A 72089-nucleotide genomic window follows, 5' to 3' on the forward strand; every position below is an offset into this window, starting at 1 on the left:
GACATCATCGATATTAAATTTGGAATCAGTGGTAGATATCTGCAAAAGCCCCAATATTTGAAGGTTAAACCATGTATTTCTGAATAATGAATTTGTCAAGGAAAATTTTCAACACTAAAATTTGTCATTTCCAGCCAAAGTTGGTGAATTTAATAGTATCAGCTCTACTTGTCTGATGTTTAATGCTATCACTAACCTACTAGTAAGAGAAAGTTAAAGCTAAACAGAAGTAGTGATGCTAATAAATTAGTAAGAAACTAAAAACTAAAGCTTATTCTTTGACGTAGTTGTAGATAGGTTATTTGATTATGTCAGGGTGATGAAAAGGAAAAACTTGAAATATCAGAAAAGAGACCTATCCTACATGCTTATAGGTATCACACAATTAGTAAGGGGACATTACCAACAAGTATCTAGATGCCAAATTAACACGTGGCAGAGGCAAGGCTCACTTTCTACCTTGGCAAGCGTAGGAATAGAACTGGGCCAGTCACCTGCTCCTCATTGGGTTGCATTAAGAGCCCCGAGGAAACCGATATCCTGAGCAAGCAGGGCACCGGGAGGAGCAAGAGGAGTGGGCCTGCAGAGCACAGCTCAGCTCCCAAGGGACACGAGCAGGAAAACTTAACAGCTCAAGAATCGCAGAGCTAAGCTGAGCCCGAGCCCTCCAGGAGGGTCTCAGCAAGATTGTGTCACAACCGCGTAAAAGCCACCTGATCTCAGGCTCTTCCCAGCTGATCGGTCAGCAGAGCCCGGTAATCATATGGCCCACCAGCAATTGAGGAAAGAGTGGGTGGGGAAAGCTCTGCCACATTTCTGTGACTGAGCGCCTCAGCACCCAGTCACATGTAAGGTTGGTCTCCCACATATTCCCCCTTTCTTTATAAAAAAATGTACCTGGGAAATTTTATCTTTTAGTCACTTAACTTTTGGACCAAGGTCATCATGATCGTTATTGAAACAGAATAGAAAACATCTTTACCACACAGTTAGTAGAAAACATATCTTCATAACAATCAACACAATAATCCGGGTTATTATTACTTTGGCAAACACTCAGGTTTTTAATCTTTTCCCAATTTTATTGGGACGCATTCTGTTTGGCCATAGTAACAGACATTTTCATTGCCATGGCATTTAGGCCTCTCCATAAACCATAGAGCAAAGGGCTCACTCACATTATTTGTCTCTCCATAAACCATAGAGCAAAGGCTCACTCAAGTTTATGACATTGTCTTCTAGAACATCATTACTTAGTTCTCATCCTTCCATCAGCACTTATCTGACCATGAAGGATTTTGGAAGTAATTTAAGTCAAACATTAAGAAAATCCATACATTCTAAGTTTTAAGACATAGCCTCAAAGGCTGCAGTTGAATAAGCAAGGAATAATATTTAAAGTAGTCACTTCAGGGATTGTGAGGCCAGTTTTCCTAGGTCTGGTTACTTGACATACACCTGTTTTAAAGCCTGAATATTAACTTCAGCATATTATAGCTCTGAAATATTATTAGCTGGCAATAATTAGTGATGCAATAAGTTGTATTCTTACAGGCTACAGGGCATTTATCATTTTTTTTTAACTCACATTGAAGGAGTTAATTAGGTCTATCAGTAATATAAATATTCGGAGAAATGTATTTTAATAATCTTTCCAACAATTGTCCAAATAGGTAGATGTAGTCTTAGTCACTAAAGTCCAGCATAATTGGCTGGCTTGGGTTCGTCTTCTGTCTCGCGTATGTTTCTGTCACTGGTGTGGTCAATTTCTTGTTCGGCTACCTCGGCTACCTCAGCTGTGGGGGGTAGAGATGTGGAATCAACACACAGGCTCCGGGAGCTGGCGAGAACTGGCTGGCGACAAACCTCAAGTCGAGGTCCAGTAGCTCAGTTTCTTTTTGGAATGCACACAAGCGGGCCGTGTCCATCAGGTATACTTAATATTCATAAGCCAGTCATCCTTTGTCCAATGCCATCGCACTGAGGAAACTCGATGCTCGTAGCTGTTAGAACAGCCTTCAGTTGCAACTAACTTTCCTCCCCTTTATTGAATTTATTGTCCAAGAAGAACCCTGATGGAAGAAAGGAAAAGGGAAAAGCATAGGGGGAAAAAAAAAGAGTAGAAGAACCAAGAAAGAAAATCCTCCAGACACGGCCCATTCCTGTAGCTGCAGTTGTCTCTTGCTGTGGCGAGAGGGTAGTGGCTGTTGACTAGGTCTGTCACTAGGGTTCTGATCTGAGCTGGACGTGGGGAGTAAAGCAGCCATGGGCAGGAGACCTCTCAGAAGGGAAGAATTAGGCCTTTATACCAGTGGCGGGGTGAGGTTCTGTGCCTCACCTCTGTTGGCCCCCAAGTTCTCTTCTAATGGCCCCTCTGCGACTGTGCCTGACTTAGGTTGTCCCTCCCTTGAGGAATCTTACCCGTCATTGACTAACCAGCCATCCTCCGGGGCCAAACAGGGTGATGTGGAGTGTGCAAGGCATTGTCCCCGAGAGGGTTCTCCGTCTCCTTGATAATGTCCCTGTGGCCTCCATGTCAGCCTTTACCTTAGGATTGACAAACTCGGGTTTCTTCTCCGTGGAGGGCCCAGCTCACAGCCCTGGGATGGTGAAGCTACGTTCAGGAAGGAAGAAGGGCCATAGACAGACCAAGAGTGATATTGTGACAGAGCCGAGACAGATGGAGAGAGCAGTGCTAAGACTCAGGGCAGGATCCCTCATACAGAACTGGCCCTTAGTTGGTGACACATCTGGTCCATAGCTGCCATCCATGAAGATGCGGAACAATCCGTTATTTCAACACTGTCTTTTTCTCAAAAGATACTTCCAGACAGTCTGTTTCCCATAGTCACTATGTAGTTAAAACTGACCATTACAGTCAGGACAATTAGTCTATTTCATGGGTGGACTTTCCAGTCCACACAGCGAGACACATTAAAGGTGGACCTGGGAAATGGGTCCATACAAGTCTTTTCATAATCTTTACCTACCCGACAAGCTCGTGAAGCTGCATGGCTATAAACTCTAGCTAGAAATTGACCTTCCAGCACCAGGTTTCTCAGTCATTATTATGATGACTGGTTTAAACTCTCCTTCGATATCCAATTTAACTCACTGAATCATGCTCAGTAACATTAAGACTCTCAATATTACAGTTTAAGAAAAAACTTTAAAGGGGCTGGGGATGTGGCTCAAGCGGTAACGCGCTCGCCTGGCATGTGCAGGGCACTAGGTTCGATCCTCAGCACCACATAAAGATGTTGTGTCCACCAAAAACTGAAAAATATTAAAATATTCTCTAAAAGAAAAAAGAAAAAACTTTAAAGTGCTTGTAAAGTCTAGTGTGCGTCTCTGGGGTCCTGTATTCCCATTTAACAAAGTTGAGTAAAGGCTTGGCATAAGTCATAGTATTAGTTTAAGTTATAGATAAAAGGTAAATCTCTTTAAATACTTGTACTATTATTATAATTTCCCAATATAGAGTAGTCGATCCATCCTAACAATTAAGAACCCTCAATTTCTGAGATAATATTCTAAAATATGGAGATATTTTGAGACCTTATCCTTTAAACAGGTATCTCTTGATTGCCTTTAAGAAATATGATTAAAGTTATTTTTTAGTGTAGGGAGTAGTACATAAATCTTACTGTATTTTTTATGGACAATAGATCCAGTCAGAGAACTTATGTAATATCAATGGATTTTTAAAGTTTATAAACTTTATTGCTCAAAAGTAACGTAGTTTTAATCTGGAGAACCTCAGTCCTAATACAATTTTTTAAATTTCATAATTATTTAACAAAATATATAAAAATTAACAGTATCTTAGTGTCAGAAATCAAATTTAGTCTTAAAGGACAACTGTCAAAATTGGGATTTAAGTTGTTTAATATATTTAGTGTTTAATGAATGATGTAAATTTATTTACCAAAATTAATCTTTGTCTTACACAGCAAGAATTATTAGGCAATAAAGATCTTTAAGGAAATAAACAACATTTTAATAGGTTTTGTCATGTCAAAATATGTACAAAATCTTAGTTCATATTAGTATAGTTAAATTAGGAAAATAGCCTGAAATATCCTTGGATTAATCAGCTAAAAATTTTATAGTCAGTCCAGTATATATAGATCTTTTAATTGTTTTAACTTTTTATATCATCTGTTCAAATAATATAAAAATATTTTCCTAAATAAAGATTTTTATCATTAAAATCTGGAATATAAACCTTGTTTTACCCAAAGATGATCTTTCTTCTTTTTAGGATCCAATGTGTGCTTTCTCTTTGCTGAAGCATCTTTTTCTTTTAGAATTTTTTTTTGTTATACTTTGGAACAATTTTTGAAAACTTTAGAATTTATAAACAAGTTGTTGTACTTTGATAAGAAATATCAATGAAAATATATCAAAATCCTTAGATACTTTGTAAACAGAATTATATTTATCATTTTATGAGTTTGTACATTAACTGAGAATTATAAACTGCTTGAAGATCGCTATTAACTTGCCTTTAAGTAAAAAACCACATTTATCTTAAATATCTGTTCTAAAAGGCAGAGTACCTGATAAATGTATTTATAAAACAAATTATGGGTTTTCTGTTGAAGAAAAACAATTAGGCAAATATATATTAACAATTAGACATGTGTTAGTTGTTTTATAGATTAACAAATATAGGTTATCTGAATACCTAGAAAAATATATATTAAGAACATAACATAATTGTATTAACTTTATGTAACCATGTTGTTCTTAAAATATTTGGATCCATTTTATTTTTACTTAGGAGTGCACTCTTATGTGACATCACTTGATGTAACTGAAATAAGATCCTTGTGTATACATATTTCTTATAGTCAGGAATGAGAATAAGGATTTGTTTATCACAGGAACATTGCCGGCTTTTGTTCCTGTGGTGAGCAAATTCATCCCCATAACTTCCAAAATTAAGGTTAAATACAAGCATGTTTGATATCTCTTATTAATAGAACATTATTTAGTAACACAACTATAGATAAAAGTCAGGTTATTTATTTCAGAACTAAGTAAAATTTAGGGCTGCAACATAGAAACCTGTGGAGTTAAATTTTGTCTGAAAAAGGTATCGTTAGCATTTACAGGTAGGCATTCTTAAAAATACAGGCTCTGAGCAGCTCCAATAACAGTCTGAAACAGGAAGCACAGATTAGTGGCTGGAAGGCGGGACCAGAAGTCCTGTCCGAGTGACTGTGGAAGAACCAATTGGAAGCCCTCAAAAATGTGGGAGGTGGGACCAGGAAGTCCACTCCACAGGCCAGGCACCATGTGGTTACCATGGTGACGCAAACATGAGTCAGCTGCCCATTGTGGGGGCAAAAGTTCCCCAAGTTTTCCTAGCCAACTGCATTTTGTTTGATTTTGTTTGTATTTTCCCCCACCTGGCCAAGATCCTACAGTGGTAGCAGCTTGCTTCGTCTCTGCAAACTATGGTTGCAGCCTGTGTACTCCTGCATCCTGCACTTTTTTCTGTGGCATGTGGGTGCTCCAAAGGTTTTTTTTAGTGGCAGACCCCAGCGTTATCAGATCTTAAGCTAGTCTGTGTTAGGCATTCAGGTCAAGTCATTTAAGGGTTAAGAGCACTGCTGGCCACAGGGGCTAGGACCCCATAGGGAGCAGCAAGCAGCAGCAGTAAAGTCTTGTCCCCAGCCGAGTTACAGCCATTCTGATTCATAGGACAATCATGTAGTCAGTACCTACTTTCTGAGTATTGACAGAAACAATAGAAAATTGAAATTTATTTCTCTCCAGATAAACATCACAACATTCTCTTTTTTCACTCTCCTAGCACAAACTTTTAGAACATAAAGGCCAGGAAATTTTTTTAAACTTTTTTTTGGTGTAGATGGACACAACACAATGCCTTTATTTTTATGTGGTGCTGAGGATTGGCCCCACGTTGGGCACCACTTCTGCCAAGCGACCAGCACTGGCTTCATTAAAGAAGGTTCGAATCATGAGTAAAATGCTAGGTAGTTTTAAAGAGACAAGACTCTAATTACCTTTAAAACCAGCTCCAGGACACCTTCTCCTAGCTCCCGTCTCCAGCCACCTAATGTGGTAGCAAGGTTTACTGAAGAGGCTAGCGAGAGCGGGAGAACACACCAGGGAGTGGACTTTTATTGGGAAAAAATTCCTGGGAAAATCCCATCCAATGAAGGTTAAGGGGGGGCATCATGTTTCCATGGGGAGAGCATTACACCTTAAGGCTTAGCTATCATATGTTGAGCCTCAGCAAAAGTCTGAGTAATACTATGATTTTTAATGGGAAAGGATTACTTTTCATTTTCTTAGTCACAATTTGGTATTAAATGTTGCAGACACATGAAGGGATACTATAGCAAGGCATTAAACCAGAGGCAATCTAAAACATGCTCTTCAACCCATTTGAAAACTTTTCAATGTATGAGTAGCTTTCGGGCTGCAGCATTGATATTCTTAGCTAAACGTTCTTCAGAAAATGAAAACCAAAGATAATTAGAATGATTTTCTGAAGAAAACCACTTTTAAAAAATGTAATGTAAGTATTCAGTAGCAAGTTCTGCACCTTTCAAAGACAGTAAACAGGTGCTTTTTGCATGGCATGCTACTATATAGAACATGACCCCGGGAAGGCTACAGGCACAGATACCCCATGTTCCCCTCCGTGTCAGCCAGTCAGTGAATGCAATTGTAGGAACATTGAAGTCACATCTGCTGTAGCAAATGAATAAAGTACAAAGTTTTGTTAAGAAATTCTGGGACATTTTTAAGTTTCCAACTTAAAATTACTATTAAAAGTTAAATTCCCAAAAATGTGTATTTTTATACCTCATTTAGCTGGAAAACATGGATTCAGGTTTTCAATGTTCCTCAAATTGCTTAAAATGAACTGATAGTTCAATGACTTGTTCTTGTTCAAGACTGCTAGTATTTCTAGAATTTGTTGTAACGAAGACCACTGAAACACTACAAGAAAGCATTTATGAGTCAAAATTTTCTTCATTCCATACAATATATATGTAAGTGGCATATACTTGACTCCTAAATTCTGAAACATGCTAAAAAAATATTACCCAAAAGTCTTTTTAAATCTAGTTTTTCAAGAGCCTCAAGTACAACTTTGATTATTTACGATAATGTACATGTAAATTGAAAGAATTCCTAGTCCAAGTTCTCTGAACACTAGTATTTCTTAGGAAAAAAGTCATTCTTAAAATCTAAAATGGGATTAACAAATGTCTGCACTGAAGAATTTGGTCTGAAAATAAACTTCTCATAAAACTACATCAGTTCATTGGTTCATGAAATTATCTTCTGTAACCTAAGCTGCCTCAATGCTCAAAAATCTCTAAAGATTTTAAATATGATTAAATGCATTCATTTTTATTATGTGTAAATTCAGAGATTTCCATGATTGGAATCAAACCTTTTCAATTCTTTATTAGTATGATCTCAACTCATTTTGCCCATTTAGACAGCAAACTGGCTACTTGTGTTATTAGAGTAAAACTTTAGTGAATTTTCCCACCCATTTAATCATTGTTATTGGGAAACTGTTTTCACAGCTACTGACCAATGCAGTGTGTGCAGGAGTGACATGATGCATGTGGTAGTGGAGCATCACACTGCACTCCCAGGAGTTGGATGACCCCATGATACAGTGCCCCAGGAACACTCTGCCCTGCCCACCTCCATAGACTCAGGAGTGGGAAACAGTACATTTCTTATGTTTTAATGCATATCAAGTTTAGTAGCATAAGATGTATTTTATGCAAAGTTCATGGTAACCAAAGAAACTAAACACACCCTCCCCCCACAAAAAAAAAAAGCATACCACCACAGGAAAAATGTAAAGTCAAAGGGAGATATTAACAAAGTGCCAAAACCCCAGATAATCAATAAGTTATAAGTGGCTTAACTATCAAGGGACAAAGACTGGCTAGTAGAACACCAAAACAAAGCAAATCCAAGATCCAATGATGCAGCTGACGTCTTCGAGTTAGTGCACAGACTGAAAGTGATGGAAAAAAAAAATCAATGCAAATGGTGACCCACAGGTAGCAGAGGAGCCCATGTCGAGACAAGAGTCACATAGAAGTTTATGTAGACAGATAGGCTTTTAGTTAATGCCTGTCAAGAGGCAGACTATGTAGTGTTAAAGGGCTCAATCCGCCATACGGATGCATTAGCATTGAGCAACTTAACTACATGAAATAAGTGTTAACAGAAATGAAAGGAATACTCGACAGTCATAGTAAAGACCTTTATGATATATTGTTGAAGTAGAATACTGAAGACATGAAGTCAAGAAGGAAACAACAAGCCTGAACACTAGACCAAATGGACCCAAGAAGCATACATAGACTAGTCCATCCCAATAGCAGCAAAACATTCTCACCAGCAAATGGAAAATGCCCCCCCTGAGCATGTGTTGGTTCACAAAGGTCTGAAGTTTAACTGAAATCTTATCAAGTATTTTTCCCAACCACTACCATATGAAACAAAGTCAGGAACATTAGAAAATTTACATATGTGGAAATTAAACAGTATTTCTGAAGGTCAAGTTCTTCATACGTGTTTTATGTACACATACCTGCATATCTTGAGAAATGGAAGCACAACATTCCAAAGTACATGGAATGAAGCAAAAGCTGTTCCCAAAGGGATGCTTATAGTGATACATTGAGGGGGGAGGAGAACTGAACTTTATACCTTAAAGAGCTAGAAAATAAGAACTCAACCCAAAGTCAGAAGGAAGCAACAGAAATTAGGTCAGAAGTGAAGTAGTCACAGGGATAGAAAATATCGATGAAATCAAGATCTGGATTTTTGTAAAAGACTGTCAGACATTTAGCTAGACTAAAAGAAAAAGACACTAGTAATTTATCAATGAAAGATGAGACATTATAACCAATTCCCAGGGAGTGGCAACCAACTAGATGACCTAGATGAAATGGATACATTCAAAGAAACAACCCACTAAGACTGAATCATGAAAAAGATTAACAGTCTAATAAAATCAATACATAGATTGAATCAGAAATGTCCCCCAGAGACAGTCCAGGACTAGATGTCTTCACTGGTAAATTCTACCAAATAGTGTCAATCCTTCTCAAAAAATCTCCAAACTGAAGGATAACTTCCAAACTTATTTCTGTTGGCCAGTATATTAATAAGAAAGCCAAATAAAGTTATAGATCAAAGTCTCATGTATATTGGTGCAAAAATCTCCAGCAAAATTCCAGCAAATTGAACTCAACAGCATACTGAAAGATCACAAGCCATCAAATGATATTATCCCTGGGTTGCACATGTTGAACCATTTTGCAAGTCAAAATTGGGATGTACTACCTTAATGGAATAGAGTGTAAAGTCAGGTGATCACTTAAATAGATGCAATAAAGCCTTTCAAATACTCCATTCTTTCCTGACACAGCACAGGAATCAACCTCAACCTACCTAATGAATCATGTATTAAAAGCCTTCAGGTGACATAGTGAGGAGCTGCCGTAGTTCCCTGAAGTTCTAGAACAAGACACATGTCCACTGTCATCAACTCTAGTGAACATAATTCTGGAAGTCCTGGCCAGAGAAATCAGGCAAGAAAAAATCCTTGAGTTCAACACCACATTAAAAGATTGTGGCAACAAACTAGATGATCAGATGAAATGGATAAGTTTCAAGAAAAAAATTAGACAAGAACTTTGACATGCTAGAACTCTTGGTTTGCAAAATACATGATCTTATAAGGCTCCAAAAAATATTAATATAGCAAAGTTGCAGGAATCACTTGTAGATTTGTAGACTAACAGTGAGCTATCCAAAAAAAAATTAACAGTCTTATAGTAGCATGAAAGATACTTATGAATCTTAACAAAGGTAAAAATCTGTACATTGACAACTGTTGAATATTTATGAAAATATCCAACTTATGGATTGGAATCATTAAAGCAATCTATCCTATATGAAAATCTCAAGATTTATAAGAGTTATCTATTGCAAGTGACATTGTAAAATAAGTCAGTATATAGAAGTATCCAGTACCTACAATAATCAAGGTGATTTTTTTTTAAGAGAGCCTCTAGAATCTAATCAAGTCACAATATGATGTTAGGGAATTTACTCTTTCCACGTTTTTACATAATGAGGGGCTAAAATACAAATCTCACAAGGTTCACCAATAAATGTTTCATCTTTTAAGCAATGGCAGAACAAAACCTACGGGTGGTATATGATAAGGCCATAAGTTAGGTATGAAGTAAAACTAGAAGAGGCTGATGGCTGGAGAAGAAACGGAACAGAAGGAAGTGAGTGACCCAGAACTTGAACAAATTAAGAAATGAATCCCAGCCTCACTAGACAATAGGCAATTTCCAGTATGAGAAAAGCTGGTGAGCAGGCAGAGGCTGTAAATCATGGAGTCTACCACTGGGTTTTGTTCAGCAACTAGTTTTAAGGCGTTTCCTAGTAGCACGCTTTTTTAAACACACAAGTTATAATTTTAAGAACTTAAGGTTTTAGCCAAGCTGTCAAGACATCTAGCAAAATTATTCACAGCTATCACTAAGACTGCTCACTTTAGATGGTATAGTTATCCACAATTCTCATTCCCATTTCTCTCAACCACTTTTATCTACAATATGCGACAAGTCCCACAGACACTTCAGAACATCGAAACCACAGAATTTCCATTGTAAGAAGGTATGACTATTTTAATTACTAGGCTGTAAAGTTTGGATTTTATTCTATAAGATTACCCAAAATTGTCAGGAGTGTTTGAAATATGTTTTTAATATTAAAAATAATTCCAGTTGCTGGGGTTGTGGCTCAGCAGTAGAGCACTCACCTAGCATGTGCAAAGTGCTGGTAAAATAAAGGAATTATGTTCAACTGCAACTGAAAAATATTAAGAAGTAATTCTCATTCAAATTGCTAGAAATCAAAGACAAGACTTTTCAGGAATTGGGGAAAATGGAGTCACAAGCTCAAGTCTGACTTTACAGGCAGGTTGTTTCCCAAGAGGTGCGAGAAACAGAGAAGCCAAGGGCCAACGTGGAGCTTTGGTTGAGGTGGACACCGGCACAGGTGTTCCCAGTTCTGGGTTAGAGATGGGGCTCATTCAAGCACCATTTTTGTGACTTGTATGCCACTGTCCTCTGTAGACTCCCCCAAAGCCCATCCACAAAACTGATGTTATTAGCTGCATGTCAACATGGAGGGGTACCATCCTGACAGCCCCTTATAGAAGGGTTTCAGAGCGGAAGGGAGGACTCTGCCTGGGTATTTTAAGACAGGTCTAAGGAACTGGTGGATCCTGAATGTGGTTTAGTAGCTGTGGATTGGTGGATACAAGAAGTAAAGGCTTCGAGAAATCCTGATAACAGTCATCTTGATGTTTAGCCGATTCCTCGTCTTCCGGAAGCAGGCATCTCCTGGAGTTTGCATCTAGTGTGGTGTCAGTGTCACTATTGTCTAGAGCTAGGACAGTGTGCTCCAGGTTTGTCCACCATGGAGACAGGCAAGTTAGCTGGTCTCAGAACATCGGAACCTTTCTCATGCATTCAAACAGCGGTGACAGCTGCAGAAAGCCCACCTTACCACTCTGAAGTGACTACTACCACCTGTCACTGTCCCTGTTGGCTTTCTGCATGGCGCTTGGTCTTTTGTGCCACATGAAGATCAGTCCACGTCTATCCTGGTGCTCAATGTTTCATCTCCAAAGTTTAGCAGAGTATAATTCAAAGTAGAAATTCATGTGCTGAAAGGAAAAAGTCATCCCCCTGCATCAACAATGCAAAGGGCATTCCAACTGATAGGTTTTTCTCCGAGAAAGAGATGCTTTTCACTTTTGTATTTGAGACAAAGGAACACAGCTTTATTGAAAGGTAGGAAATAAGTTATCAGAACATTTACCATCTGATTGGCATTAGAGGTTGGAGGGTTCATAGGTGTGCTACTTGGGAAAAGTCTGTAGACATGTTTACTTGATTATGCTAATACTTATTTAAAATTTTTGAAATGGTTTGGTGATGGATGTAAAGACAATTGAAAAGCGATCCCCATAAACCCAAGGGAAAGCAAGAACTTGTACAGTAGGACAGCCATGACATAACTTAGCCCGAAATCTTATTTGTATGGGGTACTACATTAGGCTAGTGTGATGCAATAATTACACTTCCATGTAAGGAAATAATGTAAACATTGAATTAACATTACTATCAAGAATGATAGTACTGGCTACTGGCAGAAGATCTAGGAAGGGCAAGTACTAAATTTCTATCTTCTACAGTTAAAAAAGCTGATATGAGAAGTTTTGTACTCAGAAGTTTAGAGTGAACAAGAGATGAGTAGAACCCAGTTACCTCCAGGGAACAGCAAGGTGGGAGGAGACAGCTTTGCAGAAGCCCTGCCTGTGAGAAGAGTCACGTGTGTAGCTTCAGTAGTAAGCCATAACATGAGTTCTGAAACTGTCACAGAACCACTTGTGCAAATAGTTTAGCCAGAAGATCCACACTCCTGTGACTACGCGAGCCAGTACAAAGCTGGAAGGTTCTGCTTTGTGCTCCCAGCCTCCAACCACTGTCAATACACCCAGGCTCGGCTGTCACCCTTCTCAACACCCCTGCTTCTTGAAGGCAAGCGGTCATAGTGCTCTGCATCCTCCCCCAACCTACCTACTGAGGGCCCCCCATGCATTCCCAAGACCCCTCCTAGAGGATCGCTTTTGAGTTTCCTCCCCCGAGAGCTGCTAGGCACAATCTTTATGCCCCTCTGCACACAACACCTGATCTTCCTTGTCTACAGTTTATCCCTAGCCAGCGTTCAATATGAAGAGGGATGAGATAAAAGACAAGTGCAAATTGGTCACACTATGTAAACAATACAAAGGACTGAAATGGAAGGCATCCTCCTTGGAGGAAAAAAAAATTTTTTGGTTAGGTAAAGGAACAGACTTTGCTTACAAGAATTCTTATACCTCAACTGTTCAGTTTTAAAATTTTCCCCTTGAATGTGTTCCATGCCAGTTCTTTTCATTGATCACAGCCTAGTTTTTATTTTAGAAACATGTTTATTGTGACCACGACATACACACATGCATGTTATTTTAAATTCATCCCATCTTCACTCCTCGCCTGCCGAGTTTGAATGTCAGCATACTTCACCAAGTCCTCCAAACGACTTTGTTTCTGCGTTGTGTTGACAGCTATTTGCAGGTTCAAGTTTAAATTCTCTTTGCCTAGCCTATTTAAGTTGTAATTGGCACTGACAGCTAGTGGTCACAAGGAGATCATAGTTATAGAATGTTCTTAGTAAGAGAAAAAAGGGGGTGGGGATCACCACAGCAGAGACACCAAGGAGCAGACTCAGTATGGTCTGATGAAAATATAGACCACATACTTAACCCAGGGAAGATTTTATCGTATCAGCTCTCAATAGCCAAATCCATCCATCTCCTCACACCTACTGGCAAGGTGACAGCTACACCACAGCAGCATGGCACCCTGACCTACCATTCCCACTTTCTAGACATGGTGCATTGCTTCTATTTGTTCATGTGGGTTTTGGCAACGTTCACAGAGCATCTACGCTGCTTTGAATGTTTTGTACAAAGTAAACTTTCAAGGTCACAAGGGACAGTCAGGTTTCTGTTGGCTTCTTTGCCATTTACGTTTATGCTCTGCCATTGATCATGGTGGCACCGTTAGTGCGTTTTGATATGTCCATCAGCTGTATAGAACCCAACTTGCTCTGTTTAAGTGATTCACGTGAACCTAGTGGACCCTGTACAGACACATGAAGATCAAGGTAAAGGTCATCTTGTCCTCGTGGGGGGAAAAGCCACAAAAAAAAAAAAGAAACGAAACGAACCCTGATAAGCCAAATTAAGAACCCCACTTGTGGCCCAAACTGTTCAGCAGTATGGTCCAGCTGCCAGAACACCTACCTCTAATGTGTGCCCCTCCCTTTATCTACCCCAGTCACATGCCAATCCCCGTGAGAGCCGACCTTAAATATTTGGATTCAGAGTAAAGACAGATGTCCATTGGCAAATAAACCCAGCAACTCCTTCAAGTCAGGAAGCAGGTATTAGAACCCTAAAAGGTCAAGCACGATACAATAAGTACTTCAGGTGACTGTGGTGGCAGTTACCCGAGGACGCGTCAGCAGCTGAGAACTTTGGAATTAAGAAATGCCTTAGCAGGGTATTTTAATAGGCAAGTTTTGCTTTTGACAGGAATGTTTCTAAGGTAAATTTTATGGGATACAATGTTACCAATTTTAATGCAGACCTAGTTATAAAAGCCATTTCAGTGGGGGAAGTCAGGAGGTAAGAGTGGCCAAAGACCAAGCAGAGGACTGTTTAAGGCCAGGACTGACCTGATGTGTTTCTAGGACCTAACAGAAGAGGCTGGAGGAGCAGGCATGCTCAGGTCATCTGCTTACGGAGTGCGTTTTAAGCGTTGGAGATATTCAAGCTCCAGAAACCAACACAACAGTCTCCAAATACCTACCCAAGTTAAGGCCTGAGCAGTCCCTCACCCCCATCAAGACCTAGAAAGCCACAGGAATTTCCTTGTTGGTGCTCTCACCTCCCTGCCCTCCACCCCAGTCTGGGTGACTGACCTCTCCAGATGCTGCCTCAGCCTCCGACCTTGGGTCTCCATGTTGATGGGACAGGATCATGGATTCTCCATCTTGGCTAAAGGCTGCACACACTGTGTCTCATTCACCATCTTCCCTTGGGATTTTAAGCAAACATGACACTATTTGGGCATATCATGTTCCTCTCCCGTAGTACACCAGGACGGCATGTCGTTTCTGTACACCATTAGGTGGATGCATGATGACGTGAAAGGCATAAGGGACATGGTACAGCAGCCACCACCTTTCACACTTCAATTCTGTGCTCTAGGCAAAGTGAACAAGATTAGGAGTGCGACATTGTGTTTAGATGTACTGTGACGAGGACTCAGGCTGCTTCTGCTTAAGAGACTCTTCACCTGGGCCTGCAGATGTCCCATGGTGTCCAAAAGCAGAATGAAGGCAGAGATGCCAAGCCCTATCTGTCCCCTTTGTTACCTTGAAAGGGGCATGGGGTTCCTGCTCAGCTCTGCACACAGCCACAGTCATTTACTTAAGAGCCATTACAGGATGGGCTTTGTTTCCTTTCAATTCCTTTTGGTGATGTAAGGAAAATGGAAAGGATAGTAAAGCAGAAAAATACACAAGGAAAACCTGCTTCCCCACCACCTGCTTTGGAATAAGAGTTTAAGCAGAAGAATAAGACATTAGAAATTTCTCTTAAGATTATCCCACTTTCCCTTTCCCAAAAGGATCTTACCTACACTTCCCTATTGTGTGTGAGCACAGGTACACACGTATGTAAACCGAGTCTTAGCTTGCCTTCCATGATGTATTTTTAATTGGGTTTCTTAAAAGTACTCTCCCCACCCCCCCAAATACATGACAGATGGGGTTTTCTTTTAAACAAAAGACAGTCCGATTATGCTCATTACTCAAATGGTCTCATGAGAAATGAGAATGCTATTCTTTGGTGCAGGAATGCATTTACATTTGTAGTCCCTCATCTGAGATTGCCCAAGTCAGAAGCAGCATACTGTGGGAGACCTCACTAGGCCCCCGAAACACTGAAGGGCACTCAAGCCAGAACAAGGAAGCCGAACGTGGGTCTGTAGACACAAGCACCCTGCCTGCTCCCACTGCGTCACCACCACCAGGGAGAGCCAGGGTTAGCCACCAAGGGCAGTTTGTCCCCCCAGGCCTGGGGATGGCACCAGAGGACCTACCTAACCAGCCCTCACCTGCTGTTCACTTGCACTCCCACAGACTGCCATTCCTGGAGCCCGGACTCCCCCGCCTTGACCCGACTTTTACTGTTCCTTGGTTTGCTGTATGCTCTGGTGTTCAAAGCCACCTCCAACACCTCGTTCTCTGGACAGGCCCTGTGACTACACCTGTAAGTAGACTTGCTCTCCTTAGTCTTCATGTTATAGGGGTCTGTTCCCACTAAGAACCTATAGGTGAAGAAAAACCGTTCTCTCCACCAGGATAAGCCTGGCGATTCTACACAGCCTCAGCAAGCTCTCTCCAGCTGACAAACTGGTTAGGGTTCCATGATCAACACGACCGATACCTTGTTTTCAGTAGATTAGTTTATCCTCACTTTGTCAGCCATTAGCCATAGAATTATTATTCCCACTTGGTTCATTTAGTCAGTTAACATTTAATTAGTATTAGGTACTATGCTAATAACAAGTATTTGGATCCCAAATTCCAATTCTGGTATTATCTGGGATGTATCCAGGTTTAATGACAATGAGATGATTCCTAGTGTCCTTAAGTGGGTTACGCTAATGAGGACTCAATGGGGGCTGGCTACAACAGAAGGACAAGCCTTATAAATCAGGTCAGACTTGAAGCCAGATCCAAGGAGACAAAGGAGAGGGACCAGAAATTCAATCTCTGCCCAGGTGGTCGAGCTCAGTGCTTGATGCCTGTGTGATGAGATCTCAAACCTCTGGATGCTGAAGTTTAGGGCGACTTCGTGGATCAGCCGTGCTCCAGGCCAAGAGTCAGGCACCCCCAAGACCCAGCAGCTTCAGATCTGGATCATTCCCAGTAAGTTCTGCCTGATGCATCTCTTCTAGGAATTCTTTAGTTGTAATGACATGACTCAGTCTTCCTTGAGTCCTAGTGAGTTACTGAAAGGTTTATAGAAGACAAAACCTATCACTAGCCTGCAGCTGTTAGATTCTTGGACTGACTTAGCAGTCTACAGAACTGCACTCTTGATTTTGAGCATGGCCAGCTCCAAGTGCTAAGCATACTTCCTTCCACTTTGTAAGTTTTAGCCTTCACTTTGACACAGGTAGAACATACATAGTTCTCTACAACCAATAATTCAGGTAAAATTCATGTCATATGCCCGGTTCAAAAATAGGTCCCTATTAACGCTGCATTATTTGGGGCTAGAAAAATCAGGAGTCCATCCAAGTACTTTATCTTATAAAGGAAGACTCAGTAAAGACTGCTCAAGCACCAAGGATATAGCAACTTCACATATCAGATCCTGGGCTCGTCTGTCAGACGTGAAATCTCTGTACCCATCTCTTCAGGGTCGGTCACAAGTCGTCAGAAATCACAGGCCTATGACTAATGACTTCATCTTAAGCTAAGAAATAGGGAAGGAGGGAGTATGAGAACAAGACAGGTCCAATAAAATACTTAAGACTGAACTGACAGGTGCTCTCATACAGAGAATCACAGCTGAGAAAGCCACCCTGGCACATAGAAAACTCGGCAGATCAGACAGACCCTGTGCACAGAGGTGCGACTCCATCCTCTCTCCACTTCTGCTCCACAACACTGGAAGCCTTGCCCATGTAGAAAGTGACGTTTTAATGCGAATTTTAGGAGCTGATGTGAATGAATGCAGTGGAGGATGCAAGAGGGCCCAGAAGTTATGGTTTGTTCAGGGTGGGATCATGATCGGAACACACTGACATCCTAATATGGAGGCTAATGCTCGAGTAGTGAGACGAGTCAAGAAGCCCGACTTGACCAAGTTTGTCAAAGTAGGGTTAACCTTCAGAAATAAACCCCTACGCTTCAAGTTGATGTCATCAAGATTGGATCCTGGAGAATCAGAAATGAAGACTTAAAGGGAAAAGATGCCACCAATCCGTTCCGCTTGGTCAGTAGGTTGGAGAACGTCACTCCAGCTGTTATGGCCCACATTCCCCAGCAACAGCTTTCAGCTGCACACAGGTGACCATTCCCCTCCGGTTTCCCACAGCTCCCATGCACCCTCTAGGAACTGAGCATGTGTGTCCTCAGACTGCATTCTAAGGCCCCAACATGCCTGTCTGGAGAGACATGGTCTTTGGGGATATAAGACAGAATGAAGTCACAAGAGACCCCAACCCAACAGTGTCAATGTCCTGGTAAGAAGGGACACAGGGCTCCCCCTTTTTAGAGCACAAAGGACTCAAGGCAACAGTCCAGACAGGAAGGGACCCAGCCCAGCAGCCAAGCTGGCCAGAACCAGGACCGGATACATCCAGCCTCCACAACTGGGGGAAAACAGACTTTGGTTAGTCACCCAGACGGTGGTATTTTATAGCATCCCCAACTTATTCATAAGTCCCCTGTCCTCATTTATGTCACCAGCCTGGTCCTAGAAGCATGTGAGCCTCTGAATGATCGAGTAGCTTCCGTTTACTAGGTCAGGACCAGGTAGTCACTGGATGGTAAAAATCAGGGCCAGGAGAGGTGAACGAGGAGGAGAGAAGTACAGGAGTGGAGACTGAAGGACCACCACGAGGGCAGAGGCCCCCAGGCCAGGAGGGAGTCACAGGTCAACACCCAGAGCCCGACAACACAGCGCCTCACTGGCCCAAGGCTGTTGCTGCAGTGGCTATGAGCTTAGGCCACCAGGCCGACTCTCCAGCCACCAAGAGGAAGCCAGGCCAGGGCTAGAGCTCCCCTGCCTGCCTGCTGGGACGGCATTAGAACAGCAAGGCACGTCTCGGAGCTGGCTCCACTTCTTACTCAGGAATCCAGCAAAGCCCGGCCAAGTCTACCGTGTGCGCAGGCCCCGGCCTTGGCTGGACAGCTGTTCGCATGTTTCCAAGATTTGTGATTCCTATCTAAGATTATGTTTTATTTTATGTTTAAGAGAAGTAGAAAGTAGAGAAGTAGAAAATGCTTAGTTTTATTCACTGTTAAATGATTTAAGAGCATTTGATAAGGCAATTAAGTTTGCTAACATTTCAAAAGTTACAAAACTCTATGAACTTAATTTTAATTAAGGAAGAGGTAGGTCTGTTAACTTTTTCTAGTTATCTAGATTACTGGGGCCAAGGATAGCTCGGTGGAAGAAAGCTCGCTTAGCAAGTGTGAAGCCCTGGGTTTGCTCACCAGCACTGGTGACAGGGGAGGCACTACGGGCAGAAAGCACCATATTAAGAGTTGTATTTTGCAGGTGCATCCTTAAAGTGGAAGTGGAGTATTTGTGCAAGAACAGGAAGCAGAACATTGATAATCCAAGCTGCTTCTTCAATGCCAAGATTTCCTATTACAGGATACAAAGAGTCTGAACGTTTTATTACTACCCCAGAGTCCAAACGTCAGGCTCCAAACTAAATTCTAGCCTTATCTGACTGCTCCTGGTGAGATGTCAGTAATTCTCGTACAACATCCCTGTTCAAGCCTCCACACCAGCTTTGGTCTTCCCCAAGCCTTTCCTAGGCTCCATGCACCTCTGCATGCGCCAAGACCTGACTTGACCACCCGTTGACATGGGAAGCCTTATCTTCATTGAAGAGGGCATTCAGCAGCCCATCTCTGCTGACGGTGGCACCTACAGATCTGACACCTTGTGTGGGAAAGTGACCCTTTCACCTTCATCAATACCCTCTACTTTGTGAGAGCTGAAAACTGACTTTCCTTCCCACATGACAACCAAGTCTGAGGGCCACCTCCACACCAGCCTGTGCAATTTAGGTCACCAGCTACATGTTCGTTACATCCGTCACAAAGCAGGACTCCTGGGAATCACCTTCAGCTTCGTCACCACGTCACCCTCCCCGCAGTGAGCTCAGCGGAGTGGAGCAGAAACCCACCCGTGTTCCTAGATACCGGCCAACGTCTGACACACGTGAGTTTGACTCTGTTCTGAATAGGTTAGAAGCAATGAGACATTGTTTTTGGTTCAGTGTATCCACCTTCCTAGATAAAAATGTATGCTTGGAACTATCCATTAAAGCCAGGCTGTGGAGCATGTTAAATACCATGATAAAAATCCTATTTTAAAAGCAGTAGGAAACTTATCTTAGTTTGTGATCATGGGGTGACAGAACTGTTTATAAAGAACTGCTAACAGCATTTGGAAGCCTGCTTTGGAGAACCAAGGGTTAGAAGTCAAGAAGTCCTATGGTGTTTTCCAGGAGTCAGAATTTGAGATAAACCTCACGCTAAGGTGTAATCAGTGTGAAAGACAAGAGGCATGCATGTTGAGACAGGGACAATGCCACATCTGACCTCAGTCACGAAGGTGACAGTGATAGACACATTAGATACTGTGATGTTTGTTCCCGTTTGTGCAGGTTGCACTTGAAATGACAACTATTAGGCCACCTCACGGGAAGCTCCAGGCAAGTCATGGGAGGAACCAACAAACACCATTCAATAGATGTCTTTGAAGTTTGTACTCTGAACCAAACAGCCAAGCAGATTCTCAAGTATCTGGAAAGGAGATGGTCATCTTATAATTGATATCTCATGGGTTACTAGTAGTTGATGTTTGTGTAGTTGATATGGTAGTGGAAAAAGGGCTCATGACAAAAGACATCTATGCATTTGCAGTTGACAGAATGGTCAGGCAAGAGCTTCATGAAGGAAGCTGACGTTTTGATGATCTGACCTGAATCTTGGTGAAGCAGCAGGAATTTAAGTCAGAGAACCTGCGTTAGAAGGGATGTGTCGTACTTCACACACTTACTAGAATAAGGTGAACTGACATCTGTGTAGGAGACAGGCCTATTTACAGTAGAGAAGCAGCGACTGGGATTCGAGCTACAAGTAACAGCAACTGGAGCAGAGGCAGAACAATCCAGAAAAAGAAAACTCCATTCACAACGCAGCTCAGAGGGGACTCAGGAACTCGCGAGGGCTTCGTCCCTGCAGAGAACACTTTTCCAGTAGTGGCGAGGGCGCCAGGCGGACCTTCAGAGGTGGAGCAGCCCTGCAAGGGTGTGCTTAGACGGAGGGAAAGAGGCAGGGGTGAGGCCGCCCCACCAGGTCCACAAGACCGTGGGAGGCAAGCTTCTCAGTGCTGTGGGCAGGTGGCCAGCAGCACAGTCCAGCGTGGTGGTGCTGAGGGGCTCAACTTTAGCATGAGCCCTGCTTCAGGAGGATGGGAAGCTGTGTGTGTTAAACATCAGAAGGGCCAGGTTCCTGGGACAGTCACTGCGGAAGAGGGAGGGACACAAGGTGGAGTGTTTCCTGGGGTGCACGAGTGACATTTCGAGGCTGGGCTTAGCCACTATTAAAATGATGTGTCAGTTAGAAATGTTACCCATCCAGTGGAATCCACACTACCCCATTTACCACTGTCCGGGAACCCTGTAGAGCTTTTCTGGTAACACAGGCTATTGTGTCTGACAAGCCTCCAAAATAACGTGTGCATTGGCTTAATGGATAAGGATGAGAAGTCAACATTAGAGTCACCCGCTGTATGTCATGGTCTCATAGCAACAGAACTCGCATTCTGAGGCTAACTTCATTAATTACCTCCAACTATTGGATTTTAGGGCAAAGTCCTGGTAGATTATACAGCAAGGGTCTTACAGGGTTACAGTCTTAGGCTTCTAATTTGGTTACTTCCTATTGAACTGGTTATTTTTCTTTTTTTTTTTTTTAAAAACTTTTGGCAATTAGAATTGGGTCAGTTTAGCACAGATTTTTTTAACCATCAATTCCTTTTCAGGCTGAAAACCAAGTATGGCAACTGATAGCTTTCAAAGAGACATCTACAAATAAGTTAATATTTAACTTACAACTTTTACTTTGTAGTAGAAGAGTGATATAGGATATCCCACAACAGCAATTTGTGTTCTTCAAACTGAAATGACTTCAAGATGTCTTGTTGTGTAAGAGCTTTCTTTTGCCCAATTAACATGAAACTTAGGGTTCCATACCTACTAAGAGCCTGAATATTCTAAGGAACCATGTTCTCCCCTGGTTTTCTGTGGTAGAAAAAACGTGTTCATCAACTGGGGTCCCTGAATGTATTAAAACCCAAGAAATTGTTCAGATGACAAGTTCTATCCACTAGTAAAACAAGTGGAAAAACAGGCCTTCAAAGCAGATTGCTAGTCGTTTTTAAAATTTGTCACCACCTTTTCCCCATAATTGCCATTATGAGCTAAATGTCTTCTGTCCTCCAAGGTGCGGCCATGTGACTATGCCCTTGGTAGAATATGTCTGAAAGTGGCATAAATAGTTCACAGCATTCGGTAAGACTTCCTGGAGATCTACTTTTGTGTCCCTTTAGTCAGAAGGGCTTGCTCCCAAGATCAACTCTGCTGTCCTGTGCCTTGACTTCCAATCCACCCTTGTCTCTTTGATCAAGACTGGCCTGGATGGACAGCATCTTCAGAAGTCTAAACAAGCTCTGTACGAGCCAATCCCATTGTCCTCCAGACCAACAGTGCACATCTCAGCCACTAAGTCCCCTATATCCCCTTGACCCTCAAGTTGCCCCTTCCTGAGCCATGTCCCTAGATGGCATCACCCCAGAGTTCTGTTCTGCAGATCTCAAGTTGATTCTAATAAGCTACCAACAGATAAGAGGGCTCAATAAAGTTGGGTAGAGATTTCCTGAAAATCCTAGTTTTAAATAATTCTAGCAAAACAAATAGAAAAGTAGTTTGTTGTAGGGAACATAGCATGGGTGTTAGTAGAAACTTCAAATAAAACAGGTGATAAGAACTCAGAGCAACATTTGATACTGGGGAATGTGCCCGGTTTTAGCAGACACTAAGAATATCAAAATGTACTTTACCAAGCCTTTAAAATATTCCAATTCATCTAAGAACAAAAGGAATCTGAACATGAATTTAGGTCTGAATGACACAGTCAGCAGCAAGAAGTCACTGTTGATTAAAACTGACAGAAATAGAAGTTTGAGTTGTGCATGTTCGATGTGAGCTCTAATCAAGTCTTACCAAGTAAATGCTAAGTCACCACTATGTTTTAAAGCAGTTCTTTCATGTATCATTTTCAATAAGTAGACTCCTACACATACCATCTGGAAAATTTGTAAAGAAAAAATATCAATGATGTATTAACTCCTAAGAATTATCTTGCTTGGAAGAAAACCAAATGAGAAGCACAAGTTAACAAGAGTCTACATGCTCAGACCAACCAGAAACCTGTCTTGGGGCAAAGAACTTTAGAAATTTCCAACTATGATTAATTGTTGATGCTGTTCCTCCCCCAACTAGGGGGACTCATTACCGTCACATGTTCAGTGACTTCCAGGATTAACTTCTTACCTGTGGCTTACACATTCTCGCTGCTGTGTTTGAGAAAAACTTGCTCATAAAACTGGATCAGAATCGATTATTCTTACATAAAGTTAAAGAATATTTTGTATTAAAGATACCATACAAGCTTTTCCAGCCTATTAAATGTTTAACTTCTATTCACCCTTTTAAGTCTACATTTTGGGGGACCAGGGATTGAAGTTAGGGGCACTTGACCACTGAGCCACACCCCGAGCCCTCTTTTGTATTTTGAGACAGGGTCTCACAAAGTTGCTTAGCGCCTCTCCCTTGCAGAGGCTGGCTTTGAACTTGCAATCCTCCGGCCTCAACCTCCCACGCCCCTGGGATTACAGACGAGAGCCACCATACCAGGCTTAGACCAAGTCTTACAAGAAGTTCTAGATTCCAGGGTCTAATAAATGTTTTCCAATTATTCAGGGATTCCTGACTCTCTTCAAAGAACAAGGGTCTTAGATACAAAGACCCAAGACTCAATCTTGGCTCCCTCAATTCCTAGTTTGAGCTGCTTGTACAAGTGATGAATGCCCAGGACTTTGAGACCTTAGTGGTGAAGTGGAGGAAAAAAACTACCTATTGAAGTCCTAAGAAGTACTTGTAAAGCAAAACTAATAGGCATCAATCATCTCAATATCCTAATATTAGCTACCTCTCCATTCTATAGAGGAATAATTTAGTTTACTTTTAGAAGTGTGATAGAATACCAAGGTAGTCTATTTCCAGGTTGGGGGAAATCAATGACTGAAGTTTTCATGTGGGTTTTATTTATCCATCCCAAAAGGAAATAAACACATGCACAGATACCAGGACAGTCTCCCTCCATTGTCACATTAGGACCTTAGGTCACATTCTAGTCTCACTTGCATGTAAACTTTGAAAATCCTCATTCAGAATATGCTCTATGATAGGTTCTATTGAAATTCCTTATGGGTGCTGAATATTTATGAAGTTTTGTTCACCCATTAAAAACATAAGAACTTCTAGAACAAGAAAAATTCAGTGGAAGTTCATATTAACTTTGAAACATAAGGTATAGAACAGTCTCATGAACCATGAGGAACTCCTTGCTATTTTATGCCTTTTAAGCCCTACAAAATTTTATGTGTATTTACTTTTACAAAATTAGACTCAATGAAATTTCTTCACAAGTCAGCTACCTTAGAAATATCTGAGGATATGTCAAAAATATACTGATGGAAAGATTTAAGTCTACCTTTGGTCTTTTGAGAGCACCAGCAGCCTCTGAACACCAGCTTTCTGGGTCTGTATGCACATGTGTCATGTGTGGCCAACTGGCCACATCGTGAAAGATCTAGAACAGCTGTCAGGACCCTAGTGGGGGAGAGTCTTAGGCCAGGAGGAAGTCAACTGTGGCCACACCAACCCCTGGGGAGCATCTGCTCAGTACTGAGTGCTGTACTTTTTGGCACCGCTTTTTCCACCCTTAGATACTCCAGTCAGAAATCTGTCATGGAGAGAGACCTGGTCTGTGCAGTCACTGCCAGTGGCTTGAGGAAGGCATCTGAACTCGAGTTTCTGCAACTTTGAACATTTAAAGAGCAGCCAATGATCAGTTTTAGAAAGCTATTTCAATCCTATTCCAAAATCCTAATGAAGTAGATTTCCTCGTCATCTACTGTGCCTTTGTTGCTCAAGGAATAGGGAGATGTATCTTCACTTGCTTTTTATGCAGTGCCTAGCTAAGTTGGGACCTTAGGAAGAATTTCATTGTTTTGAGATGACCCAGCAAAGACCTGGACTGATCGAGTGGCCTGGGTTTCCTCAGTAACTAAGGGCGTGCATTTCTAACCCCGTGTTGATCCAACACGGATGCAGAATGGGGCACAGCCGCCAAGATGAGAAGGGGCCATCCCACTGTCCAGCAAGGCCCTGGACCTGAAGATCGAAGGACAAAATGATGGCCCCAGGGGGAAGGCCACCCACGGTGGCCTCTGTGCTGTTAGAGAAGGACCAGGCTTCCCCAATTCGAGTGCCGTAATCCACGCACAGAGGCAAGGCTCACATAGGATCAGTTCTCCTTCGGGGACTTGGTCATTAGTGATATGAGCACAGTCCACCTCAATGTCAAGTGAAGGAGTAGTTGTTATTCCTGTACCCTGTGGTGGAAAACTAGACTGAAGTGTAGGAGACCGAGTCAGATAATATTTCTGCCTCTACAAAGAGGGCACATCCAAAAGCACCATGAAGGGCTCTCACCCAGGATCCGATTCCAGTTGTAACTTTAGGTGGAGCTATTTTTAGTTCTAGGAATAGTGAACAGTGATCAGCACAGGGTCTCGGGTCTTGAGGGAGTCCATCTTTTTAGATGTCACTGTGAGGAGTCCCTGTACTTTTGTTTTTAACTATCGTACACAGGATAAGATGTTCAAGAAACAATGTCATCTACTAAGTTTATCAAGACTAAAGGAACACTTGAGATGTTGGCCAGCTCTGTAACGGCTATCACTAAGCACCCCGATTTAAGTGGTGGGTTAACATCCATATCATAAGACCACCCATGGATTACACCGGCTGTCGCTCACTCCCTGTATTTAATTAGCAATAAGATTAGGGAGTGGCATCTTAGGGAAAGCCTTGCATGGTTCTTGACTAGTGCCGATACAGAAGTTAAACTTGCCCACTAACTTGTGCGGTAAACTCGGAGAGGCAAGGCTGGACCCCAAGAAATAGCAGGGGCAGGTTTAATTAGCTGCAGCCAGGTTCAGAAGGGGGTGCTTTTTGCCTCCATCAAGTCACCCCTCTGAACCCCAAGTTTTAGGTCTTTATACCCAGTGTGTAAGGAGGGGCTTACAGTCTGTGGAAGTCACAGAAGCAGCTTTTTCACTGTTCTGGGCACTCAGTTCAGGCCAAGGACACCCTGAAGTCAGTCTAGGAGATGCAGTCCCCCTCCCCCTTTCTTCCCACCAGCTGGCTCCAGAGGACCTGACCACAGTCCTTTGAGATGCAAACGCCTCTGTGCAGACTCCAGACCCAGGCTGGAGGCCCCAGTCACCCTGTCTCTGCAGACACTCCACCTGAAGACAGTCCCGAGAACAATTATGGTGAGGATCTCTAGAGAAGCATAGTTTGGACAAGGGTCCTCTGGGTGGGGGCCCTTTCCTTGACTCTACAGAGGCGGTCAGCAGCCAAGAGCCACAGGCCAGAGTGGAAGAAGGACAGGCAGTGAATTTCAAACATTTACCACTAGATGGAAGCCATTGTAAGAAACCGCACGGGGCGGGGGAGAAAAAGGACATGATCCATGCCAAATTTAGGTGGCTCCATGCTAAAGTTGACCATTGACTAGCATACTGGTCAAATTCTTTCAAACAAAAAACTTAACATTATCTCACATTACTCTCAAAACGCTTCTTATACTTCAGACAGAAGATGCTAATTAACAACTTGTCTTATGCCATGAACTACCATTTCCAATTCTGAGATATCCAATTGTATTTCCTGTTCAATACAGTCCTGTTGACTATCTTCAGTTGGCAGAATTATGACATTTATCCATTGTACCTTTCTGAACAAAGTTTCCTACAAGATTGTATTGAATGATGCACTTTAAAATATATGCCTGGTGCAACGACACGTATGTAGTCCCAGCAGCTTGGGAGGCTGAGGCAAGATGATCAAGTTCAAAGCCAGCCTTAGCAAAAACAAAGCGCTAAGCAACTCGGTAAGACTGTTCTCCAAATACGAACTAGGGCTGGGGATTGGGCTCAGTGGTCGAGTCCCCGCCCCCACCCCAAGTTCAATCCCCAAAGAGAAAGTAGATGCAATTAAGGTAATGAATTGGGAAAGGATCATGTTTGCTCTGTGTAGCATGAATGGATACAATTTGTTGATTCTTTAGTTGTATTAAAGAATAAATTAATTATTAGAACAGGAATTTGGTTCTCAGAATACCTAATCAGGAGGCATGGGTGCTGAGAGCAAGAGAAGTCCAGAAGCTATCTTGACCCAGAAGCACACCTGCCATTCCAGCCTTGGAGAGCATCCGCACTGGGGCTTGTTAAGAACTGGGCTCCTCTCCACTCACAGGAGGCTCAGTGAGAACACTTGCTCAAGTACGTTTGTATCTCAAGGCTCATAGCATAACAATTAGGCTAAGGCACTTGAGGTTACCACCACTGTGCCTGGTAGGAAACGTGGATTCCATTTGGCACTCACTAAGCAGGCAGAAGATTGAGGCAATTACAGGAAATTATTGGGTTTTAAACAGTGTACTCAACCCCTCCTCCTACTCTTCACAATCAACTTACAAATTCTTTATTAGAATAAATCATACTGCTTTAGCACCAAGGAAGCTAGGTTTGTGAAGATTGTGTTTTAATCACTATTTGTTCCAAGAACTAGATTCACTTGCCCTTCCCTCCCAAATAGTTTACTATTGCTTGGTTTCCTTAAGTTCAACATATCCTTATTTGCCTCCTTCCACAGAAATATCCCAAATTACCCTCCCAAGTCTTTTCCAGTTCTCAGAAAGCTAGATATTTTTGTTATTCAGGGTATTGTGAGTGGCTCCCTTAAGCATAGGTGTGCTTAATGTCAACAACCTCACTAAGTGTCATGGACGGTCCTGTGAACATTGGTGGGACCATAGCAGGTTCCTCTTCCCAACACCTACAATAACCTGTCAGTGTGGAATCCAAAGGGAAAGAAACACCTGCAGCTTTAAGATCCTTGGATCACAGTCCTCCCCTAGTTCCACAAGAGCAATTTGTCACCTGCTTCCTGTGCTTGAGACAGGTTCAAGCATAATTTCACCACTGTTTGACCCAGTTATCCTACTCCTTGGTATGTATGTACCCAAAGGACTTTAAAAAGAAAAAAATCAGCATATGGCCACATAATGTTCATAGCAGCTCAATTCCCAATAGCTGCTTTTGAACCAACCTAGGTGCCCCCTTCAATAGATGTACATACCACACTTTCTCTATCCACTCATAGTGGGATATTACTCAGCCATCAAGAATTATGGCATTTGCTGGCGAGTAGATGGAACTATAGACTATCATGCCAAGTGAAATAAGTCAATCTCAACACACCAAACTCTGAATAGTCTGACATGGATGCTGACTCAATAGGCCAGGGGTGGGGGAGGCAAGCAGAGGTTCACCAGATGGGCAAGGAGAGTGAGGGGAAGGGGCGGAACGGGAATAGGAAAGACGGCGATTCAAACATTGCCTTCTGTGTTCATATGAATGTATAACCTGGGCAACTCCATCATGTACAGCCACAAGACTGTCAGGAACTCATGTAATTAGTATTTTATTAACATTCTTGAAACCGAAGCATCATTCACTTTAAATGATTCTTTATCCATATCTTCTAAGAAGTTATCCTTAGTTATTCTATATGCCAAATCATCTATCAAGTTTGATCATCACCACTCTTTGAAGTGTCACAAACAAAATTCTCAGGTAAAAAATTTTAAGATTTTTATGTTCCTTAGTAGAAAAATTAATCCCAAGTCATACCAAAGTTGGTTTTCCACAAGCAAATGTCGCGTATAATAACTGCAGGCAGTGCACTTTCCATTCTGTCAGAGAAATGGGTTATTACATACCAAGTCATTGATCATTCAGTTCCAATAACAAGCCCTTAGTAAGCTGTTGACTAAGTTTTTACAGAATCCTCCTGATGCCATCTCAAAGTGGAAGGGAGTCTAAGTGATCCTTTGAAATTCAGCAACATTAAAGCCTCGTTTATGAGAGCTTCAACTTCTGTCTGAAGGTTTTGCTGAATTACTGATGACTATGCAATGACATCACATTAGTAAGACAAGTGCCAGTTGTGTCCTGAGCCTCTCGAGTTCGTAAATATGAAGTGGGCTAAGTGTGTGAACCTAGCACGTTGAGTATCCAGATCAGGCATGTAACCATACGGCTGCCTTGTGCTTAGCACCAAATCCTGTCACAGAGCAAATAAGACTTGGATTTGGTCCTAGGGGACACCATTGTTAGCCAAGAACTGCAGTTTTTGTAACTGAAGTTACTGAAGTAGCCATTGTATCCTGAATTTCCCGAGAAGGACAATCATGGTAATTTCACAAGTGACAGATCCAAGTGTAGTGATGAGCCAGAGGGGACAGCAAGTGGCTTTATTCTTTGCAACAACCATAAAGGAGAAGGCAACAGCTGAGTTCAATCTACTTTCTGAAAACGAGGTGAAGTCTGAATCTTTAAGGAAAGCCAGTGATAGAATCATGGTTCATAACATACTGCCATCTTTCCAGATGAATCCTTGATTTGAAGTCATCTGAGTTGAATTGATTTCACATGAAAAAACTTAACATGAATGATATTTAACATACACATTTCTCCATCGCTATGAAATATTTCTCATGCTAATTGATTGGTTATTACAAGAACTCATTGATCCTGAAGGCAATTAAGTTCCGCTCAGTAGAATTTGGTCACTAGGTAATGTGAGTGTAGCTTAACCATTTGCTATGACAGATTGAGTTATTTCCAGAGCCAAGAAACAAATCCTAAGCCCAAAATAGCCATTTTGAAGAAAACAAGGACAAAGATAGTCAAAGGTTGTTAGTTTAGTGCTTACAGAATAAACCTTGATTTTGTGTCTAAGTAGCACGTGACGAGCTAATACTGCTCATCATGAAACAATTCAACACATGTTGGTGAAAAGGCAGAGAATATAAAGTCGTAGTTAATACTAAGATCATTTTTAAACTGAGACGCATCAGCTAGGGGTAGGTATGGATGTATGTACTTCCGTCTCTAGCTTATTAGCATAAGTTGAATAGAAATTATCATGAATACTTAGGCTACACAGAATATGGAATAAAAAGCCACTCCACGGGGAACAGCTTTTAAGCCCATAGCAGACCCGCAGTGGACATTCATACTGGATGGATCATTCTGTATCTGCACATACCTTTACATTTAAAAGGCTGGTTTACATGATGCTTCGATATTCTTTCCTGAGAAAGGCCAGGACCTTTCTACATGGGAGAAGCGGGAAATGGATACAATGCTATATTTGTGCTTTGACCACCGGGTCCTTTTCCGGTACTTGGAGCTAAGCCTGCTTCATCCTGATGTTCACCACCCAGCTTTACACAGGCAGCAGTTCAGAACTTGGGTAGGGCAGCCTTCAGGAGGTCACAGGGTGGGAAAGGCCCCTGGAGACCTCTAGCATTGACAGACCTCCCACTGGCAGCTCAGTTGTCACACTTCAAGCATGGTCAGAGTTGAGGTCATAGGGCTTTGGCGTCAGATTGAAAGATGAGATTTCAGTCGAGTCCAGGTAAACTCTAAATTCTTAAGTGCCCCTCCAGACAGTATTCAGTTTCTTAATATTCTACAGTCATGCCTTAAGAGCATATTTTACAGAGAAAACTAAGGATTTATTGACAGAAAGCCTGGATTTCTTTCTATTAAACCTCAGGAAATCCTGAATCAGCCTGTGGTATAAGCTCTTCTACGGAGGCATTGGGATAAGGCCCTGCTTAACGTGTAAGTTAGCCATTTAAATGCTGTGGCCCTGCCCACATTAGCCCCTTTACTAAGCTCTCCACCTAGAATTGCCACTGAGATTCCAGCCACATGCATCCAGGTGAGCCCTCTTATGCCAGCTGTGTGGTTACCATGAGATCCAGGGCAACTTTGCAACTCCACACTGGATGTATCCCTTCTATGCATGCTTCAGAACTACTGCCTGTAACAGTTCACTGCCTCGATTACAAGTGCCAGTGCTCACATTATCTGAGGTTTTCATTCTGCAGTATGAGGCAGTGTCTGCTACACAGTATGTTTTCTGTGTCAAAATTGAAGTTGAGCTTTCAAAATAAGTCTCCAAGTTGATTTTATACTTAGGGTTTTTTGATGCTAGGTCCTGGACTTGCAAGCACTCTGCATACAGATTACTACAGTAGGAATCAACGTTGATTTTTTTAAGAGAATTTTAATATTTATTTTTTAGTTATCAGCGGACACATCTTTGTATGTGGTGCTGAGGATAGAACCCGGGCCACACGCATGCCAGGCAAGCGCGCTACCGCTTGAGCCACATCCCCAGCCCGATCATTTTTCTATAAGCCACAATTGAGGGTGTTTGAATCCTGAGGGAAAATGGTCATGTTGAAAATAAGTCAATAAGCTACGTAATTTCTATCACCATGACAGTAGTTTTAGTTCAACTCAGACGATTTGTTTGAGTAGAAGAGAGGTGCTCAGATTGATCTTTTGCCATTTAAAAATGCCATCCTCCTGGTCTGCTCAAGACTTGCATCTACGAGGTCAATCACGCCATACATAGGTGGCCCTTCATTGTTAAGGCAAAGTAAGATTAACTTCTGCATCAAGAAGCAGGAAGGAGGAAACACTGTTGAGGCTGGGGTATCAGGTGTTAGGGGTCAAGAATACTCCAAAGTGGCATTAGTAAGTAAAAAAAGAAAAGTTAGAGGATGCACTTGTCTGACAGCCTGAAGTTTGATGTTTTAAAATATTTCTAATATTTGAAAAGAGAATTCTTAAAAGTGTAAAGGAATCCTAGATTCAAAAGGTGGTCATTCACTTCAGATTTAACATCTTTCCCCACAACAATTTGTAAAACCATTGAGTTTATTTACCAAGCGGAGAACAGTTTATTCTACACAAATGGCAAAAACGTTATGTTTTATGGAAAGGAATACTTTATAGAGAATTTAAAATTTGATAAGTCATAAGATTGACAGTGTTTATCTAAATGTAATTATGCCAGTTAAAATTTAATATCCCATTACAATATTAGAGATTATAACCAAAGTCTGTTTATACAAGGCATCCTAGACATACCAAGTATATAAAATCTCCTAATGGCTTATCGTTAATTCTGGAGAAATGTGCAAGAAATTATTCAAGAGTTCCATTCCAAGGCTAGGGATATAGCTCAGTTGGTAGAGTGCCTGCCTCACATGCACAAGGTCCTGGATTCAATCCCCAGCACCATAAAAAAGTTCCATTCTGCATAAAGATCTTGATTAAAAGAAGTCTTCAGAAATGCACATGGAAAAACTTATTGCTCCCTTTTTATTTCATATTGGAAAGGGAAAAAGGACAGTCAGTATAACTTGAAGTCAGAATTTTAACATATTTTGTTACATATCGTCTCCCTGGTTCTGAACTTAAAGTCAGAGGTGCCACGGAGACTTCCATGATTTCACGAGAGTCAAATTTGATCACGGACCAAAACCACATCAACTACGTGATTAAGATTACTGACAATCTAACTTGCTAACTTCTGTTGCTGTTCATAATCACACCTTGTTAGGAGGAATATGGGCGCCTTTGTGGGAGACAGATCCCCTTTTGCAGTGAATACAGAGAAATGAAAGGAGCACAGGGGAGGATACAGCTGGTTAAGGCTGCCAGGAAAGAACCAGGAAGTGGTCTGAGCCTTAGGAGTGGCCTCGGGGTGCATGAAGTCAAGTTCCTGTCACCAGCCAGCAAGGCGGTGCCCTGTGGATCTCGGGACTAAGCAGAGGCCACATTTACACAAGCGCAGTCAATGCCCAGTGTCACACCCTGCACCCTGGCCAGGAAGGGGACACCACTGAAGTAGAAGATCCTATCGTTAAGGTCAGAAGTGTGCTTTTACGTCAGTGAACTTGGCAAGCAGATGTTGTCAGTGGGTCGGCTCACAGCGCCAACTGGCGATCCTCTTGGCCCTCCTCGGCCACCCTAGTCTTTGAGGCAGCCCCACCATCCTTGGCTTCCTTCATGTTCCTCTTGGAAGGGGCCACAGACCTAGCAACATACCCAAGGTCAGATGCCAGATGAGTGTTGGAGTGGACCACAGCCTATTCGAGGCCAGTGGAGAAACAGTCCAGACATGGAAGACTCGGGTCTTCTGAATTCTGTTTGCTTTCATTGGCATAATCAGGAAGTCTCTCACAAATATCTGCTCTACTCATCCAGGAATAGCTGACAGTAGAAAAACAAGTCAACTCGTTATTTGGTAATTTTGCTTTTTTTTTTTTTTTTTTAATTGAAAGCATATAGTTCAAGGTTTTCCCAAAGCAGCAGCCAACCAGAACAGATGGGTCTCAACAATCAGCTACCTCCAGCTTTAGAACAAATGAGGACAAAGGACCGGAACCAACATGGCAGTTTCCTGCTCTGCGCACCAAATCCCAGTGATTGTACTAACCATGAAAAAGAAGCCCTGTGGCCCAAGTTTGAGGTTATTAACTCTCAATTCCACGTATGACCAAGTTTTACCATTAAGATGTGAACCATCTCAGACAACATTTGTTTAAGAAATGATGATAGTATTAACAGTAATCAGGAGTATAAAGGCAGATTGCATTTTAAGGGAAAAGTGAGAGGATGTCTCAGATGAATTTCCATGTCACCCGGGAAGTGTGTATAGCAACACCCCACAGCTGAAGATAACTCCCTTCTCTCCTCCCCGCAACGTGTTCCCCATGCCTAACGGGGCTAGGTCAGTTTTAGAGAAGGACTACCACGAACTGAGTTACAACCACCAAGACTCTTGGTGAAGCCTCCAGTACTCCGTATGCTACTCTGGCAACAGGGACTTCATGGAGGCAATTTAAGTGAAGCCACTAGCGTGGGCCCTAATCCCATGTGACAAGCGTCTTTTTAGGATATTAGGCCACAGGCACAAAGGAAAGGCCATGTGAAGACAGAAGAGGACCGTCTACCACATGCTAAGGGAGAGGCCTGAAAAACTCGCCCTGATCTCACCTGCATCTTGCCCTTCTGCTCTTCAGGTCTGAGGGTACCGTTGAAGCCACCCACTCTGTGGTACAGGTCATACGAGCTCTAGCTAGTTGATATACAGACTAAGTTGAGAAGTATTGACCATGATCAAAACAAGTCTCTGCAGATATGGTAACTGAATTAACAAGCACGACCCTGTGCTAGGCTGGCAGGGAGGGGGAACCAGCACCGGGAATCTGGCTCCTTTGGACACATGGACTGGCGGAGGTGCAGGGACACAAGCCTGAGGCCCTCGCCACCTACAAGCAGGCACCAGGGGACAACTCCCATTCTTGGGAGGAAACCTTAGCAGGGAGACTGCACTTTGGCTGTGTTTAAGAGCAGGGGGGATGCCTGAGGACTAGGGCACCAAAGCTCCCCACCAGGGGACGAGTCATGCCATTAGCCCACGTAGCATAAGGTCTGACAGTCCCAAAGCCACCCAGAAGTCCCTGTGCTGCCTCGGCAAGATGTGGTTCCTTGTGTGGTGCTCCAGAGACTGCAGGGTGGAGATAAAAGCCAGACTCAGGGCCAGCTGGAGCAATTAGGGGAAGTCAACCTCTACCTATGATAAACCCGCTGATCCAGATTCCAAAACACCACATGAATCCTGAGAAGAGCCTTTCAGGGGGAAGAACAGTAACAGAAGGTTCAATTCAGGATGTAACGACATTCGTGAGGGTCAAGTTCTTAAAGTCCATACTGCTAGGCTTTTTATAGTGGTAAATAGTAGCCAACGAACAAAAGCAGGTCAGAATTTTTTTGAAAAGGGATAGGTGTATTAATAGACTTTGGCAAAGAATATATTCATTGAAGAAAATATTTCAGAACATACCATTTATGTTCATTTTTCTTCCTACAGGTCTAGAGTGCAGGCGAGATTTAGCTGGGCCTCGAGACGACAGGCATTGGCTTGGCAATCTCTGAATTTTGAGCTCTTCAAGTTCTCATGTGGGCAGAATTCATCTTGTGACGTAAGGGCTGAGGCCCCAGGTCCTCGAGGGTGCCCCCATCTCCCTGCCAGATGGCCTCTCCATAGGCAGGCCTGAGCAGGGCATCTACTTCAAGGCCCACTGGGAGCTTATGTCAATCTTCAACAGTCTTATATGAAGCATGTCTGATCAAGGGAGCAAGGACTCACCTCTGCCATATTCAACTGATTAAAACAAACCGCAGGGTCAATCTACACTCGAGGGAAATGGGTCATACATGGGCATGAACTCACTGGGGCCGTTACCACCACATGCCCATATTAAAAGTAATCAGAACATAACCCCATAGTCCTATCATGAAAAAGATCTACAGCCTGTAAGAGGCACATTTAGAATATAGGATGACCAAGTTAAAAAGTGGAAGAGACCAGAATTAAGAAAAGAGTGGCCAAGAATTCAAGAATTACAGAGGTAACATGAAAAAAGTAATTTAAGTGCTGAACAGAAAAACATCTACACTACCAAGTGAACACTAGACAATGCTAGGAAGAAGTCTGAAGAGCTACAAATAAGAAGTTGCCAGAGGAGTAACAGCATCCCATCTTCACCAGTAACAGGAGACGGCACAAGACCCTGGGCTGGAACTCCCAGCACAAAGGGATGGGGGGATCAACACCCTGCACGTCTGAACAAACCACGCCTCAGCATGTTCAGTTGTGAAAAGTGGGGAAAACCATCTTGTTTGGAAAGTATTATGCCATTCACAAGTCTATAAACTTACCCTTCAAGATCATGAGTAAAGCCATTTTTTTTTTTAGAAATATATACCATAAAAATATCCATGAAAATTAAAGATTACACCAGAATAAAAGCTAACAGGTATATAAGATGATTACACAAAGGCAAAATTGAGCCCAGAAATTGTGATTTGCATATTGGTGAACTGAATTAGTATCACAATACAGGAGGATAGTATACTTCTTTATCCATGAAAGTAAACGTTAGTCCCCTTGATATGCCTCCATTTCCTGCTGCCATTTCCTGCGCTTTCGCCAACTCCTTCCTTGCCTCTTCATTCTCATCGAGTTCACGGCTCCTGGTAGGAGGCAGACCCAGATTTGCTTTTCCTCAGAACCCGAGTATGCAGTGTAGAACGGGGCTTCCCGAGGCCCAACGCGTTTACAGCTGGGCTTAGTGAGCAAACCCAGTCTGTTCCAGTGAGAAGGCACCTGGAAGTCGACTTCTGGCCATCACAGTTGACTTTCCTCAGTGCCACCAATACAGACAGCAAATTGGAAAGAGCTGTCCAGTCACAGGAGGCTTTCAAGATTTTACCATATTTTTCCATAGTTGAAATGATAAGGCATGGTTTGATTTTCCTTCCCTTTGCAAGAGTTAGCTAAAATTTAGTCTCTCATAAGTCAAATTTCCTGGTGCTCGTGAACTGTCAGCCTATGCTGCACCATCAACTCAGCAGCTTTCCCAGGAGAATTTGGGTTCAGGGCATCACTTTTTTTGACCCCAAGTTAGAACAGATTGTGAATCAAATATTCAAATCCTTAGTTCTTATTTGGAATTCATTAACAACCAAATTCATTAGCTTCAGATCCAAATCACTGCTCTACTACGTCAATGTCTCATTTCTCCCAGTATCATAATCAAAACTCATCACCAAAACAATTCAACGAAGTGGCAACAAATGCACGGTTAATGTGAAGTACAATGCATCGTATGACAAGTTACTAACCAGCTTTCTGGGGAGTCACAACACTGATGGAGAAAGTTCCCTTCAGGTGTCAGCAGTAAGAATATGTTTTAGAGGCAGGTTTTATAATTCAAATCTAACAGGATTAGTCTACAATTCAACATGCGTAGTAACATGAAAGAAAGCATAATTGCAGCAGGGTTTGCACTTGGTTGTGGTACTACAAGAACAAGAGAGTTGTGACTCGAGTATTTATGACTGCAGAAGACATACAAAATGCCCCAAAAGTGAAGTTTGGGGATCATTCCAACAGCATTTTATAGGAGTGGTGTACGGTTAAAGATGACCAGCTCATTCTGAGGGCATTTGAGGAAAAAAAAAAAAAAAAAAACAGGAGAGAACATGATTATCTTCCCTTTGACATTGCACACAAAGGGATATGCCCAGTGAGCAGAGTAACTTAAGATATTTAGTCCACTGAGTAACTGGTTTCAGAGTTACTCTAAAAACACATCTAATTGCAATAGGCCTCCAAAAGTAAAAGGGAGATGTACAGCTGACAGCAGAAGCTAAAGTACAGAACTATTCAAGTAGAAGATGTCATTAGTTCATTCTAACTGTCCAAGATCTCCCACTTGAAACACATCTTCCTGTGGCAAAAGGCCAAGATCATGTGGAAAACGGGATGGAAAGTTAAGGCTGCTCAGTTACTTGGACAGTATGAATGTTGGAGCTAGCGAGCTTTGGAGGAGATCAGTGGGTTTGTGTTCTCCCATTTGCAATTTCTCTCAGAATATACTAGAATCATCCTAATGTAATTAGCCCACCCCACAGAGAATTCCAGAGGGACCTCAAGTACGGAGAATATCCATTGTTTATGTTTCATATGTAATATGAATTAGTTCGGTGAAGAGGGCTTATTAAAGTGGTAAGAAATACAGTATTCCAGATAAAACATTGTAGCGTCATAAGCTTTACATCTCCCCCCCCCCCACACACACACACACGAGAAAAAGTGGTGTCCATTTAAAGGCCATCGGGCGGATTCACATGCTGGGTTAGAGGAAGGCTGCATTTTCCGTTGCCCTGCAACTTGGGATTCAAGCTGCTTCTCAGTGAGGTTGATGGGAGGGAATTTACCTAAATTCCATATCACTTTCTGACTAGGAAATCTAGGTTTTGCACAGAGAACAAGACGACGTATCGGAGCCAAGCTGCATGGAGCAGCCGCCGTTAGCAGTTTCACCAGGAAAGGTGAATAAACCCGTGGACAATCTTGACAGCAATACCTGTAGATCAGAGAAGCCAAGTTTAGCCGATCTGGAGGTGCCAAGCCAACCGGTGTCTGCAGAGTGCCCCGAGTTTCTCAAGTGGCCAGCCGAGCGCTAAGGCGGAGACCATCTTGAGGCTGTGCTGCCGCTTCCCTGAACACGTTGCCATACTGTTCTGGTAAGTGCCCACACCTTGTGACCTAGGGTGTACACCAAGCAGAACATGAAACAGAGAAGATTGTACCCAGGGGAAGTCAAGTCAGAAAAACGGAGTCCAGCTTGCTTTCCTTTAGAGTCCAGGAGCTCAAGTGACCAGCTGAAGAGTCAGGAATCGGAACGCACAGGTGTGAATACACTAAGGGACCAAGCCTGGGACCGGTGGACAGCCGAGTGTGTAGGGCTTAGCTACCATGCCTGCCAAGGTAATTCTTAGGAGGCTCCCAAGAGACTTCCAGCAGAGATCAGCAACTGCTGGGCCCTAGCAATGTGTTGATCCAATTTCTCCAGAGCAGACAAGCCAACAGAGTCCCTAGCACCTGACTAGACCGAGGTCACGGCTGAGGAGCTCCCCTTAGAGCTCTGCAGCAGCCCCACCCTGGAGCACGTGATCCAGACAGAACTCCCACCGGCAGCATCCTCATCCCACTCAGCCTTATTTGAGGTGAAGCAAAGTGTTTACAATCCCAGTCCTTGAGCTCACCCTCTGTACATAGAGGAGACAAAGGTCGGGCATAGGCAAGGACCATCTATCTTCTGACAGTGTTGAAAACCTCAGTAGAGGCAATTCTTTCGTTTTTCATTAATATTAAATCATTACAAGTCATTTTATTTTTGTGTTCTTTGTATGCCGACTCTTGCAGATATGCATTTACATAGTTTCCCTTGTTTTAGCATTTTTTCTACAGCAGTTATTTCCTTGTCTTCTGAGGGTTAGGGCTGTGTATTTTGGTTGGTTCATTTCTTTCTCACTGACTGCCAAATTCTTTTGTTCTCTACTTTTTCTATTTTTCTTTGATAGTCATCACTTGCTATCTCTTCTGCATTCTCTTCACATTTCCAACATTTTAAATATATAGTTCATTAAGAAAAACCTAAGACCATATTTTTACCATCTTGAATTATGTGTTTTCTACGATTTACTGCCCACGTCATGTTGCAGTTCTTAGTAATGTGGATGGCATATTTGACAACCGTTCACCTAAATGCCAGATCTAGTCCATGGTTACTGTTCTAGCTGTTGGCATTTACTGATACCACCATTCCCACTTCTGTGATAGTGTTGTAAATGTCATAATTGACACCAAGTACTTAGGTTGATGTGACATGTTTTTTGCTTTTGTTGCAATTGTTCGCCTTCTTTGATGTGCCCAGAACCTGTGAACCCACGAGAACACTACAAGTTCACAGTGGAGACTCTTACTAGATCTACCTCATAGACATTACAACTTACTCCACAAATTGCCAAACTTCAGCTGTAGTTCAATACAAAGATACAAAAAATCCAAGACAATGGATAGTCCAAGTTGAGATAGGGAACAGACCCTCAGTTCACACTGAAGAACGTTCACTCCTACAACAAAAATACAAAAACCATGGGTATAACACCTATAAACATTCTCGGTCTAGACTGCTCTAGGATGTTCAAGTGAGAAGACTGTGCTGCAAGAAGGCCCACTCCTGAGGGTATAATGAAGATCCACCCCAACAGATGCATAAAAACCAGCACAGGAATATGAGAAGTGAGCAAAGTTAACAACTTCCTAGCGTTCGAGTTTTACCAGAAACAGATACAGAATGTTTAAGTAGATGAAATATCAGAAGAAATTCAGTAAGTTATAAAAGTGATTAATGTACTCAACACAAAAACTGAATTAAGGAAGTCAGTACAGGTCATGGAGAAATAAAACATTAAAAAACCTTGGAAATGAAAGTGAATCAGATTAAATGTTCATCTGAAAGTCTCTCCAATAGACTAGATCATGCTGAAGACAGAATTTTAGATCTGGAAGACAAAATGGCCAAACCAACACCCGGGAAGTACTATAGCAGTAATTATAGCCAAAATACACAAAAATTCTGGGGTAGCATTGAGACTAAGTTTAAGACTCATTGGAATTGAGGAGGGTTGACAGATGTATGTTGATAACCTGGATAACTCCTTCAGGAAAATAAGTTTTTCCTCAACCTTCAGATATGGTTATCCAGATTACGTAAGCATTCAGAACACTAAGTAGATTTAAAAAAAACAAAAAACAAACAAAAAACAATACGTTGTAACTAAATGCCCCACATATAAATCAAGGATAGAATTTTCAAACTTTGAAAAAAGTTACCAGGTCATATGTGCAGGCAAGCCAATCAGAATCATTTCAAATTTCTCAGCAGACTCTAAAATCCAGGAGGGCATGGAATGTTACACTTAAAGAATAGCTGCCCACCCAGATTGCTATGTCCAGCAAAGCTATTCTTCAGAACTGAAGGAAAATAGAAAGCTTCCAAGATAATATTGATGGCCACTAAGTCAGCACCGTAGAAAATATTTTCACACAAAATAAAGTCCCAGAACGACAAGTGAACAAATCTCAATTGAGGAATCATTAACTACTTAGGACCAAATTAAACATTAGAAATCAAAAACTAAGAATGAATGATCTCTAAAAACATTGAATGTAAAACAAGTGACAGCCTGGAGAATGGGTTTAAAAAACAAGAACCAAATGTGTTCATTGGAATAGATTTTATAGGCAGAACAGCCACAGGCTAAAAGTGAAAAAACAGACTGATATACCATGCAAATGGAATCTGAAAACAAGCAAGAGTAGCTATTCTCATGTTCAAAGTTAACTTCAAGCCAAATATGATGAGTCAAAATGACACTTCATATTGAACAATTTAAAAATTTAACTTTAGTTGTAACTGGACACAATATATTTTTTATGTGGTGCTTAGGATTGAACCCAGGGCCTCGCACATGCTTGATGAATGCTCTCCCACTGAGCTATAACCCCAGGCCCTCTTCTGTTCTTTATTAGTCTTTCACATGTCAGTTCTTCCAGCTACAAATTCCCTGATTAACATCCAGACCAAACATGTTGTCATGTGTGTAGAACCACCATAAGACAATCGTGACCTTGTAAATTCCTGCTTCAGTTCTATGAGATAGGCAAGAGAATTATAACAGAATTTTTCCCAGGTTAATCTGATTAATATTGATGGGAATAATCTTAACATGATAATCAATATTTATGCCCCCAAGGTCAGTGAGACTAGTTACATAAAACAGACATAGCTTGAATTAAACACTCAATATTGTACAGAGGTCTGAGACTTTAACACTTCTATCACCATTAGATAGGTCATCCAGACAAACTTAGTGAAGACTCTTTGGACCTGAAAAATATTAGAAGACATCTATTGATTATTTCATTCAATAGCTTAATACACTTTGGTTCAGTGGCTCATAGAACATTCTCTAAAATAGAACATTTTAGGCTACAAAGCAACTCAGTAAATGAAATTGATATATAATACCTTGCATTGTATCTGATAATGGAATGAAATACCAAAAATCCCTATATAAGCTATATAAATAGGTGAAAATTCAAAAATACACTTTTGAATGATGAATTGGAGATAGAAATTTTAAGAATTCTTAGAATCAGATACTAGGACTAGTGATACAATATACTGAAGCCTCTATGATGATTGTTTCAAGAGGAAACTTTAGTTATGAGTGCCTACACAAGAAAAACTGACATCAAAATGTAATGGTGCCTTCTAAGGCCCTTGCAAAACAAACCAGTGCTAAAGCCAGAAGGAGACAATTAAAAATTAAAAGGGAAAAAATGAAATAAGATACAAAGGATCAAGGAAGAGTTCATTCTTCAGAAGAGTTGATAAGACAGCCAAACTAAAAAAAAGAAAATGCAAATTAAGACAAAAAGGAGAAGTCACCAGATACCATGGAAATCCAGGTTAAGGACTATGTTGAAAATGTACTCCAGTAAGTTGAAAACCTTAGAATGCATGCGTTTCTGAACACACATGACCTAACAAAGTTGAATCAAGACAGGGAAAACCCAGATAAGCAGCAATAAGATTGAAGTGGTGATAAAGAGGCTTCCAACGCAGCAAAGCCCAGGACCAGATTGGTTTTCTAAGTTCTACCAGATGTTTAGAGAACCACCAATGCCAATGGTTCTTGAGTTATTCAATGAAATAGAATTTGGAACATTTGTAAGTTATATGAAGCCACCTCATATCAAAGCCAGATAAAGACACATTAGGGAAAGAAAGCTCCTGACCAACCTCCCTGATGAACTCGGATTCAAAAGTTCTTAATTAGAAAGTTGTGTTCAACAGCACGTTAGAAGAAAGTTGGTTGTGATGTGCAATCCTAGCAAAGTGATGCAAGTTTTGTTTCACATACTCAAATCGATGCCTGCCAGTGGCTGAATGGATAAAGAAAATGTGGTATGTCTACACAGACGGCATTTTATTTAGACATAAAGAATGAAATTGCATCCTTTCCAGGACAATGGCTGGAACTTGAGAACATTAAGAAAAATAAGCCTAACTTTGTGAAGGGTCTTTCTCTCATGACAATTAGGAAGAGGGAAAAGAGGGGTGAGGGAAGATCTCATGAAAATTGAAGAGGAATCATAGTACAGGAAAGACTGAGGCAGGAGGGAACAGAGAAGGGGAATACTGGTCAAATTATTACATTGTGTACATGTACAGTTAATCCTGTTGTACGATTATAATGCATCAATAAAGCTGAAAATAGGAAATCTTAGAATTCTACAAGTAGTTTATGCTTAGCTCTCAGCGGGTCTCAATCTTCAAGCATGTGAGGCACTGAGAAGTCTGCCTGGACACACAGAAAGCAAAGCCAAGCATTTTGTTTCCCAAAGGCTAATTTGTTGTGCTCCATTTTCTCCATTTTTATGTGGTTTTAAGAGTGTGGACAAACACCTGCGTCCAATTTGGGTAACACATCGCTTATGCAGCAGAAGAGAAACTGGAATGCACAGGGTTTCTCAGAATTCTAGTCAGTTTTTACCGTCTCAGAGCCAAAGAGCACATGAGAGTACAGAGCAAGTCAGACAGGATTCTGTTTGGCAAGACCAAAAAACTTGAGAATAGCAGTGATAACTTATATTTACGTAACTACCATTCACACTCAAACCTAAGTGTCAAATGACTCAACCTTTAAGATAGCCTTACACGGTAGGTATAGACCAGCTTTTATCTTCGCAAGAGGCAAACTAATGCAAGATATATTCAATGCTTTACCATAGGACATGCATAAATCCCGGGTTAGACTCAGAACCTAGGCCTGTGAACCCTAGACTTCATTAGGCATTTATAATTCTAGCACTTATTTGAAAATGCTATGATTGCACAAGTCCCCCAATCACAAGTGTTGATAATAAGCTCGTTAGATATTTTCAGTACGAAACTCTTTCATGCTACTGTTCTATGCTAACATTTTGGAAGTCAACTGGAATAGTCAAGAAATTGGGGGCTCTAGAGAGAAGCGTTCAACATAGTTTGACAGAAAACTTTCTACCTTCAAATTTGAAAAGTGAACCTATGAACAAGAAAACTGTTAATACCTTCTAACTAGTATTATGATCAGCATTTACACTGCATTCAATTTAACATGTTTCTGGAAAGTTGAGCTCTGAATCTCAGGGACACAGCAAATGTCAGCTTCTTCAGATATTTAAGTTGTAGAATAAGTTACAGCCTTTCAAGGACGTGAACGGACTGATTTTCACTTGGTTTTACTTTGGAGCATGTTTTAACTTCTAGGGCCTTACATCTTCTGTGGTCTGGCTGTGTACTTAGTTTAACATGAGGAAAAATCTCAGACATATATGAAAAAGTTGCCTACAATTTTCTGGTCTGCTGTATTTCCCAAAACAATTTTTACATTGCTAATTCCATGATAGAATAATGATACTAGTGGTGGAGCTTACTACCTTTGTGTCTAATGAGGCCATGAAGCAGTCGGCCCGGCTTGGGATCATTCCTGTTCTCACCACATACACCCTAGGAGTTGAGTTCTCGAAGCCTGCTTCCTTCATTATAAAAAAGTTATTTCACAGGATTGTGAGGACAGTTCAAAGCAAGTGTTATTCAGAACATTTCTGGTATATGTCTTTGTACATAAAAAAATCAAAATGAAATGACCTCTCCCTCCCATTTTCAATGCCTTCTTCAAACTCCCCTGGAAAGAGCCTATGGAGTCCCTAGTTACGCCATTTTAGATGCCTGCTGGTGTTTAGCTTAATGGCCCCCGAAGGCTCATACGTTGAGGGTGTGGTTCCCAGTCCACAGTGCCACCAGGGACACTAGAACCTTTCAGGGAGGAAGCTAGGTCATTGAGGGCATGCCCTTGGACACCGGGATTCAGTCCCTTTTCACTTTGTCATAGTGTCGAGGGCTTCCTCCACCATGTGCTCCAGCACAATGCACCGTCAAGTCCAAAAGCGATGGACCGACCACTCATGGAGACCACAAGATCAGAGCCAAAATAAACCCATTCTCAGTGCCAAGGCTCAAACACAGGGCCTTTCACAAGCTTGACAAGGGCTCTCCCACTGAGCTATAACCCTAGTCCACCTTCCAGTTTTTAGATTGTCATCTGGGGCGTTTTGTTACAGTCATGGAAAGCTGACACGATCATTAGGAAAGATGTCATGTGTTCCAGTAACTTCTGAAAATTGTTGGACAAGTAACACATGAATTATTTTCGCATTACCAGTAACACCATTAAGATCAGGCATGCTGAGGAAATGAGACTATTGGAAAGGAGGAAGATTCAGAATCAACTGGATGTTTGCTGGAAAGTCTCAGAACAAGTTGGAGACTCGAGAAACACCTTGTTCAGGCCCATCTCCCCACAGGCCCAAGTTCCTTCATTTCTAGGTATTACTTTCCCCACAAGCTTGTTTCCTTCTGCGATAGCTCGACCTAGAGGCCTACAGAGCTTAGGCAGCACAGGCCCAGGTAGAGCAGCCTTCCCCGCCTTGGTCTCAAGTCTAGATTCCTCCTGTGTACCTCCCGACCTGGAATGTCTCCATGCACACTAAGCCTACACCCATACCCCCTCCCATCCTCGTGGGGCTTCTTCCTCTACATCACTCCTGTTGATGCTTCTTACCTGCAGGGTGTAGCCTCCTCATCCACAGGAGCCTCAACTCGACTGAGACCGGAAACTAGGGAACCCTTGCAGGGAGTCTGTCCAAGAGAAAAACAATTGTGCAGGACCTATGCCCCACTGAGGTGGCAGTAGGAAGGGGTCCTGCCCATGTTATGAACCCTATATAGGTTGTCACAGAAAGTGACAGTTGTAAGCAATGGATATGCACTGTGAAGAACAAATGTAATTAAGATCAAATGTGAAAGTGCAATTGAAGATTCAATATAAATGGCACAATCTAGAGAAGATTGATTAGCTAAGTAATTTATGTTAGCTGAACATTTGTTAATTTTACATTACAGTGAATACTGTTTTATCTTAAAAACTAGCAATTTATGGTCATTGAAAAATGCTAACAATAATCTATAGCCCTTTGAGTAGAAATCGGGCTAATATCCCCCCTTGTTATACTGAAGAATGAAGAACGAGGATAATGTTGATCATAATCTGTTATGATGGTTTAAAAAAATCATAAGATCTTCTTAGAAAAGACTAAAACCCATTCTGTTTTGAATGCGTTTTCTAGTACAGCAAAGTGCATGGAAATAGAATTGTAGATCCTGAGTGTCAAAGTTCAATTATTCATTCAAGAATTATATGATTTACCGTTTACATTGCAAGAGGCTAGTAATTTTGTTATATGTAAGACCAAATATTAGAACTAAGCCAGTTTAAATGAAGTAGGTTGAAACTAGAATGTGGTAACTTGACAAATATGCAGAGAATTAAATAAGAAAACAGGGAGCCGGTTTCAAATCTTCTGTAGTATACATTGGTCATTGGCTGCTCTGTAGTTCTAGCTGTGCACATACCCAAGTTGTTTTCATTGAAAGCTATACAGTTTGGCAATGGCCCAAACCTGTGGTCGTTTGCAACCATGATGCAGCAGCTACATTCTTGTTTCATTGGTGGCACGAGGTGTTCAGCAGTGCCGAGAGGACTTCAAGGTGCCACCCTGTAAGCCTGCTGCGGTAAAGGGGACAACCAGGTGGGCATCAACCCCCGGCTGGACCCAGGACTCATTCCCAGTGGCTCAGCCCTGGTACTATCCAGCTTCAGGGCGAATCCAAGAGATTTCTCCCCAGGGCACTTCAGGTTTAATAAAGACCATTTCACTTAGAGGAAAATGTTTATGATCAGAAACAAACGGATGTAAGTTTAGAAAAAAGATGTGCCAATTTTGTAAGAGGCCACAATACAACCTAGAAAAACTACAGAACAATCCAAATCTGTACACAGTAGGAGGAGTCAAGTTTGTGAAATAACCCGTGTTAACCACAACATGGCAAACAGGGGCAGGAAATAGACAATGAAAAAATGTCTCACTTTAGGGAAAGTAGAGGAGCCTTCGTTACCCACCTCCCCCACCCAGTGCAGAGGGAAGGGCTCTGCCCTAGGGCTGGGGGGTGGCCACACACAACCCCTAATGCTACTGTGGGTTTAGCGGTGATACACTCATCCTAGAGGCTGATCCATACAGGGCCATGGCGGTACTGAGGACTGGTATACCTAGTGCAGGGAGAGGCTTAGTATCAAGAGGTTCCCCAGGGAAGTGGGTACGTGCGTTCAGATAATTTCATGAGCTGGCAGGTAACAAACCCAGAGGTAAGCAGGAAACTGACAGGTCCCTTTAACATGAGGGCTGTCGGCCAGGAGACCTGACCCACAGAAGCAGAGTGGGGCGGACTCAGGCATTTGAGCCCCCCCCCCCTGGCTGCTCCAACTAACAAGGTAGCACACATAGCATTCGACTCCGATTTTAGACCTTACATCATTATCTAAGAAATCAAATCAAGGCTGTTTCAAAGGGTTGAGTTCTCAGATGTGATGGATGGACAACAGTGTCCCAACAGACAGGGATGGGAGGAGGAGAGACACTGCAGCTGCCGGGAGGGAGGGCTGGAGACATCTTAGGTGTTAAGTGCACATGTCATCATTTTGCGCAAGGACTCTGCTAACATGCTGCATGTTTTAGTGGGGAGGTGTATACAAAGCTTCTTTTTCCCAAAATACGGAGTGTAAAACCCAAGACAAAATCATGCATGCCCGACGTCGGAATCTGAGCTACAGTTCTTGCCCTCAGAGAACAGAGCTGGAAAGAGTGAAACAAAAGCTGATGTCTAATTACGACAACCTGACGAAGACTCAAGTCACACCATCTCTTCCAGTAGAGCTTCTGGCAAGTTTAAAGATCAAATACAAAGATCTGAGCTGGACACCAGCTGTATTCTGATCCTCCTCTCACCAGAGGACCAACTGGCAGACCATGGCAGCAGCAGGAAGCCCACAGCTTTGTGGGGCAATTCACCTCATCCTGTGCTGATCTGGAACGTTCCTCTACACTACTTCATCTATCGGTTCAGATGCTGCCATCTAGATGTGCAGAGTGAGCATACTCTGTCCTGCATGTGACTGAGAAAGTGACAAATGGCACTGGCAGCTTACAGCTAGGCCATGATGTTCCCACTTAACATAAACAAGACCTGCCCACAGACAACAGACAATGGCCGAACGAAGTAGTATGACCGAGGAGGACAGACAACGTCCCTCAGGAACAGCTGGAAGGCGGAGATAAGGACCCTTCCCGAACACAGAACATACTCCTGAGCCAGAACCTTGCTTAACAAAAATAATTCTAACCTTACTTCAGTACTGTACCTAGATAAGAATAAGACAACCCAAGTGCCAAGACACCCCACCCAGGACCTCAATTTCCTTCAGGATAGCCCAGATCTTGCAGCAAGAGTCTCCTGACCACCTCTTCCTGACACCCACAATCCCAAAGATGTGCACTGTTGCTTTTTGCTACAGACACTTCCAGGGTTACAGACCTACCTTGCTGGCTGTGACATTATTCTTGCAGTATTAAGCTCTGGGATAGTCAGGAGAGCTTGTTTTTTAACTCAAGTTCTGCCCCCAAGTAAATGTAACACCTTGCTTAAGTCACCTAGTTTTTTTGTTTGTTTTTAAAAAACCACAGCAACAACAGTCACTAATATGGCATTATGTAAAAATGTGGATGTGTAACCGATGTGATTCTGCAACTTGTATTTGGGGTAAAAATGGGAGTTCATAACCCACTTGAATCAAGTGTATGAAAGATATGTCATGAGCTTTGTAATGTTTTGAACAACCAATAAAAAAATAAAAATAAAAAACCACAGTAATCTAGATTGACAACTCCCGACCTTTAAAGTTTTGGAAGACAGAAATAATGAATGATTACATAACTTCAGACATGAATTTCCTCAATAAGCCTGTATTAACTAGGTACAGTGATGTACTCCTGTAATCCCAGCAATTCAGCATGCTGGGTCATGAGTATCAAGTTCAGGGCCAGTGTCAGCAACTCAAGCTGGTCTACGCAACTTTGTGAGACCCTGCCTCGAAAATAAGTGCTGGAGATGTAGTTCAGTGGTAAAGCACCAAGTTAAATCCCCAATGCCACCCCCACAGGAAAATGTTAGAAGTATCATGTGAAGACAATAAAAATTTAGACTTTAGAAGTAGTCTTTATACTGTGGAACCATTAGACTGCATCAGGTTTCAGAAGTGAACCCTTCCCAGTGAACAAGATACACCAATGCAGCTGTCAAGTTCTCTTACACCTTGGAGAGTGTGGGGCAGGTCCTATGGAGCTGCTCCCCCGGGTGTGCAGGCCCAGTGTCACCAGCATCTGTAGCACTCATAAGGCAGGAATCAACTCAAAAACTAATGATATGACACCTAAGGAGTGTAGGGGTCAAGTGGATGCTGCACAGGGCTCCTCTTCCTAGTTACACGTGAGGAGAACTACCGAGACGAGCATGTGAGAATTCGTTCTACCTAGGATTGCCAAGAAGCACCTTCAGGAATTAATCCAAAATGTTGTGTTGCAAGTTTGTTGGCATTTCAAGAAAAAAAAAAAATTTAGACTTCTAAAACCCCCAGCGTCAGCCTTATATTGACCTTCCCGCACAATACCCCAACTTTTCCCCAGGCTCTAGAGCTTTCAGATCATTCTTCATGTCCTGTATTATGAACCTAGGATTTGTCTCCTGAATGCAGTTTTTGTGCTATATTTAGCAAAAAGCTGCTCCATACTGCCTCTAGATAATTCCTCAATGAGTGCAGTCTTCACTCATTAACACTGTGACTAGTCTTCCTTCAACTACAGCATCAGAAAAAGCCTCCTATTGTGTTAGGGGAAATGGGAATTTGATTCATGTGAATACATTAGAAAGACCTTGAATACAAGCATCTGTCCTCTAGACCCCATCGAGTTTACCCCAATTATACTGACAAGTGTTTAAGTTTCTCTGCAACAGGCTACAGTGGCCATAACCTTAAGACGAAAATGGCTGCAATTTTAACTGTTTCAGCATTTATTGTTTTCGTGCGCAGTCACCCAATAGCTTGATGTTAAGGTTATTTCTACACCGAGTTATTCAGAATAAGCTTCAGGAGCTTACAACAAGTGAATTTATACTTAAGTGTTTTTAGTCTCTAAGGAAAATTATTGAGTAGATTTTTAGAGAAATTAATTTCATATGTAGACATGTGCAACGTCATTCCTGGGTATGTTTCTGCAGAAGTGAAGAGGATATACAGATTACAGCCCAACAAGCCTACCAGAAACTTCTATATAAGTTGTTTTTCTTACTAGAGACCATGCACTTCACTGTTCTTACAGTTTACTAAGAAAAATGACACCCCCCTTCCCTGCAGGGCTTGGTCAACATCTTCCCCCTCTTGTCTCTCAACCTCACCTTAATTCAGAGTTCAGGGGCATTAAATGTTTTATTGCTATGCAGCTTTTCCATTAGTTGAAACTGTTTTGAAACTCACCACTGGCATTCCAATAACCAAAGTCGAGTCTTGCACCATGTTGCAGCCACTGAAGTGGTTTACCATCGTTAAGACACTTTGCCGCCAATGTCTGATCAGTTTTCCTTTGTTTGGAAAGCTTACAGCTTTTTCCGTTTTTCCTCTTAGCCTCCCTTCTTTTGAGCGTGACCTCTCCGCACCTGTTTTCTAGCCTCTACTTTCCCCTCCAGCCTCCTTCCCTCAGGGGGAGCTGCTCTAAGGGCACATCCTGGTATCAGGTCTGCCTGCAGCTCTTTTCCCCGGGGGATTTCTGTGGGTTCGCCTACTCCTCTAGCCCGAGACTCTCCAGCCTAGACTCCTCATCTTCACCTTACAGTTTCTTTGTGACTTACCACTCCTGTGGGGCCACCACCATAATCACACTCGGGATAAAGAGCCCTGGCCTCGGGCTGCAAAGCCACACCAGTCGCGTCCCTTGCCCTGCCCTCCCCCCCTCTGCTCGCTACCCTTCATTCTTGGGTCTTCCTAAGGGCTCATGGACCACACCTGGCAGGGCATATTGGCATGGCCTCGTGGTCTACACCCAGTCTGCGTCTCACACCGATGGAGCTGCAGTCCTACTGTGTGACACCAGATGCCGGGTGGTGCATGCCCGTAGTGAATTCCACCCCAGCCCTGACCTAAGCCTCCTTTTCTAAAGGTCCAGTACTGTTCACGACTATCTTCTTCTGAACACCCCACATAGCAACTTGATGGTGCTACTTAGAGTCACCCCTGTTCTATGCCTGTCCACAGGGACCGAAAGCGCTCCGAGCGGAGCTAGCCTTGGTCACCTTTGCTTGTTGACCAAGTTAAGAAAAACGTGACACTACTCACCTTTCTCTTAGTGGACCTAATTCCCAGGTCCTTTGTGGAGAGTCCCTGTTGAAACGCGTGCCCCGCAACAGTTACGCCCACTACCCCAACTCGGAAGCGCCCACGCGTTACCTCCTCCTCGGGCTGCAGGAGCAGGGCCGCGCAGCCACTCGGCCGAGGCCTCCAGGCGGGGACCCAGGCGCGGCCAGGGCGCAGGCCCCTCTGAGGCCGGTCTTCCTCTGTCAGGAGCTCCCGAGTCTAGGCAGAGTTGCTTCCTGGGGGTCGCAGGACTGAGACCTGCTGGCCTCTACCCCGGCCCGCAGCCGTGGACAGGGCCACGTCCCCCGCACGTCCCCCGCCGCTCCTGCACACCCCGCCCGGCCCGCGGACGCCGGGCCTTTAAAGGCCTCCGTGATCCGCCCACCACGCGGATAAGGCTCTGGATTAAACTCAGCTGATCTGAACCCTCCGCTGCGTGGACACAGCCTGCTCACACCGGGATCCAATTAGAGCCTCATTGAAAGATGGGGAGAAGCTGTGTAGGGACGAGGCCAGAATCAGGGAGCCCTTTAGATCTCCCCCACCAGAGGAACGTGTGGCACGTGTCCGCAGCGCTGCAGAAACGGGTCATTATTAGCCGGTAGCTTACCCCAGGAGTCGCACCTGTTGATTAATTGATGGTAAAAGGATAGAAACAAACATAGTTGACTCTGCTTTCATATTCTCCAAATTTCAAAGACCAAAACTAATAATATAGCATCCAATGATTAAAGCCTGTGTGGAAAACATGCTCCTACTAACTTATTTTGGTAAGGTCATTATCATGGAATATTATTCAAAAGAAAATTTGAGACCTATACTGAGGACCTTTAGTGACTGAAATGACCAATTGCCCACATATTTAGGCCAGCTTTTCTCTTTTACTCTCTAAAAAAACAGACCTTGGGATCAAAATCAAGAATTCAAAGATTTTCATCTTTTTATGACAATCTTGAATCTACTGTGAGCACACACTCTGGCAGAACTTGGACAGCCCTGTTAGTCTGGGTAAAGGGTATGTTAGGCTTGGTTAATAAAATAACAGATACCAACTATGGCATCTTATCTTTAGTCAAACCTCTCCAGAATGTTGACGTTTCAGAGTTGTCAGAGAAGTCAATCCCAAATTAGCTGCCTGGTGAACTCCTGGAATGCAGGGACCAGGATCTGAGAAACAGCCAAACCCTCAGTGCCTTAGCCAATCCTAAGTGGTCTAATATCCCTTGCTGGGAACACTTGGAACCAGAAGGGTTTTGGATTTCAGGTGTTTTTCTGGTTTTGGAATATTTGAATAAACATGATGACAGAGCTTGAGATTGAGACCCAAATCTAAGCATGAAATTCATTTACATTTCATATACACCTTATACATAAATCCTGAAGGTCATTTTAACAATATTTTTAGGGCATCTTGTTTTGACTCAGATCTGACACCTGAGGTAGGGTGTGGAATTTTCCACCTGTAGTGTCAAGTTAATACACAAAGAGCTTTAGATTTGGTAGTCTGGATTTGATTCTCAGACTAGGATCAACCTGTGGTAAATAGAATATTTGATTAAAATGTTATATTTGAGTAAACATTCCTAAGACCGTGCTTAGCTCCTTAAGGAAATGGCCCTATCGAGATTTAATTCTACACAGTAGGCATGAGAAACGACCAAATAATGAAGGGTTTTGCACCTTCTCAAATGCTGGGAGCCATTAGCCAAGTAGGTATGACAATTTCCTTGCCAGCGTACCCCATGTTGCAGTGACATTGAATGTACGTGACCTTGCTCAAGGACCAAGGCAGATTAGGGTGTTCCCGGTTTTAAGATAATCGTGTTTAGGGCGTTCCCAGTTTAGGTTCCAGGTTTAAGGTTTAAGATTATTCCTGCTGGGAATAGGGCGTATCCTGCTGCCTGAGTTCCCCTTGAGTTCTCACGGGATTCAGACAATATATTTTGGAGATAGAAGCCCAGTGGAGGTGGATTTGGGCAGAGAACGTGGATTTCCCCAGAACGTGATTGTAGACGGCTGGTGTGAGTTCGGGAATAAAGAGTTGCTGTTTGAATCTACAAGCTGTGTGGTGGCTCGTGATTGTGTGCCCAGCCAGACTGTGGCACTCAAACCCTTACTGGAATATATTTTCCACTTTATTAATTGATGTGCCTTAGGTCAATATTGATGTGATAACTTTTTTAATTGTCAGGAAAAGAGTTTGGTGACACTTCAGTTCATTTCAGAAACCATGTGGTTAAGGCCAAAGAGCCAAAGCAGTAAGGCCAGAGAATACAAATGTGGAACACTAATTGGTTCTCTTCCATAAAGGAGTTTAAAGATGCATTTATCTTTCATTTCATGAGAATATTTATATCCCAATTCTTCTTTCTTTTTGCTTTAATTGCTAAAAATAAAAAATACAGAGAGGCAAATTTTATATTCTCTTCCAGCAGTCATTTTTTCTGGGAGAAGAGTTACTTTTATTTCTCTAAATAAATGGCCTCTGGTGTTTTGCTATTTATTATTATAAGCTGTTTCACATTCTTTTTTTGGAAGTTGACAGTATTTTAAATGTAACTAAGAACTTGAAATAGTTAATATTTATAGTAATATTTTCTTTCTAAATTCTTTATCAACTTATCTTTAGGGATTGAAAACATTCAGCAATATTATTGCATAGAACAAAATATCCTTTATAAAAATACATTTTTGTTGTTTTGTTTAGTCCAGATAATTTTTTTCCATATTTTCAATAAAATTCTTTTCAATTTAAAAAGCATCAGAAAATCAAACAGATTAGAGTTCTGATTTTCCCTTTATGATTCAATGACAATTATAAAAACTCAATGGAAACTAAATACTGGGCTCAGAAACATATCATAAATCTTTCTTTTATGATGCGGACATCAATCAAAAGTACTATATTCTATAATAGAAGCACTTATTCTATAATATAGAATAAACATAATATAGAATTATATAATAAATGTCAACTTCCTTTCCCTTCCAGTCATTTACACATTTATCGTATAATCCCTTTTTACCGACTTCATCAATTACTATTTGGGTGCAAAGTGCCCCCAAGGGTACATGTGCTGAAGGCTTGGTCCCCAGTTCAGCCATGTTCACAGGTGGGGCTTTGGGAAGTGATTGAATCATAAGAGCCAGGACCTCATCCACGGATCGATCCATTTGATAGATTAAGAATTTGGATGGATTATCGGGGGGCTGAAATTTAGGAAGTGGGGCCTAGTTGGAGGCAGTAGGCCACAGGTGGCATGTCCTGGAGGTGTACGTCTTGTCCCCAGACCCTTCCACTTTCTGTCCCTGCTTCCTGTTGCCGTGAGCTGACGGCTTTCCTCCACCATGCTCTTCTGTCCTGATGCCCTGCCTCACCTCAGCAATGCAGCCTGCCAACCTTGGACTAAAGCTTCTGAACCCAGAAGCCACCATAAACCTTCCTCCTCTAAGTTGTTTTTATCACATGTTTGTCACTAGATGGAAAAGTAACACATCATGTTCTTTAACACCCCTGTAGGTGATCAGTCGGGAGAGAAACAGTTTGCATCCCACGAGACAACCACTGAGCTCGCAGTCTGCCCACGTGAGTGCTTACAGCAGGTCGTACTTAAGCAAGGCCTAAAGCTGATTGATCGCAATTTACATATAGAAAAGATGAACCTGGGAGAAGTTCAGCACTGGGGGAGGTTTCATAGACTAAAACGTGGAGCCAGGTGTGGTGGGGAGCATCCTAGGATCATCCCAGTGGTCCTTACTTGCACAATTCCTGCCCCTCCAGAATGGGAAGGACCTGTGGCTGGCTGGTAGCCAACGGAACACGGCCAAGGCAAGGGCGTCACTCCTGTGAAGATGTCACATTCCATGGCAAAGTGAGGAAAGTGGGAAGGGATAACCAGGGTGCCCAGTTAGAGGACTTCTCACAAGGGAGACCTCCCTGCATGGGTGTGACCCCATCAGGGACACCTCTCCAAGAGGACCCTAAGGAAGGGTCAAGAAGCAACCACTGGTGCTGCTCAGAGCTTGAGGAAGCAAAATCCCACCTGTGACAGGAAATTCCAGTCCCTCAGCCACAGGGAGCAAAGTCTACAGTAACCAGTGAGCCTGCAGAGGGACTGCGGCTGAGGCCGCCCTCCGCCTCAAATGAGATCAGCTGTTTTCACTGACTGTGCACCGTGCGCGGAGTCTCACTGCAGGCACTTTTATTTATCCAAATGTCAACCTTGTAGGGGATTTAAAATATTTTATTTATGTATTAAACCGTGATTTAGCACCTACAATGTGCCAAGAACGGTTTGGGCTCCTACACGTAGCAGTAAACTTTTATTTATGCTTATTATTAAAGTTGCTTTTAAGGACAGCCAAAGTTCCTGCCCTCAAGAAACCTAGGTTCCAATGAAGTAGCTCAGATGATAAACCAGCCAACAAGTAGGTGACAAAATGTCAGCAGGGATGCATGCTTTGAGCAGATGTGAATCGGGCTATGGGTAGAGAGCGAAGAAGAAAGAGGTCTAGTCTAAGTGCCTTTTTAACAAGCAGAGAAATGGTGTGAGGAGAGAGCTGTGTGTATATCTAGGAGAAAAGAGTAGAAGAAAGCAGGTGCCGTGGAGTTAGAATGAGCTCGGCATGTTTGAGGAACGTGAAGGAAGCCGTCTTGATCCTGAGGGTGGAGTTGCCCAGGCCGGAATGGGGACACCATGGCGGACACAGCTGACACTGAGCTCTACCGTCCAGTGTTGGCAAGTTCCCCACAGGAGATTGTGGTGATCTGATTAATGTTGTAAAAAGATCCCTCCGTTCCCGGGAGGAGCCAGACCCGAGGGGCTTGGAGTGGAAGCAGCTGTGCCCAAGGAGGCTTGCACCAGGACACAGAGAGGGACGCAGGGACCTTGGGTGGCTCAGGTGGAGGGGAGAGTGTTGCCAAGCTCCTTTCGGGGACTAGGATACTGTGCCTGGGAATTGTTGAGAGAACAGCCCGAGGTAGGATGTGATGCAGATGGCTAGTGTGTATTTAGGAACAAATCATCCTGGGCTGCAACAGCCAGGCGGCTTCTATGCTTTCTCCTTGCTTTAAGATCATTAGTCAAATGTTTATTAGGCAGGATTAGTGACATTTGGGAGAAACTGTGTTATAGGTGTACACTTTGGAAACACACGGAAGAAAAAGTCGAAAAAACTAAAATGAAAAGAAAATGCTTGAGCAATGGAGACCCTTTCTTCACGGCAAAATGGATTAGCAGCTCTCCCTGCAAGTCCGCTTGGAGGAAGAATGATCATGTTTTGTTGCCTCTTGGCCAAGGATATTGCAATGACTTCATTTGAGGAAGAATTTAAAGCTAGGTGGAGAAGGCCTGGTTGTTTCACATTTAAACCTGCGTGATATGTAAACAGAACACAGCCAATCATCCACAAGAAACAAATATGGGAGCTTGGTGGTAATGCACCCTGGCTCTTCCATCCTAATGATGGAGATACTGCCAAGTGTTTCTGAATGTTATACACAAAACAACCACCCAGTAAACACACACATACACCCCCAAAACACACATTTCAAGAAAGAGCATCTATCTTCACTCTTTGTGATAAATTTTGGGATTTTAAATTCCATTCTGTCTCTTTTCAATACTAGCAGCAAACCACTAAGTTGGTTTCAATGACTAGTGTTTCAAAAAGAGTGGGCTGGCAAGCTGGCCAGAGGAAAGCTATAAAATTTAGCTCTGGAGTTCATTTGTGTCTTTCCTAACAGGTGCAGGATTATGGCTCGGTTGTTCTCAGGCCAAGCCAGAGCCCAAGAGCCACTGGGTCCCTAACTGTAAAGAAGGAGCCATCTCGAGGCGCTGTTGTCAACCTTACTGAGTTCTTGAAACACTCTCCTCTGCCAACAGGTAGGCAGGTGAGGGCATCTCGGGTGGAGGAGCAGAGGGCCCACTGCCAGCTACGGGGGGCTGTTGCCCACCTGCCCCAGGTTGGCAAGGCGCCATGGTTAAGAGCAGGAAGCCTACAGGGAGACATCACGCACCAGCCTCCCTGACCTTGGCCGAGAGTGCTCCGAAGGGCCTTCTTGACTTGGTGCTTCCGTTTGCTGAGGCCTGGAGAGGGGCGCTGGGACAGGAAACAAGGGAAAAGCAAAGGAGTCGGCTCAGAGCCGGGCACAAGTTGAGCACTAGGTAACAATCACGATTACACCATCAGCAGTAGGGCAGGGTGAAAGGGCAGGGGAATGTGGAGCAGAAGAGAAGACCCGAGGTGTATTGCCTTGGCTGCTCCAGACCTAGGCACCCAGCAGAAACGGTCAATATGAAGAGGAACGGAGGTGAAGGAGGTGCCTGCAGCGTGGGCCCGCTCCTCGCAGATCAAGAAAACCACTACCAGAGACTCAGGCCCCCAGGCCTGCGTAGTGGGGTCAGAGCACAGTGAGGACGGCTGTTCAGCTCTGTGAATCTTTACTCTTTGCCATGCACAGTATGGGCATTCTGGGCAAGAATTTGTAAGAATATTGTCTGGTAAAACTTTTGATTTTTAATCTATGTGCCAATGTTTTTTAATTGCTAAAAAGTAAATGTTATCTCCGAGTAAACATTTTAAAAGATTAGGGGACTAGGAATGTAGCCTAGTGAGGGAGCACTTGCCTAATGTTTGCAAGGTCCTGAGTTCAAGTCCCAGGATTACCACCCCACAAAAAAGAAAATGATGAGAATACTCTGGATTTTCAGGCACATATATAAACTATACATGTAATTTGGTATATTTGTGAGAGTTTTGTATGCATTTAATGATAATATACTATTATTACTAAATGCAAATGTCTATCTCCCTAATTCACATGTGACAGGACCTACTTCTAACGGTGCTTATTATTAAAATTGCATATTAAAGTTTGATATCTATTAATGGATAAATACTGAAAATGATTTTCAAATGCAATTAAGATAATCTTACCTAGAAATAATGCCTGGACAGAACACACACACGAGCCAATTTAACAGTCTCTGAAAATCAGTTATTCATTATTCTGCAATGAGAAGAGCTTAGATAGTGGCATCTATGTCCCACCAAGTAATCATGCTTGGCATCCTTCAGCACCTGGTCTCTGAGCTTTAGTGGGGCCCAGACCATGAGGTACCAGAGTAGCAACAGTAATTCTAGAGAGCTCACTGACATTTGCCCTCAGACAATGAAGCCAAATCCCCCATCAGTTATTAGTCAAGTTCATGTTTATCTAAACTGTATATGTAGAGCTTTTTAAATACATGCACTCTATAATACATATATTTACATATATCTATGACCATATAGTGATGTGTATGATGGATGTGTGTGTGTGTGTGTGTGTATTTTGGAGGGAAAGAGAAAAGAGAGAAAAGGAAGGGTGAAATTTCAGATGCAGCATTCACATTCATAGTAACAAGCATCATTTAAATATTCAGTGGAATAACAGATACTTTCCCTAGAGTCTCAAGGACAAAGAGGAGAATCACTCTCTGAAACCACGAGCATGGTCTTGTAAGTTCAGTTCCTACTACACTGGTTTATTTATTAATGTATTTCCTAACTAAATTTAGTCTTCAAAATAATGAATTTCCTAAATATGTAGACTTTTGTATTGATGGGACTATTTGATAGTACGTGTTTCTTAATACAGATGGGAACAAACAAAACATCAGTCCTTTTAATAATGTAGAAGTTGCTTGTACCCAAGTAATTAAAATGTTACTCTACTTCCTTCTAGAAAATAGTCTCTGAGGCTGAGCCAAAGTGCTTGACAGTAAGCTTCAGGAGAAATGCACATTTCATGACTTTCAAAGAGTGAGATGGCTTTGATCAGATCGTTGTAAACTAGTGAAAGAAATGAACTAATGCATTCAAACCATTTTAGGACGACTTAATTCAACAGCCTTAAGGAAAATATTTCCCCCAAATTTTCATATAACTTACAGCAATAGGGTTTGAATCTCTGCACACATTTGTCAGTGGTAGTTATAAATTTAAATCTACACATCTTTCTTTTTGCACCATATGACCAGCTTCACCCTCTACCTCTGCGGTTCACTCAAGAGCTCCCTGTGAGCTGCAGCGCCCCTGGTTGTTTGTGTGACTATTTGGCCACAGAGTGCAGCTACATATCTGGGTGTGGGGGGACAGAAGCTTAGAACACAGCAATCTCAGGCTGGGTGTTGCGAGGCCTTTGCAAATGGAACACTGCATGTGCCACTCCAGACCCTCACAGGGCCCCAGCCCTCACCCTGCCAAGACCAGGTCCAACCAACTTCAGTGAACTGTGAGCAGCAGCCTCAGGACTGAGCACCCACCTCTGGCTTCCTGCCCAAAGCTTCCTAGACAGCTCGATGCGGAGAGGGTGCTTGCTGTGGGGCCCAGCCTGCAGAGTGGAGGAACCTATGCATGTGGACGGACCTTGGGGAGGAGGAGCTGATGGACACACATTCATTTTGGAGCCGGATTCACAGCTCCTTAGCCCCCCTCTGACTTGAGAACTAGTTTTTCCTAGGGGATGGCCAGCAACACACATCCCTTTAGGGGTGCCCTTGCTCTCCTGATGCACCCCCTACTCCTGCTTCCCAGGAACACTACCCAGAAGGCTTTGCTCCGGCTCCACCTCTGGAGCAGCTTAAGTCAATCCTCTTCTTGGATCCCATGTCCTGGCCTGCAGGAGGGTGAGTGACAGAGGTCCCCCATTCCCAGCCCAGGTCTCTGCCAGAGCGGATGTGTCTGGTGTGACTATAACATAAAGCACAACTTAATCAGACATATCAGAAGCATATTGTCCTACACCACACATCTGGGAGGAGGGGGCCTGAGTGGTACCCCTTGCTTCCTGTTGTCACATCCATGCCTTATTGTTCTCTCCTATTGCAAAGATGCCTTCAGCCCACCAGCCTCTCCCCTTGCACATCTGTCCTGGGTGACCTCCTGTCCTGAGGCCCATCGTGGTCTTCCTCTTTATTTTCCTTGAAATGGCTGGTTTCAGGCAGCAATATAACAGTGTTTCTGGTTTTGTTTTCTTTTTACACAGGCAACACATTTTTGTTGGTGAGACTTAAAATTCTAAGTCGGCAACATTAGAAAACGTCACAATGGAAGCCATGTTGCCTTTATGATAATTAAACTTCCGGATTCTCATGCAGATCTTTATTCCTAAAGTAACAACATAAAGTAAGTGCTGTCTTATATGTGTTTCTCAATAACTGAAAACATCCTTACCTTTCTGACCTGTACGTTCAATAACAAAACAACGTTTCAGAGTTGCCACTTCCCACACCCTCCTCTAAGCACTGCAGATAACCTGCCTCTGTCACCAGGGGCTTGGCATATGAGAAAAGCCAGTATTTACAAAGGAACAGTGCCAAGTGTGCTGAGGACTGCAGAGCCAGCACTTAGAGGAGAGCCCTCCTACCCAGGGCGAGGGAAGGGCGATGCCTGCCCTACCCTGTTTCCTTCACAGGGATTCGCCACTGCTTAAAAGCTCTCCGGAACGCACTCCCACTGCCACATGTGAGCATGATTCCAGGAGGACGGGCACAGAAGAAATCCTTAGGTTCCTTGTATCAGAGAAAACATTTGGCATTTGGTTTTTTGGGATTGGCTAACTTCACTTGGCATTATCTTCTCTAACTCCATCCATTTACCTATAGATGCCATGATTTTTTTCTGATTTATTGCTGAATAATATTCCATTGTGTATATATGCCACATTTTTTTATCCATTCATCTATTGAAGGGCATTTAGGTTGGTTCCACAGTTTAGCTATTATGACTTGTGCTGCTATAAACATTGATATGGCTGTGTCCCTGTAATATGCTATTTTTAAGTCCTTTGAGTATAGACTGAGGAGAGGGATAGCTGGGTCAAATGGTGGTTCCATTCCCAATTTTCTAAGAAATCTCATACTGCTTTCCATATTGGCTGATGTTTTCTCTGATATAAGGAGGCTGATTCGTAGTGAGGTAGGGAGAGGGAGCATGGGAGGAATAGACGAACTCTAGATAAGGCAGAAGGGTGGGAGGGGAAGAGAGGGATCTATGGGGTTAAAAAAGGTGGTGGAATGTGATGGACATTATTATCCAAAGTAAATGTATGGAGACACGAATTGGTTTGGATAGACTTTGTATATAACCAGAAATATGAAAAACTGTGCTCTATATGTATAATAAGAATGGTAATGCATTCTGCTGTCATGTATAAATTAAAAAAATTAATTTAAAAAAGTTGCATGTACACTGAAAATGTATATGACATCAAGTTATTAAAACATGAACAACTGAACTAACTATCTAGGTCAAGGGAACATTGTGAATTCCACAGAAATTCCTCATTTGCTGTTTTCCATTCTTTAGCCCTGCTTTCCCAACCTTCATATAATTGCTTCCCTGTTTTGCTTTTTATTTCTATAACCTCAAAATAAATTCCTAAGCAATTAAAAAAAAAAAGAAATCCTTAGGAAAGGAATTAAGGGTCCCTCACGCCTGTGCCATCTCAAGGCATCTATACCATGGATGCATGCCCAAAGCGTCACGCCAAGTTGTAGCAATTCCTTGTACCCTGCTGGAGGCTCCGTCACCCTCACAATGGGTAATCCTCAAAACCTCTCTCCCATCCCTCTCTGCCTCCTTCCCCCCCCCATTTTCCCTCTTTTAACCATAAAAAACAGATGCCAATTACCTACTAAGGAGTTACACTTTGCAACCCAAAAGAGAATTTTACATAAATTTGTTTGTGGTTCATTAAACTTGACTAAAATAAGAATCATTTAAGAGGGCCATTAAAATTTCAGATCCCAGCACAAGCCTGCAATAGTTCAAAGCCAGTCTCAGCAACTTAGCAAAGACCTAAGCAACTCCGCTAGACCCTGTCTGTAAATAAAATTTAAAAATGGACTGGGAATGAGGCTCAGTTGTTAAGCACCCTCGAGTTTAATCCTTGTACAAAAAAAAAAAAATTATATTTCTGGGGCCCCTAAAAATCATCATTAAAGGGAGGCACTGAAAATTTTTATTAAGAAATGCCAAGTTATTTTTCTTAAAGGCAAAAAAGGAAAAAGCCTCATTTATTCATGAAAATATCTGTTAGAATATTTAAAGAACAATAAGCCAAGGAGAGTGGACTCCATTGTTTTCAAAGAAACCAAGAATAATATCTATGTGCTGTCTTAAGGTCATCAGTGAAACAAGCTTATTGTTCTGCAGAAAATGTAAGGTTTCCTGGCTCTAATACTTAATGACTACAAAACTGTCTTCAAAGACCTGCTTTGTCTAAACTTCGAAAGTGGAATTTAGTAGAAAGCACAAAAAAATCAGGTCAAACTTGCCTTAGGATTTCCTGTGTTTATATTACTTTCACACAAATTAATAGATGAGCGAATGTCACATTGAAATCAGGCAATTAATGGAGTTTTTTTTCCTCACTATCTGTGTATTTAAGCAAGACACAGCTCTGCGAGGGAAGCTACGTTGTATATCTACTAAACATGCAGCGTATTCTGTAGCATATGATCCTGTGCTAAAATTGAAAATAAAACAGTTGATTTGCAGAGCTATAGTTTCCTGCAAAGGGGAAGCCATCTATCTAATCTGGGAGCAGATTTATTTAGGAAAATTATAAAGTTTAAGAGACTACCGTGGAAGCCTGTGCAAAGTACCACAGGATTATTGAAAGAGGGTAGTGGAAGAGAAGCAGATAGTTACACTTAGAAGACTGTTCAAGATCAAAAGGCGCTGGGGGGGGCGGAGCTGGGGTGGGGCTCAGCAGCAGTGCACTTGCCTGGCATGTGTGAGGCACTGGGTTCGATTCTCAGCGCCACATACAAATAAAGAAAATAAAAATCTATCGATGACTAAAAAAATATTTTTAAAAAAGAAGATGGATTTAAATTAGAAACCTACATGTGCAATTAAAAAAAAAAAACAACTTGCAAATCTGTTAAGTATACTAATATATTTGAACAGCATTTCCAAAAAAAAAAAAAATATACACTTCGAAAGCTGAAAGCTGTGGTTATTTGTCTTTTATTCAGAAACAGTTATCCCTGAGAGAGTGTGTCTCAGTGACCCTTGTTCATACTGGGTGGCATTCACTAACACCAGTTGACGGCCTCAAGGAAACAGCACCAAAATGAGCCACAACACGGACAAGACATGACTTAATGCGTACAGATAAACGCTGGTGTGCTCATGGCTGTTTGAAATGTGTGTGTAACTAAGTGTCTCTAATTCAGTTAGACAGGGTCCATCCTCAGGCTGACCATCCCTCTGCCTGTGACCTCTCCTGCGGCAACACTACCTACCTCAGCTCAAAAACCCAGCAGACACTTGTAGTTCATCTGCATGACAGTTTTGGTGGCACACAACATGCTCACAAGTGATGTGGCCTCTTAACAGTAGAACTCGACTGAACATCACATGAAGTATCAAACCTTCTTCCATGTGTAAATCCTTGCTCATGGAATGACCTTGAATATGGGCTGCATTGCTGAGGTCATTTCATCTGAATCAATAGGTCCTTGATCAGAACAGGATCCCCTATATTCATGCATGCTTTCAGTATTTAATTCCTGAACAGCTCATTTTTCTCTTTCTTTTAAAATTATTCAACCCAGTTCCAAGTAACTGTTATCAGTCACAACTTTGGAAAACCTTCCCAACAGCCTTCCAAGAACTAAGTCAAAAAAGCAGTGCATTTCAGTGTATTTCAAAGATAAATTTCTAAAGAAACAAGAACCTTTTGGAATGAGTAAAGTTTCTTCTGTTGGTGCAAATTCCGACGTGTCGGCTAATCTTGTTTTAACAGCGACCAACAACAGGGCTTCCACCGCTTCCCCTTGGAAACTAGGCCAGGCCTACCCCACCACCCAAACTAGACGGATGGCAAGTTGGAAATAAGGTAAAGGATTTGAGCCAGAGGATTTGGGGGCTCGGGGTAAACTGGACAACCAGAACACCACAGTGAAGCGAGGGCTTAGGCCGTCTCCATCCAGCCCAGAGGCCCCCAGGCTCTGGCAAACACTCGCAAGGAAAGTGTCACTGCTGGGGACATGTGAGCATGCACCAAGTGCTAGAGTTACACAAACGTGCCTTTACAAATATTTTCCATAGAAGGCCACTGAACTCACATGATAGTTCCCAGCTGATAGGAAGGTTTAGAGGAGAAAGAGGTGGGGCAGGAAGAGGTAGTGGGGATTTGGGTAAACAGGGAGGATAACTAATAAACATTTTCATTGGCCTGTTGCCAGATGGTCTGAGAACCACTGCTGCGCTCAAAAATCTTTTGGAAAATTTCAAAATGAAATTCATGTTTATTTCTGAATTCTGTGGTAAAGCTGTCAGGGAAGGATTTGACTAAGAAAGTGATTTATCAAACATTCGTTTCACTGAAGAACTCCTTCATCAGGAATACACTTTAAAAGTTACGGATTTCGAAATTTTCATGGTACACAACCAACCAAGAAATTCAAACAAGTAATCAAACATTTTGTTTACTATTTCTGTTTATTCACAAATATTTTATGTCAACTCTTTATTTCAAACCACCAAATGATCAGGTGAGTACCTGGAAGACACATTCCTGATATTTGAAGATTGCCTCCTCTATCCAAGGCTAAGTCCAGACATTTGCTTGAAGCTGTGGCTGGAAAGTAACGTAGCAGCTGCTGTGTTCTGCACCATTAGAACTATTAATAGAAATGAAGACCTTAGGCATGGAGTTGGTGATCAGTGGCCCTAAGATCAAGCTCAAGACTGGGAGTTTCTTTCTGAAATAAGAAGTACCTTCCTGCAAACAGTACTCTCCTTCCTTACTCTCAGCCCCTCTAAGCCACTGTCATTGCCTCTCTCTATGTACCCTCCCCCAAGAAACCCTACTCTGTTTCCCCAAGGCCTTTGTTGCCTAAGTCAGAGCCATGGTACTTATGCAGGACTTCCTCTCCTACCTTCCAACCACTCCACATCTGACCAGCTCTCTTTGATCCACCCTGAACATTGATAATCTGATATAGTCTCTCACCTGTAAGTGTGCCATCTGTTTTACTAAGTGTCAAAAGAAAGATAAAAGGAAAGATACCCAACCCTAAGAAGATGATAAGTTCCATTTGAAAAGAAAACTAAATACTACAGGCATTCACAAGTGATCATATCCAATTTATTCAGGGAGCTCACTAAGGAAAGACATGGTGGATGAAATGAGATTTGGATTGGCCTTAAATAGAGCTGGACCAAATTAGAGACAGATGGTTTAAAATACAATGTCACTCTCTAGTAGGAAATTCCCCCTGAGCCTTCGGAGCCCCGTGTAAATAGGAGACACAGAATAAGATCCCGCGTCGTTCAACCCTTCGTCCCACCACAACTTCACTTTTAAGTGTGTTCTGTCCTCATCGTGTGGACCCATGTGGTCCCAATAGAAGGCACACACTTGAGCTTTGGGCATTGATTTGCAGCTTCTGCTGCTCAAATTGTCCTGGCGCCCTCCTCCTCTCTGGGTTGCCTTGGTGAATCTGACACCACATACATACATGTGTACACTCATGGTTCATATCCACATTTGCCCACACACACACATATGTACACATGTGCATACTCACACATGCAAGCTACAATGGCAGTGTTCCTAAATGCCCTCCAGGAACATGTAAATGAACATGTAAAAACTTGCTATGTGGGTCTAAGAGTCAAAGCTGTTGAGTCATTCCCCATGTGTTATACTTTAGATGCCAGGTGACCCCAAAAAATCTCCTGTGTGACACACTGCGAGAGTGTTCAGAGGTCTTGAGAGCTGTGTTCTAATCCGTGTGTTAACCCACTGAGATGGATTGACTGAGTTGTAGCTGCAGGCGGGTAGGGTGTGGCTGGAGGAGGTGGGTCACTGGTGAATGGAGCTCTCTCTCTCTCTCTCTCTCTCTCTCTCTCTCTCTCTCTCTCTCTCTCCTTCCTGATTGTCTGTCCTGAGCTGCTTTCCTCTCCACACCCTTCCACCATGATGCCCTTCCTCATCTTTGCCCAGAGCGATGGAGTCAGCCATGTATGAACCGAGAGCTCTTAAACCATGAGCCAAATAACCTTTCCTTCTCTAAAATTGTTCTTGTCGGATCTTTTGATTACAGCAATGAAAAAGCTGACTATATCACCATGTGTATAATCAACTTGCTGAAATAATGCCAGGCCACCCTCCGGTGTGACTCAAGGTCCCCGTGTCCACTCTTGGCATCGCCAAGCAATACTGCCAGGGAAACGGCTCCTCAACGCTGAAACGGAGGGGTGTGCTTACTTGTGCTCCCAGCCCACACTAGCCCATGGGATTGAGGCCATTAAAACCTAAATGAAGTCTGAGGGAGAGCAAAGCTGAGAGCGAGAAAACAGAGAGAAATCACCAAGATCATTTCACAAGCCCCCGGCTAAGCTGAGTCCCTCTGGCTCACTCCCACCCATCAGGAGGCCACAGGCTGCCACCTGCAGTGCTGGGAATGAATCTAAAGCTGCCATGCGCTTCACCCTTTGGGAAGGAACAGTAGTTGATACCTGCAGGTCCTGTGCGCGTGTCACTTATTCTAAGACGCCTCTGCGACAGGCGAGTGAGTGCCATCCTATTTAAGTATCACTAGTGGGAGGCGGAGGTCAGGTGGAGCAGTCCTGAACTGTTCTTCCCTCAGTCACGGGAGCTTCTTGCCGGAGGAGGCTCCCTCGCCTCTGCAACTCCACCTGCTCAGCGGGTTCCGGGAGGCTCCTCTGGTCTCCCCAGCTCCTGACACAGGGCTGAAACCCTGAAGCACAGCGGTCGGCACCGTCCGCTCCTTCGCCACGGCAGGGTTGCCCAGTGAACTGCCCGAGGAATGCTTTGCTTGCTTTGTTCTAAGCTTTTCAAAGTCTTCATTAATTTATACACTCAAACATGGTCTTTGAAGTATCGTGTAAGAAATAATTTAGTCCATTTGTTATTGATTTACATCTTGCTCATTGCAAAAAGAATTTTTAAGTGGCGAACGGTTTATCACTTTTTATATCAATGATATATGAAACCTTATGCCTTCTTCTGAGGAGCTGGATCTTCTCCCCCAATGCTTTGGTTCCTTCTTGGAGTAGAAGTCACGTGCATTACTGTGTGGCCCAGCCGCTCTCCGTGATGCAACCACCGCATCCTGCCGTACCCTTTGTGTTACACCCAGCAAGGCCTGTCTCCTAGGTATGACTGTACCCTTTATGTAATTTTTCTTCCACTCCAGCCCTGGGTAGCTGAGAATTTCCAACCCTGTGCAGCTTATTTAGAAAGAAGCAGGGACACATGTGGCTGATAGAGGACTCAGAGGCTTTGAACTTGAGCAATTGTCCCATGAATCCCACTCAATGAACTGGAGCAACTGGTGAAGTTTATCAGTTCCCTGGCCATGACTTACAGCAGTCACCTGAATTTTACATAAATGCTCACCTTTCTTATTGAGCACTTTCTATAGAGTTGCCTATTGTCAAGTTTCCGTTTCTCAAGATCAATCCTATTAAGCAAGCAACAATATAATTTGTACTTTATAAATAAAGAAATTGAGGTCCAGAGAGGGCAATTAAGTTGTCTAAGGTCATACAGACCATCCATGTTGAAGCAGGATTCCAACCTCAGAGTCAGCCACACAAGAACTTCTAGGTGTTTCCATGAAAGACCTAGAATAGGTGAAATGTGATCCCAGAAGCTGTCACTGAGGTTCCATGGGTATGTTGCTGTGCCTGTAAAAGGACAACTTGCCTTATGAGGAGGACGGGGACACTACTGCACAGCTCCCAGAGCACTGGGGCCCCTTCTCCTTCCTAATTTAAACTTCTGACCCCACAACCTCTCGCTTGTGCCCTGTGGATTACAGTAGCACAGGACCAGCTGGGCAGACCCCTGCTGCTCCCATCCGTCCTGCCTGTCCTCCCTACTGCTACCATCACCCCCTCTCCTAGAGGCACAGTGACCGCAGTAAAGCAGGGCTTTGTAAATTAACATCAGTTTTCCTTTCTTCCAAGGGAAAGCTGTCGCAAATTCGACCTTCATGACATCCAGGGTGATTTGTCATTGAATTATTTGTTAAAGGAACCTAGAAGTCACTTTTCCAGCATCAGTATGTTGCATTTTATTTTTAAATGACAACCACACGCCACTGACCTTTTTAAGTTGACAAGGACATGTCAGCCAAGATCTGTGGAGCCCTCGCCCCGTGTCCAGCACACACTGGGGGTGGAGAATGCCCACATTAACAAGGCAATGCCTGCCCTCTGCAAGGGTGCACAGAAACATCCAGCCTGGGTAGACAGTGTGAGAGAGGCAGGCATAGGAATTGACTTGTATTAAAAAAAAATACAGAACTTAATTAAAGATATTTTTAAAATAACAAATTAGTCATAAGAACTTCTCTGAATTAAGGATGTTTGCAGACTTACTTTAGCACCTTACATGAGTTAAAGGACTTATAAGGCTTAGATTGCTAAGGTCAAGTTAAAGACATTTTTTTTAAAAAAACAACTCCACTGAGCAAAGTTAGCCTATTTTGAGCAATTAATTCAAATGAAAATTCCGTGGGAAAACATCCAATTTTCAGTCTAGAAAATATGTTGGAAACAGTGCATTTTTGAGATATTTCTGATAGATTTATGTTTGGACCCATGCTTATTTAAACTCCCACATTATTCTTCAATGTAACAATATCTCTAAAACAGGAATAATGCAGTGATGTCATGGTAAGAGCCGGGAAGGTTTCAGAACAGAGATAACAAACATGTTATTCCAGCTAACCATACCTCCACAGATACGGAGTCACCCCGTGGAGAAAAACCTTTATTATCAACGTGCCCTGGGTCTGAAGTGCTCACAGATGGTTCTCGCTCATTCTCCAGATGCAGCTTGAAAATGCTCTTTCAGAGAAGGCCTTCTCTGACCCTGGGATCTCAAGTAGATCCGTTCCATTCCATCACGTAAATCTCAGCTTTCCCTTTATAGCACCTACCACAATTTCCCATCGCCTGACGATGGCTTTCCCCTTACCCCCATTCACTTTTAGGCTCCTGACGTCAGGGACCCATCTGCCTTGAGCATCGCCGACTGTCTAGCTCTGGCCCGGTGCCCAGCTCCTTACCTCTAGCTGGATCTTGAGTGAACAGATACCAGTGACTAGGATCGGTATCTGCAGCCAACGTGTCTGCAGCCCTTCTGTGATGGGACATGTTCTCGGCAGAGGCCTCGGGAATGTACTCCACACACGGCGAGGCGTACACCAACCCTCCCCATGGAAACCTTTCAAAGCAAGATACTATGAATTGATAATTCACAGCAGGGCCGTTGGGAAATTATGACATAAATGGTGGTCTTACCAAATTTAAATTTATTTTTTTTAAGGAGGGAGATATTCTGAACGTAAGAAGTACAGACAAAGAAACAATAGTTGAGAAAACCCATCTTTGTTTGAAGGCCAACCATATTAAAAACCCCATAATAATTCTCCTAAAGAGAACAGAAAATTAGCTGCACTGATGAATATCTCAAGAAAAAAAAAGAATTTTTTTTTTAAAAAAAAACAGTTCTAAAATTTTAACCTAATGTATTTGAACCTATGTCGTCAAGCTCCATTCATTTCCACAAATAAAATTAAGGCTATTTTATTCATAGTTATCACAATTGATATTCTTTATCTGTGTTGAAAATACACATTTTGAAGAATCTGATCCATGAAGACATAATGATAAAGTGCTGAATTTAAAGGGCCTGAATTTCATCCTTAGTGTTAGCACTTCTTAATTAAATCTATTATTTAAATTCAGGGCTTTTTTGTATCAGCTCAAAAATATGGCAGTGGTAATATGTGTTAAAATTAAATAAGGGGTTGATTTTTAAAGAGCTTTTTAAGCACAGAACTTTAAAAGATGGGCAATTACTGCTATCGTCCTCACCCGAATTCTGAATTAAAGCCTTAGCTCAAAGGATTTACGGCCCTGCATTTGTAGGACATGTCAGTGGTAGAACTGTCTTATCCTACTTTAAACGTCTCATTTTATTATAACACTCCTGGCCTCCTGCCACTCTTACTTTCTCTTCTTTAGGGGAATTGAGACCAATATCTAATCGTTGAGTTCAGAGAAAAACACTGGCCCACGTAATCCAGCCCTTTTTGGCTCTTCCTCTTGGGGTGAGCTCAGAGACTTGAGCCTCCTCTCACTCCTGAGTGGCAGGCTCAGTTTCTGCTGGGGGAGACCAGCCCACCAGAAATGGGGTCTTGGTAGCCAGTCTCCACCGTGGCCACGGATGATTCGATCCTGCGAAGGCCTTCCCCAGGAAGCACATGGAATAATGCAGAAATGACAGCGCGTGCCCTTCCGAAGCAAGGCTGTAAAGAAGGCATTGCTTCTGCCTTGCTCTTCCCTGGTCCTTCCCTCTGGGGACACCAGCACCAGTGTCATGAAGACACTCAGACACTCCTAGGCAAAGGAAGCGGGCATGCTGCCAGCAGCCAGCAACTGCGGTCAGCACAGTCGCCGAATCTCTGTCCCCACTCAAGCTTCAGACGGCAGCCCAGGCCAGCATCTTGACCACAACCTGACCTGACACCTGACCATCCACCAAGCTACTCCTGAATTCCTGATTTGGAGAAGCCATGTGAATAAGAAGTATGGATGGCTGTCTGAAGCTGCCAACTCTTGAGATAATGGATACACAGCAATAGGTACTTAATTCAAGAGGTTGAGCACCACTAAACCATACCTGTTAAACTGTGGTTTCCAACTTCAGCTACGAATATCATAGGTGAAATTTTACCTTCCAAAGGCTGAATCTTCATACTTTTGACATGACTTCAGACCCAAGGAAAGAAGAAGGGTTCCAGCTACTGGGCCCCCTAACACATGCTAATATTATGCTTCACAATTTAACACTTAATCACCTATTCAAAGAGCATTTGGTTCGACATCTAAATTCCAAGTACTATGCACCAGTTTTAAATACCAAAGTATAAGAAAACCATTTCCACAGAGCTTCAGTCTCCATAATCTCATAATTGCAACTGTTAATAACTACAAAATAATATCATAGATTTAACTCCTAAGGAGTCAGTCAGTGGGCTGTAGGACAGGAACAAGAGAGCAGCTAGTTGAAATTAATTTGAGATATTTAATTGCAGTTACACCCATACACAGCATATGGGAACAAGTTCAGCTCTGTGTGTTATCTTTACCAACATTGTCCTCCAAGAACAAAGCACAGAGGTTGAAAGCATGAACCTTGGGCCAGACTGCCTCTGTTTATCTTCTGGGTCTGCCTCTTGGGACCTACATGATCTTGGGAAAATCACTTCAATTTTCTGTGCCTCTTTCCTTATCAGTTAAGAGGAGTAATTTTAGGATAAAACAAGTCAAAATATATGCAATATTTACAAGAGTGCCTAGAACACATTATTGTTTGTTGCTGTTATTAATATTTACAAAATCTTTTTGGTAAATGTTATCCTCAACATACCTCGAACTCGTTTTCATATACATAGCAGTCAAATCATTCATAAGTGTTATTTTTTTTCAGTTTGCCAAAAGATATATTGTAGATGTTACTTAATATTCTGCAGGCGTCAAGAGAAAGCTTTGCTCTTTCCACAAGATTAAATCACATGCTAGACCTTTGCATGCCCATTTTTTTTATATATAAAAAAAAAAACAGAATTAGCTTATCCTGTGAGAAAGAGTTCATGATTCTCTACTTTAAACTCTTCACATAACTCGGACAAAAATGCAAATAAAATGAATTCTTTCTGCCATTCACATGCATACATTTTCAAATAAACAAATGTTTGATTCCAGATTAGAATTCAAGTTTTTCCATAGTTCCTCTCTTTTTAAAATTGCTGTGAATTATTAATGGTTTTGCTTAATGTAAAGCACTAGTTCTTATTTACTTACTAAATTAGATCTCTGATGGGCTAGGCAGCCATCTAATGCAGTTTTCTCACACCGTATCAACTACACCACACCAGGGCATCTTTTGTTCATTATCACAGGTGGCCCTTTACATCCGTGGGTCTCTCATCTTCTGATTCCAACAACCAGGATCAAAAATATTGGGGGGAAAAATGGGTCTGTAATAGACATGTACAGACCTTTGGTTCTTGTCATTATTCCCTAAGCAATACAGTTTAAGAGCTATTTACACAGGGTGTGCATTGAATTGGGTATTACAAGTGATCTTGAGATTGCTTAAAAAATATGGGGCATGGACATCACTTACATGCAAATACTACATCCTCAGTTTTTGGTACCTGTAAAGGTCCTGGAACAATCCACTGTGAATTCCAAGGGAGAAACATCACGCAAGATAATAAAAGCTTAGAAGAAATGTATAGGAGAAAGTAGAGAAGAACCACAAAGAACGTCTTCTGAAAAGACAAGTTCAGATTAATAAACATGTCCAAGGCCAACG

Source organism: Marmota monax, unplaced genomic scaffold (genome assembly GCF_021218885.2).
Source record: "Marmota monax isolate L192 unplaced genomic scaffold, Marmota_monax_Labrador192_F-V1.1 WCK01_AAM20220418_F8-fsc00758, whole genome shotgun sequence".
Lineage (NCBI taxonomy): Eukaryota > Metazoa > Chordata > Mammalia > Rodentia > Sciuridae > Marmota > Marmota monax.